Source organism: Opisthocomus hoazin, chromosome 1 (genome assembly GCF_030867145.1).
Source record: "Opisthocomus hoazin isolate bOpiHoa1 chromosome 1, bOpiHoa1.hap1, whole genome shotgun sequence".
Classification (NCBI taxonomy): Eukaryota; Metazoa; Chordata; class Aves; order Opisthocomiformes; family Opisthocomidae; genus Opisthocomus; species Opisthocomus hoazin.
The window spans coordinates 125569709-125641797 of NC_134414.1; positions in this window are offsets into that span (position 1 = coordinate 125569709).

Here is a 72089-nt window from a genome sequence, read left to right on the forward strand (position 1 = left end):
GTTAGTGCAAAAGCAACTGGTGCAAAATGATTGGTGCCAATGGAGTGATACAAAAGGACGCTCTTAAAGACTGTGTGTGCCACACACCCACCACCAACTGCTGGATACTACCAAAGGAGGACTCATGGGACGCTGCAGGATGCAGATGTCTAGGGCTGAACGCACGCCCAACACTGACTGCTGAAGATCATCAGTGGAGGACCCACGGGACACTGTGGGATCCAGGGTGGTGACTATCCCTCTTTCCTTTTCTAGTACTAATCTCTCTCTCTCTCTCTCTCTCTCTCTTCTTTGTTTTCTTCCTTCCTTCTTCCTCTCCTTTGTACCACTTATGCTGGACCATTATTTCCAGCGTCGTAACAAATTAAATCATGAGGTTGATTGGTTTACCATTACCATGCCTCGGTTGTGCTTTATCCAAACTCAAGGATAGCGAATCTAATTTATTATCAGTCAGGACTTAGGAGGGAGTACTCTATCCACAGGTGGGTAGAGCACCCCATCGAAACTGTGGGTGGGCTCCAGGCAGGGCTGACTGCGTGGTGTCTTTTAGGCAGGCTCTGAGAGGGGCTGACTGCATGGTGTTGCAAGTTAATGTTGTATGACTCTGTACGAGGCCTCTGTATGAAAGAGACATACAAAGAAGTACAAAGCGAGTATGGAGGTCTGATCCGCCGTTCTGCTCTCCCACGAGAGAAGCAGCCAGAGACAAATGAAGTGCAAGGAAGGAGTGAATGTTGATTTTTTAATAATTATCACATTGTTGTTCATGGAATTTCAACAAATCTATTTTTACTCAAAACCAAATATCGGCACCCAACAGAGTTGTGCAAGTCTATCTGTGATTCTTAATTGAAAGAAAAGGGAAATAATACCTGCAGGGGCATCTGCTTAATAGCAAGAAATTAGAATGTAGAAAATAGAATGTGAATCATTCTTTTTCCCAGTGTTTTAGTTGTTCTTGCTACACATATCAGCATTAACTCATCTTCTCTCTCAGCCTACCACCATTCTCTCTTAGGCACAAGGATCCTTCCCATGCTCCTTCCCTGTTTGCGAGACACTAAAAAGAGGCATGACAGTAGCAACATGAACTCCAGCAAACCTTTTGATCTCCATAGCTGAAATATAAAGGAGAGGAAAAGAGCACATATGCACCTCAGTGAGGTTACTCCCATAGGACAAATATAGCTGAGCTATATCCCAAAACAGCACTATATCTAACAAATATAAGAGAATTGATGAGCTTTGAAATTCAGAAAGGGGTGATATGCTGCCCTGTCCTGGTGGATTTTATTCTTGTTAGAAGGAAAAATAACTGCTACCCCTAGAATGAAAAAATCATCATCATAATAATAATAATAAAACCAAACAAACCTCCTCAATCAATTTTACAGTAAAAGTAGCTTTTTATACCTAAACGTCATCACACAAGCAAATCCTTACTTATTCCCTTCATACACATCTCATCATGCATGTTTCAATGTATACTAAATATGGAATTCACACAATAGGGAGGAAAAAAAAAAAACAAAAAACAGAGAGAATGCATGTGCTATCCTGAAAAGCAAAGAGCAATACCAGAAAAAAAAAAAAAGCTTCATTTATTGCTCTCTGGCATACAAACATGGCAGCAACTTCTTGGATATTCTCCTTACCAAAAAAATACTGCATGCAGGACTATGGTTTCTGAAAACAAGTCCTTTCTTCACGTACAATGGAGATTTCTAAAAACCTTTTTCTTTACAATGATGCAGTGGCGCTCCTCCTCCTTCGCTTTCAGTTGATGACTTGCAAACTTGCGAATATGGATCTTTTGTAGTAATTTCATTTGTTACTAACTTTTTTTTAATGCAAAACCAGTCACTATTGTGCTTTAGCTGCAAAAACAAATTAGGCTCACTGGTGTCTTTTGGCCAAGCATAATTTTATTTCTTGACTCACTACATCCAAATTTAGCAGCCTATGTTTTTAGATCATCCATCGTCCCAGAAACGATAACCCTGCATCTAGGCTCTTTTTTCCTGTGTTGTCCCTGTGATCCCTCACTGACTACACTATTTGTCATTCTTTGTCCTAAAGTAATGAACAGCTTAGAAATGCATCCACTGCAAAACACGTAAAAAGTACACTACAGTCAAAGGTGCGGCTGAACCCTCCCCCTGCGAAACACTTGGACAAGTTTATGCTGTTCACCTGTACATCTACTCTCTTCAGAACCAAATTCACTTTTCTTATTTATCAGCTAAGGACCATGACTGGTGACACAAAACATGCAGGACATCAATTAAACTTCCCAATTTATAACTACCTTTACATAAAGAGAAGGCCGGAGTAGTTTGCCCAGGAGCTGTAGCGTACTTGCAGTTCCCATTTCAAAGGCACTTTGTCTTCTTTGAAGGGTAAGTGCATTAAGTGCAAGAATAACGCACATATTCATGTTGCTTTGGATTTACCTGAAGAAAGCAAATCTCATATGCAATCCCAAATTGCAATATGTTCACATTTCCTTTTCTTTTGTGCACACCTGAGATTTATATTACCTATGTAACTGTTCCCAGACAGGTTTTATTTGTTCACTATTTTTAATTGTTCATATTTAGCATAAACTCTGCATAACACCCACTGACTTTTTGCGAAAGTAATTTTTCAAATACTAAAGGACTGTAAACCTGGAAGAGCCCTCCTACTTTGCTGAATCCAGTCTCGCACTCATCCACTGTTATTAGCAAGCATGCATCTGTATTGCAGTCCTCATTTTTACATACTTCCTTTATAAAATTTTCTTTCAGTAGTTAAAATGTTTTTTGAAAGGCCAGGGCTGAAAGAAAGCCACGCCCTTGAGCATCTCAGATGTAGTTAAGCTGGCCAGAACCTCAGTGCCTCAATAACCTGGTGTTTTAAGAGATTTTCTGATGTTGATAGAGGTGAGCTACCTGCTTGCTACCCATTGAGCTTTCTCTGGGGGCAGCTGTAAAGGACAGTTCTGCAGGTACATTCCTGTGCTGACCTCTCTTGAGATGGTGTTTCACTGTTCTGAAATGCACGTTGCTGCAAGCTGTATGACTACTCCTCCACTACTCCTGGGATCACTAAAACAGGGTGGCAGCAGAAGCAGATCAACAAGCATCAACTGTCTGGAAGGGAAATACAAAGCAGACATGTCTGCGAAGGGTTGACTCTAGCACTGCTTTCTACCATGACAGAATCCACCACTTGTTCTGAGGACAGAGATACATCCTTACAGTACTTCCATACAGGCTGTATCACCTTTATTCTCCAGGCAAGGGACTGAAGAACAGGTTCTTATACAGTATTTCGGCTGTGTTTACTTTTTGTTGTTGTTTGTTTACTCTCAACACTTTCCCTTTTTTTATCACAAAGGTTTGTATGTGCTCTAGTTAGCAGCCCAGCCTCAACAGGATGGACAGCAAGTTGCAAGCCCATTCACATCTTCTCCCCTTCATCATCATTCCAGTCTTATTGTAACCTGGTGGCTAGGATACTCTCCTGAAGTCAGAAATACAGCTGCCCTTTCTCAAGTTTGCACTGAAATCCCAGGTGAGCGTGATAGCCTCCATTTTTTCCATTTAACTCCAGCCAGTGCTTGCATTCCCAAGGCATAACCTGCATTTCTATCCCTGCTGCCACAAGTCCAAAATGTCCCCAACAATACAAAACCCAACTGCATAGTACATGTGCAAAGTCATTAAAGCAAGATAAACGAAAAAAGAACGTTGTAATGCCTTTTGCCCTGGACAGTCTGAAATGAGGCATTTCATTTTTTCAGGTGAGTGATGGAGCTGACACACTGTTTTTTAGGAGGCCGGGCATATCTGTTTACCTTGAGTGAAGCTGGAATCAGTTATTGCTCATATGTTAATATAATTAACACTAAGCAACACCGAAGTCCAGAGGTGAGGTGTGTGTATGTGTTCGCTTCCAGTAATGACTTTACAGTTTGGATATTTTTAGTGGTAGATTTTGTTAAAAGGGTGATGACTTGGTTCTATTTTTTTCCAATTGACACAGCCATTGAGATGGGGAAAGCAAACAGGACTCTAATCAGTGAAATTAAATCTTTGTGGTGATGTTTCAGTGGTCATTCTTTGTAGCAGGAACAAAGAACCACAAAAACAATACGAAAAGGTTTCATGTTAATTATCATATTAACACAATACTTGCAAAATTTTGACTCAGGTGATCAGATCTACTGTCTACTCTCAGACAAAAGGAGTGTCAGTCCTGCATGGGGTCTACTTTATGAAAGACAAGACTGTAGGGACAGACAACCCCCAAGTAAATTCTGTGTATTTCTTTTAAAGATAATACTCTTCTGTCTGAACTGTCACATGACACTGGGACTCTTAACAGACACAAGAAGGCACTACAGAGTATAGTCAATGAACAGATATTTGCCATCAAGAACAGCATCCAACTGCTAGACCAAGTTACAAGGATGATATAGAAACATAGATTTTAAAAATTCATCCACATCTAGAGCACCTTCTCAAATAGAGGTACAACTCTATGGGATCACCTCACTTTCTTCCCTTGCTCATCCTCTGGTCCAGGAAAGCAACACATTTCCAGCCAAGTGGGACAGCCTACACATTTGCCTTAGTTTGGCAGGTACATTTCTTCAGGAAATTTCTTAGGTTTGGGGTTTTATTTTATTGGAGGTTAGGAGAAGCAATTATTTTAAATACTAAGCTATAATTTATAAAGGTGTCTATATTCCTTTCACTATTGTAATACAATATTTGTCACATAACACACAGGAGCTATAACCACGGACAGGTAAGAGATGCTCTTGGCACAGCATTTGGCCCTTTGCAAACATCCCTTCACAGGAATCCTTGTTTTCTGCCAATGGTGGAGACTGAAGTGTGAAATCTGGACTCAGTCAGGACTTGGCAGCCTCCAGATGGAAACACAACCCACCTTCTGCCAAACCAACACCCTAGCAGATTATGCTGTTACTCTTTCTCTCTGCTGGTGCCCACCAGCAGCCCAGATGAATGAAATGCCTTTGTGCTCTTCATAAAAGTAGGCAGTACAGACAATTAGGACTGCTATAATGAGCTTCACTGGCTCTGCACTAATGTGGGGGCTCAGTTTGTGTTCAGCTTTTCTGTTCATATCATCCTTCAATAAAAGTTTGTGAGCATTTGTGCAGCTGGGAGCGTGTGCGCTCAACATTTTTAGTAGGACAAAGGCCTAGCACAGAAACGATTATGCAAAGGCTTTTTACTGGTTTTGCCATCAAGGCTTTTGTACAGCTCTTTTGGCTTTACCCCTGTATTTAAATCCAGATAGACTTTAATAGCAGGTTAGATTGGTAGGTTCTTTGGCAAAGTGCTTGTGTGAAATAGGCTTATATTTGCTAAACAAAGTCAATGAGACCTGTCAGCAGGATGAGTTATGGGAGCAGTTTGACTTGCTGGGAAATGCCCCAAAGAATAATCAATTGCCTAGCTGTTTGGATTTGTTTCTTAATATGGCTGATACATTAATGAGTTTCTAATTCAGTATATGCAGTATTGCTTTTAGGAAGATGAAGTAGTTTGAAGAGTAAGGAGGAAGGACTGACTTTAAGCCATCAGAGTTAAAGCAATATTACCCTTTCCCTCTTCTGTCCTCCAAGCGGGCAAACTCAAATTGATGTAAATACTACTACATCAACACAAATTAATACAGAACGTGACATGAGCTATTACACTAAAATGCATGCTTTATATTGTTTTAACTGTAGCCACATCTAAGCTTTTGCTGATGCAGTTAAGTCAGTTACAAAAATAATTTTAAAAAATCCAGCTGACATAGTTACAACACTAAAAATTCCTAGTCTTGAGGTTGGAAAACACAGAATTAAACCCTGAAATAACCGAGCACTACTGATGTTTGATTCGAAGATCCGGTAAGAAAAACCTAACAGTACAATGTATACTGTTAAGCAGGTATTCTTTATTGCGGCGCCGGGCACACGGGGGATTTCTCCTCCAAACGTGCGCGCCAGACACCCTGTTGCTTCAGGTTAAATATAATCACACAGGTAATTATTCATTATATTTCTAGGAACTAATTAGCATATATAAATATCTTTCACGCATGTCTGTTAGCATCTTTGAGTGGTCTTCGGGGGTCCCAAGATGAAGGCCCATCCTCTTCATCACGCTGTTCACTGATTGACATTTTGTTTCTGCGCAAACTCAGTTCTAGCATCATGTATATCATGTCCTTCAGGTTGTTTTGCTCCAGTCTTGTTGCTGTCTTGGTGCCTCCTTATCTCTGTAGCTTAGCGCATTTGCCCTCCCAAGGCTGAGCTGTCTGGAGTAGAGTTATTTAGGAGTCTCTTTTATCCCACAATTATCCCAATTATTTGCTGAGAATCAAGACCACTTTTGTTTCACTTAATTATTTTGTCTAATGACTAAGTGATAGCTTGTGCCCATGTCCTTCCACTACATTCCTTAATGAGAAAACAGGGATTAGTGTAACAGTTATATTGTTAGATCACTATGCATGCAGAAATACAAGTTACAGTACTAAAGACTACTAAAAACTAGAAAATATTAAGGCTTTTTGTTATAGTTTCACATTTCTTACAATCCCCTCTATCATGTTCCAACAAGTCAAATATTCTTTACCTTTCCAGTCTTCTCCGGCAACTACAAAGGTCTGGTTTTGTGGATACTGTTGTGACCTCAGCTTTCAAAGATGCTGCCATCTATCCATGTCAACCTGAGGCTGCAATTGAGAGATGAAGCTGGCTTGTACTGAGAAGACAGGTCTTCACCAGTATGAATCTCCCCTAGTCCCAGAGGACTAAACATCAATCCAGTTGGTGCTGTTTCATCTGTGACCAGACATCTTCACTTCAGAGCAACACTAGCTGTGTCACAGAATCACAGAATGTGCTGGAGAAGCTAAACAAGCAGCTTCCCAATAAATTCAAGCCCTCAGTGGACAAGCATGGAGTGGATCTTTTGCAGTACTTAGCAGAGCCATGCCTTTAGCAGAGCTACATGCTCCACGCTACTGAATGGAGGTTTGTGGAGAGACTGACAGGCTCTCACATATTTTTTACACAGTAGAGCTCCTACAAACTTCACTGTGAGGAATTTCACAAGTTACAACTCTTATAACTGAATTGGAGTGTTTAGAAAACCTCACAACAGATATTCAAAAGCTCCAGTCTGATACAGCAACAAACCATAAACAGGAAAGCACAAGCAATGACCACTGGCAAGAAGTTTCCAAGAAGGACTTCAGTGAACACAAGAGAAATGGGCACAAGGAACAGCAGCCAGCAGATGAATGCATGGTTTCAAACCATGTTGAATTTGCCCAAGGCCTGCGAGTCCTTGTTCAGCACAAGCCAAAGACAAACTATATCCCCTTTTAACGTCAAACTGGGCACTGAGCAGCCTTATGTAAAATAGATGGCATTGCTCCCTTTGCAACACAGCTGGTAGGCGTGGATAGCATTCAGCCCTCCAAGTTCTCCAGCAAATGTCACATTAATGTCTTCACAGAAAGGACTTATGTTCCACGTCAGTCAGGGTATGTTTTTCAGTGACAATCAAAAGAAAATCTGTATCACAGCCAAACAGTTACCTTCTTTCATTGTCCTGGCAGCTCTCCCTCTTATCTATGGGCCTCTGTCTTTGTTAGGTTCATTTTCTCTGTATGCAATAGAAATCTCGTCTGCTGTACCAACAGAACACCTAGTTCCGTTTCGCCCTTGGCAGCCAAGATACTAAACCTCCCCAGTGCCTTCTTTTTTCTTTTCCCATTCCCAGGCAACTATAGCGTTCTGCTTGCCATCCATAGCAGATCAGTGGCTCTCCTGGTTTAGATTTTACTTTTTTATTATTTTCTCTCCTTTGGGAGTATGAGCTTAAGAGTGTTTGCTGAAAACAGAACTATTAGCAAGTCCAAGCTGGCTCACTTTATTTCTCATCATGTATTTCTGGCTGTTTTTTCAGCTTGTTTTGTTCCCCTTGAATCAGACCGTTATTCTCATTTATAATTCCTATAACCAGGCTTTCTTTTTGCCAACTGACTGCTCGTACACAGTGCCATTGCCCTGGACCTGTCATTCACTAAATTATTTTCCAGCACAGTCAAAAGCATACAGTTCTCATTATGCCCACAGAATTCCAAGTATCCATTGGTGTGAACATACCCCAAACTTCAGACTTTCACCTGGATTAGTCTCAGCAGTAAAATCCAACTTCTCCTTTAAGCAGCCACTTCTCCAGCAAGGACAACTGCATCAAGCACGACAAATAGCTGGGGAATAGGAACCACTTGCACGCAGTGGAGTTGAATTCAACTTCATTCACAAGTCAACATACCAGGCAGTAGGACAAATCAGAGTCACTTTAAATATTCAGTATTACAGCACTGGCATGAGAGCATTGATTTTTGCTGCATACCGTCTTACTTTTATCAGTGTGTCAGCTAGCCAATTTTGCATCATTTTCTGCTTGTTCTAGTGCTTTCTACCTTAAGTAGCATCACTGGTTCCAAAGAGACTCACAGCTGGTAAACTCTACTTGTTTCACTCAGAGCACAATCAAGTTTTCAGACTGTATAGCAAAGGGAAAGGATTCTTGTCCATAGCTGCTTGCTATATCACCTTGTATGATCTTTGCATTCTGCTAATAGTAAATGCCATTGCCTTCATTTTATACTGAACAGGCACATAGATCTCGCAATCTGATCTTGAGAGAAATGAAACTGCTTGCAAACCTCCCAATAAGGGAAAGGCATAATTTTCCTCCAGAAGATACACATGTTTAACCTAAAGGTTTTAACTGCCATAGACATGAAGGCATGGAACAAACACCAGCGTCAGTGCTATGAACTTACTGAATTTAGTTTGCACATAGTAAGTTACCCATAAGTGTTGGTGAAAGCAAAATTGTAATTCTGGAGCACAGTGAATAAAATGCAATTAAAAGCATACATGGGAGCTACATTTGTGTAAGAAAGCAATTCAGTAACAGATTAGAGAAACTCATCTCACTAACATTCATGCAATAGCTGCAAAAAAAAGGCAGATTTATTTAATTATGTCATAAGCTTAATCAAATTAAGTTTAGCTTTTGAAAAAAGTCTCAGAAATTTCTGATTCAGCAGTTTCTTCTTAATGGCAATATAGTACAACTATGGCCACCAAACAAAATTAATTCCCTCCTGGTAAGTCTGCATGTGGCGGAAAACTTTTTTTTTTTTTTTTTAATACTTCCTTAATCCATGATTGTTCATGCAAACTTGCTCATGCACTGGTCCACTGCACATCAGTTAGAGATCTCCTGTTAAAATCAAGCAAAGCACTGCTGGTGTATAACACTATGTCATCTTTCCAGCAATGGCAGTTTTCACGCATGTGTCATATAGTAAAAGAATATTAAAGTAGATCAGTTGCGAGTGATAACAGATGAGGTTGGAAACTTTACATATGGCCTAGAAGATTTAGAAATTTAAAAGTAGGATTAATAGAGCTTGAAAAGTTTCACTGAAAGAAAGGTACTTTACTGGCTCATTTAGTATCAATCACCCAGCTGCACCATGCAGTCTCAAATAAAAACACAAGCAACATTCACAAGGTCATTAATCTCACGGATATGACAGAACTTAGCCCTGACACATCTTGGACAGCTATTCCTTTTCTTCCTCTTTTCTCCTGTCTTGCAGTGGACCGCAGAAGCCCATGTCAAGATCTCAACAGATCAGAGATATAGGGACTAAGGTGCGGATGATTTTGAAGACCAGAGAGGCAGTTCGTCTGAACAGAATATGGAGGACCTGGTGAAGGGAATGACAAAACTAGCTCGAAACGAAGCAAAAAGAATATAATTACTCTCCTCCTCACTAATGCATCACAGATACTTTACTGAGAGGCAGCTTCAAACTAACTGAAGTCCAAAACTTAGAACTGCCCTAAGAACCTTAAACAAAAGGTAACTGTAAGACAGTAAGAAATTAAGTTGCAAGAAGGTATTCACTGACTCTCCGTGCAGAAACAGCTTTATAATGTCACTGGAAGGACATGGAAGGAGTACAAAAATCACAGTAATTACATTTGCACCAGGTGATTCTGAAAACTAAGTCAGTATTTGTAGCTGAAAAAAATCATATATTGTATGCATCCTGCAAAAAAATGTTTGTAGAATATATCCATATCTCTATTTAGAACTTACATTTGAAATAAAAGTATAGGGCATGAGTAAGGTAGATTTTCTTAAAAAAATTTATCTAGCACAGTAGTAGGGAGTAAAATTTAAAATAAGGTTGTAAGCAAGCAATCATTAAAACAAAGCAAAAAAGAAGTAGGTACTTCCTACCCCATACAACTCAGACGCTCAGGAAGACACTTGCACTCTCTGGACAAGCCCTGAGCACCCCAGTTCTGTTTGTGAATGTACAGCACTCCTGGGCTCTTTGGAGAACACTGGTGAGCTCAGGTGAAAGACATTACATTGAATTCTGGGTCCTTCCACATAGGACACCTGAAGTGGGTGAAAAAACCCAGAAGCCCAATGTGCAATTAAGAAGACCTTGAAAAGATAGTTTAGGAGAAAACTGAAAATACAGTGAGCTGGCTTGATATCCTCACTCTATTAGTCATATAACCAGCTGTTTACCAGCAAGCACTGAAAAAAGAAAGGTTTGCAATGAAGATCAATTAGTTTTATGAAAGCCAGAAAAAAAATATAAAATTAGCATCAAGCAATTTCTAACAGTGAGATGCAGAGAAGTCTGTCCAATAGAAATGATGCAGACCCTTCTCAGTAAACTCTTATTAAAAAGAGTTCTCCAAAATCCCCATGCCCAAAGTAGATATAATAGAAAGGAACCGAGTGCTATCGCAAGCTGAATTAGAAGACCTCTAATGTTTTATTATGCCAAGCTTCTGGAACGTATCCTACCAAACTAACATCCACAAGGATCACAGCCAGAAATCAAAAATCCAGTAGCTTAAGGGGGTGTTTGAGACAGGACATCATAAATACAGATGCCATGCACACAAACCCCTGATCTAACTTTTACCATGGGTTGTTGAAAAAAAATGGGGATGTAACAAGCTTTTCTGCTAACTAGGGGAAATGGAGAGAGAGAGAGATGTCAGGGAAAAGACGCAATTAATTTCTTGCATCATCTTCCCAGGCACCTGGCACAGGCCATTGGTGAGACAGGAAACTTAACTAGATGGGTCTTTCACCCACCACTGCAGGTACCATTTTTCTAGAGAAAGGATAGACCAAGCTTAGCAATTGAGTCACACCCAAAAGACTGGAGAGAAAAATTTTCATGATTCTGCTTCAAGGAAAAATGAAAGCTAATGTTATCTGGCTACTAACATTGAGATCAAAATTAATATTAAACCGTTAAAAGTCTTCTGAGATGAGTCTCCCAAGTCCCATGTAAGGAGACAGATTGACACAGGAAAGGCCACGGTCTTCCCAAATCTGGACAGATAGAAGCTCAAGGGAAAAGCTGAATATCTGCTCCATTTTGTCCAAGAAAAAAAGCAAATATTTTTGTGCACATTTTCTCTACTTAAGTTGCATTTTAAATGGATCTGCTTGTCACTATCATCTGGCATTGCTAAAAAACCAATGCCTCACAACCAGAGCTTACATTGAAAGGAAGCTCCTCATCATGAAACAAAATGCAAGTTATTTGGCTAAACTAAAAAAGATTTTTTAAAAAAATTCCTGAATGCCAAACATCTGATGTAAAAATAAAACATATTTTTCCCCACAAACGTTCAGCTAATCACAGAAGCATAGAAAACAGAGCTGGAAGGGACACCATTAGGTCAGTTAGTTTGTCTTCTTCCTCAAGGCAAAAATCAACTACTCAAAAAATTGAATCTGAAAATTAGCCTTTATTTTAATATGCAGGTGCCGTTCACTGTTTTTCATGCTGTGGTGATGAAGAGAACCATAACTGACTGAATCCACGTTTCAAACAACGGCAAATAAAATATATTCCTCTTGTTTGAGACTGATATGCAAAATCCTTCGAATTACTGCAGTGAAATGTGAGGGATGTATAAAAAAAAAAATTAAGAATACCCACCTAGTAAAAGAAGTGAACATTTTGAAATGAGTGATTTGTTGGATGCTGTGAGCACAAGCAGACATGAATCGTTTTCAGATGCAGTCAGAAAAGCTTACAATGGCTCATAAATCTAAAGCTGAGGAAATAAACAGAGACAAAAATAAAGTAAAACAAACACTTTAATAATGGGTGATGTCCCTCACTTAAGGGAAAGAGATAAGCAGTACTGGGTAGTATCCAAAACCAGGATGTTTAAGCTTTTGCTCAAGCATGACAGAGTTGACACACAAAAACTATCAGTTTTATCTGATCTGTTGCAAAGATGCATATTCACAACTGTTCTGTAACCAAAGGGACCAGATCATTCCCCACTGTCACTGCACTGAAGCTGGGAAGGAATGTAAGCTACGCTTGGATGTTCATGCATGTCAAGTTCATTGTAAAATCTGGAGTGATCTCTGTGACTTATGCCCCATTCTTTCTGGCCTTAAATACTGACCATCTGCAGTGGGACCCCTTCCCAGGCATAGTACAGCTTTAAGACTCATGTTTACAGAATTGCCTAGAAAGGGATATATAAAAGAAATTGAAGTGCATATACTCATGTTTCAACAAGGGACTTACCACAATTCAAAGGAATAATGGTGGTGGGGAGAGAACACCAGTGAAGTACACAGGACTACTTCCATGTCTAATGATGGCTACATGTGAAGCTGCAAAGTGGTGGCACATTCACATGTCAAAAAAGTTGTGAGGCCACATCAAAAGGCCTGTAAACTGCATCCTAGTGAAGCTAAGGGAGTGCAAACCTCTCAAGTCACACATTTTTCAGACTTGCCACGTTTTTTTTTTTGTTTTCTTTCTGTATAGGTGTGTATATCATAGTACGTAGGTATGGTTTTGTGCACATATCTCACATTCTATCATTGATCAAGTGTCAGTGTGGACTAGTAAGAAATAACTTCACTGAATCACAGAATGGTAGGGGTTGGAAGGGATCTCTCGGGATCATCTGGTCCATCCCCCCTGCTAAAGCAGGTTCCCCTAGGGCAGGCTGCACAGGACCCCGTCCAGGCAGGTTTTGAACATGTCCAGAGAAGGAGACTCCACAACAACTCTGGGCAGCCTTACTGATAACAGAACTGCTTTTAATGTTCCATCTTAGTAGGCAGCAAAAACCCAGATTGTCTAGGAAATAGTGAGACTAAAAAGTTATTTTAAAGTACTAATAGATGCAGTCTCGCTTTCCAATTACAACTATGAGAACATATTTTATTCTACTCTTCAAAACACATGTTTTCATAAGTATAACATCCTTTATGAATTTGGCATTTTATTGCCAGTACTCTGGGTATTTATCAGTTCTGGGACAAATAGCAGGCAGAAGGCCTGCATACAAACATTTAAATTAATCTCCATAATGTTTACTGGGGAAGAGTTGTACAATACTTATGGAATTTTTGTTATTTTTTTCCCCTGTTGTGAAATACTAACATACAACAGTCCTGTTAGCTGTCGGTTACACATCCATGCCCTAAATATAATGGCAAATGTGACGTCTAAATTATTAGCCAAAATATTAAAAATTATGTTAAATTCATAGTAATCTTTGCTTTTAACATTATACACATGCCAAATTCATTGAAAGTTGACTGCAATGTGAGTGAGGTTACCTTAGTATAGACACAAAGTGCTCCAAGGATTAGTGTACCTGATCAAATAAAAGATTGAACTAAATAAACCCAGAATGGAAACGATGAAAGAGTTATGAACACAAAAAGAGCATGCTGAACGAGAGTAAATTATGCAAGCATGGAGAAAAATGGCCACTTTGTTCACTTTCTTTGTCTCATTAGAGATCTGGAGAGAATTCTGAGCATGCTAAGAGAATGCTGTTGGTCTGAGGTACATTGAGCGGTACCAGTGAGATCGCTGTCTTTCCTTATTGTGTGAGCTTAGCGTTCACAGAGGATGCTGGACATACACGACTAGAAAGTGAAGTCATCTTTGGTCAGCTGGCTGTCAAAGTTACAAAAACTACCAGTGATCTGTTTTCCGTGCTCCACTGCCACTATCATACAACCTCAGCTTAATGGATTCCATGCTGGAGTGGTAACAGCTCTTCACTGCTAGTTGTCAGTCAAAAATATCAGTCAATTGGATCAGCTGTATTAAATTGTGGGTGACCCAAACAAGCTGGAATATCTTGGTAGTTTCACTTTGCACTAATGATCTTTACTGAATTACCTCTTCAAACAACAGTTTTGAATCTTTATGAAGCAATGCAATTACCTATACTAACTCCATTGTTACATTAGACCATTTTCAGCTGTTCAGAAATACGACCTTTGAGACTGAAGCTTCATGACACAGCAACTGTCGTAATAAGACTAGTTTTAAGCCTTAATTAGCTTTGATTAAGACTAATTTGCCCCAGCTACTCATTCCTGGCCCTATTCAGCACTGTATCATCCCTTGAGTTGTGCTGCTATGTCCTGTTTTAAATCAGGTTAATTAAATGACCCAGGCTGAAAAACAACTCTTCAGGCAGAATTTTTTTGTTTTGATCAAAGATAATATTCTTGACATATTTAACAGGCCCACAAGGAGTTAACTCGATTGACATGGGGACACACTGCATCCTAGAGACCAGAATACACAGCCGGCAAAGGATACAACTTACACCAAAACCACGAAACAAATTTCTGCAGCACAGAGTTACAGCCCAAAATTCTCCCTCTTGTTAAATCACTGTCTATCTAAACTTACTAAATATAATTTATTCATGTTCTGTGAAACTAAGAAAAGAGATTAACTGATTTCAGGCACAAGCTGGAAGCTACAGAACGTGTCCCTAGACCCTTGCCTCCACAGCAGGTCACTTCAGATGGAAAACACCATCTGTGTAGTGCAACTGCCCCAGAGCCTGGAGGTCAGTTCCTAGCAAGATATGTACTCAAACTGCCTCCAAAGTTTCCAGTTTTCTTTTCTCAAGACCTTTGTCAGTATTAGCTCTAACCCAGCTCATCTGGAATCAAAACTGAAAAAAGTGAAGACATTTTATGTGCTAGCTAGAGCAACTACTGATAATGCTTCTAAGAGCGATTCTTACTGAAGAAAGGATGAACTAAAATCAGTAACAGAACAATGTACTTGCTCCCTGGCCTGCCCACTGCTGTAAAAATACAAGTATTTTGCACTTTCCAAAGCAGAAATTCAATCCTGTTTGCCCCTTTCTTCTGTAAACCCACTCCTCCATTTTGAGTGACTCGGCTCCCCACCTGCAGTCGGAAAAACAAACACCTACTTCTCTCCAAAATGAAATAGTCACCTTATTCCTCTTTGTTCAGATGCTGGTTTTAAACCAATTTTCTTTAGCCTCCTCTTTCTTTATAAAATTGACATTTGCATCCCTTTTCTGGGCACGTTCGGCATCTCGACACAAGCAGCAGAGGGGTTCAGGCTGACAAGAGCAGCTGATGGATTCAGCCCCCAGGCAGTGCATTAGCTCTACGGCACGGAAGAGCCTCTGCCCCTTTCCTCCCAGCATTTATGTATCCAAAGATCAATCTGAATCCTCATTGATAGATTGTTCTGCTCTGGTCCCCTGTTTGTTCTCAAAACCTATGAATCTTTCATTGAAAGGTAGAATTAAGACATTGGTGATGACCCATCACAAAGGTAGCAACTTATTTCAGGCTAATATGTTCTGTGGTTTAATATTCTGCACAAGCCCTTTCATGTTTTGATAAAGTCACTGTTCACAGCTATGTCATAACTCCAAGTATGACCCTTTAATGACATTTCAGTCAGGAGATAAGACATTTTTTTGCCAGTTGGCAGGGGAATTTTTGCAATATTTTTTACATAGAAGGTTTAAATAGATACTGGAGACTATCTATAGACTATACTATCAGCAGTCAATCTGGAGCTAAAGGGAGCTTCATGCACATGACACTCAGGTTATTTTCAAGCTAACGGAATCCAGCATCCTCCTCAATCTAATATCAGTATTCAAAGAGTTAGTCAGTGTATCTTTGTCACAACATCAGCATTGTTGAACATTAGTCCAAGGTTTTTCTGCCCTGTTCTGGGTAAACATGCTTTAGATCAATAAAATCTCCATTTCACTTCATCATGAGCTCATTCCTTATTTTAAAAGGGTCTTGACGAATAAGGTATATTAGAGAAAAAAAAAAGTACATTATTACAACTGCAAAGTTAGTTTGTTTTGCTATGATACACAGTTTCATGTAAAATATTTATGAAAAAAACCCCACACTTGTGAAAATTAGAATATTCAGCCACTAACAAAAACCTCACAAGCTCTGAGCACCTTAATTCAGAATAACAGCACAGTATTTTTCTATTACAAAAAAAAAATCCTGCCCTCTCCCGATTTGCTTTCATTAAAAAGAATGTGTATGAAGATATGTGCAGTATATATACAGAAGATATAGATTTATGTGCATCTAGGGGCTGAAGGCTACTCTTTCCTTCTTGCAGTACTTTCTACCTTTGCTCTTTTTGACATGAATCCATGGCTTTGCTCCTTCACTAGATGGTTCTCATGGGTATATCAGCCTATCTGGGGAAATAATACTGTTAGTGACAGTACAGGGTTACACAAGGAAATCTGGCTGGAAGATTACATGGAGCATGAGACCATTAACATAAAAATCTTCTTCCCCTCTCATGGGAGATGGGCCCATGACATAGAGCAGAACTCTGAACCAGAATTCAGAAGTTGCTCAAAGGTTAGTCTGGGTGCAAACCTGGTAGAGAAATATAAGCCAGCAGCAGAGCGCACATGCATATTACAACATCCCGGTAATCCATGTGTGCTCTGGTGACATCTGTTATCTCAGTGCAAGCCCTGAGGAAAATACCTTGAAAGGCCAATTTTTCACTCCTGACTACTGGAGATTTTCAGAGGTTGGTGTATCCAAATTACACTAATATACTTCTACTACATCCGTTCATTTGGGGAATCTCAGACTGTTTGAACAAGTGTTTAATTAAGCCTCATATGGCACAGCAAGGAAAATATTCTTAATGATATCCTGTGGTCAAAATCAAAATTTGCTGACAGTTACATCACAGTGGTGCCTAAGTTTTACACTTTTTTTTATTGGTTAGCAATATTGGCAAAACCTGACCTGTCTTGGTCATATCTCACAACATGGGAACACCTCTGGGATGAAACAAGTCAGGGGTCGGAGAGCATGTAGCAGCACCCTGTGTGGTGGGGCTCAGGACGGGAAGCAGTGAACAGGCAAACATGTGGGGAGAGAATACCCAGTTACCTCCACCAGCACCTGGATGAGAGACCACCAGCATCTATAATTCTGTGAAACTATGGTCTAAGATGTACAAGAAGCAGTGATGACCTTAAAACAACTGATTGTCAAAGGTTTAAACACCATTTTTTGTAAGGGGACAGGATTTCATCTATGTCAAAACATAGACAAGGTTAAAATGGTAAGTAATTACCTCCAGTTTCTGAGATTCATGTACATGTCTGCATTTTGGTAAATTTTCTAGTACCCAGAGATTGCTGGTCAGCCTTTGACTAGAAAAGTCAAGCTTTTGCTGCTGGAAAAACTGGGTGTGGGAAACTTTATTCAGAAACTGTAATGAAAAGGGAAAGTCTCAGTATGGCCCTGCCCTTTTACAACTAGAGACATTATATGTCTCATCCTTAGTGTCATCACATAATTTGGAGACTAATATAAACCAGTGTATTTTCAGAATCTCCCTCAAATGGATTTGAATATCCAAAGGAGGAGTGCGCTGGGAACTGATAATCACACCTCAGGTTCTGTAGGAAATGGAGATGTATCCTGACAGAGGGGAAATCAAGATCTTTGTGTAATCATGTCAACTTACTAACAACTGTTTTGGACGTTTCAGGCTAACAAAGGTATTTCCAGATTGCTCCTTCAGCAACTTTGCTGGAACTTGGAAAGAAATGTGATGCTGATGAGATCGTAATAATTACAGAAACACTGTCATGGCCCAGTCTGTTGTTACAAATTATAAAAAAACTATTTTAACCAGGTTCATATATCTCCTTTATTTTCAGCTGCCTATGAGGTCATCTTTTAGAAGTATCTCCAGTAAAGGTAAATTAAGAACTCCTGCCTTTCACTAGCTGAAAGTACTTCAGGAACCCAGGTAAGGTAACACACATTCATACATATTTGATATTAATTTCAAAGACTTAAAAGAAGCAGCTATATTTCTTAGCACGCAGCTGCAGGTTAAAGAAAAATAAGAAACAAAAATACTTCTAATGAACCAAGAATTAGCTGAAGACTAAGAAAGTATATATTCCCTAAATTAATAAATAGCACATAAATATATTTTGACATCATACATAATGTCTCTGAGCATGACAGACACATTCATCAATTTATATCAGCCTTTAGATTTTTATTTCATTAAGAAGTAGGAGGAAAACTTCACCTTTGAACATGACAAATGTCACTATAAGCAAAAATGGACCACGATGGATCACTCATTAACCAGAAAGTCTTCTCCTGCTTCATTCCCATCACCTGTACAGCAACAGCAGAAACAGAACCAGACAGTAAGAGACATGCATCATGCATGTGTGCTGTGTGTCTAACTCACTAACAAGGTACTTCAGAGACAGACTTATCTACATACAGATATAACATAGTCATGCAGCCAAGCTTAAGCTATTTGCCTGTGCAAATACTAACTGCAAGATAGTCATACTTTTAGTAAAACTAGGCAAAGAACAATACACGCGCACTTGGGACACCGCAAAAATACCCTTTCTGCACTCACATGCATGGTACCTGCTGTGCAGCTTTCAGATGTTAACTTTAAGTCACAAATACCATTCTCAGGGTGGAGCTACCTGTTAACAAGAGAAGCACCTGGAGACATCCAGGCATGAACACCCATACGAAAAGCTAACATGGCACATCAGGCTGCTCACTTCAATTCCAGGTCCATTACTAATCATGATGCCTAGATATGCTCTGGCACATAACTCCATATGAGTTTTAACTAATGTGTCAAAAGAACCTAAAGGAACATGAAAAAGATGAAATTTTAATTTCTTTTTTTTTCTATAAAAATCCCAGATGTGATTTTCATTATTATTGAAAGACAGAACAAAACAAGGCAAAATTATAGCAGACAGCTTTGTCTCTGCCTGCTAATTGACTTTATATTAAAAGCCAGACAGCATAATTGAACTGGAACAATGCTGTAAATTTACATAGTCAGAAATTTCAGACTTTTTATGTGTTATTGCTATGTTGTCAATTAACCAAATTAATCCCAATTTTAAAGAGCTTTTAAGAGCAACAAGAGTACTTGACTTCTCTGTTGCTCGCTCTCCCATTTATTAACCTTATTGTTTCACTCTTCTGCAGTTTACTAGCAGTAAACAAACCCCATGTGAAAGCCAATAAAATACTTCTTTTGTAATGTTAATGCTACTGTCTTTGTAAATCTCTGAGTCCAGCCACAGCTTTAGCTCCTTACTGGCTTTGATTTACGAGTGGGCTGACCTGGGCCTAACCCTGTCAGCTTTAGTTCTGAGACGGTTCTTAGGATTATGGGTCTCTGATCTGGCAAATTCCTGAGAGGAAAAAATTTAACTGAGGAAGGCTCTCTCTGACAAGTGATAAAGCCCTGCTCTTTTCAGGTTCCACTAGAGACAGGGTTATGGGCAGAATTAATTGAGGAAAACACAGGCACACTACAAAAAAAAAAATCATGAAAGAAAAAAAGAAGACAATACAGAGTTTATGGGAGAATTACTGAAAAGGAAAGAAGAAGGGTTTGAAGGGAAGCAATCAATTCCCATTTATAAGGTAAGGAGTCTAGCAAACTAATTAGCATTAGAGCCAGATCAATTTTCTTACACAAAGTACTTTATGAGATTGTTACATGACAGTATACTAATTAAAACTGATTGGCCTAATTAGAGCCGCATTAATAACATAGCAGGCAGTGGCAGCAGCACCGCTTAGTCCGTGATGTGCTTTAAAGATAAAGATACGTGAGAGTCACCACAGACATGCCTTGCTTTAACATAACATTTTGTTTTGCAGCAAGCCAATGGCATGTCTGCGATCATGCGTTGGTGAATAGCTTGCTTCTTTTCTGCAGTGGGAGAACAGGAAAAAAATGGCAAATTAGCAAGTAGAAAAGACAGAGACAAACTGAGAACTGAAAACAACAGCGTGTTAGGACAGCAATTAGTGAGAAACAAATATAGAGCATGGGGCCTGATTCTTCCATGCCCTGAACTCTGGGAAATAATTTACTTGGAGATACCCTCGGCGCAGCAATACTTCACCTAGGCTTTACTATCACATAAAAGACTTCATTCGATGCAAAGCAGCAGATAAATAAACTGCCCAGCTCAGCAAATTACAGCCTTGGGAGTATACAAACACTAATCAGTCTACAGGCTTCCAGGCTTCCCCCAAGGATGTACCAAATAACCAATGTTTCCTAAAGTTGCTCATGAGAAATTGCCTGGATTTAAGTCACTATGAGACCTTTCCTTTATAAAAAATTCTTCTGAACATGCAGAGATCAGGACAACATGCTTTTTAAGGAGAACACTAGATCATACATGCAATCCTGGTTTTATCTTTTGAGGAAAAGAATCCAATTTTCACAAAAAGCATGTCTGAGTGTGAATAACAAGGAACGGCTGTATAAATGAATGAACAGCCTTCTACAAGACAAGCCATCGAATAACTGTACAAACAAAAAGCTATTTAAGTATGTAAAAGGAAACAAAACCATTATTAAACAAATTCAAAGTGAAGAGCTCTTCAGAATTAAGTGGAATATTCCCCAATGGTATTTCGGAGCACTTGCCATTTAGACTTTAACTGCTGTGATTCTGCCACAATAAGTGAGAAATAAACATGTACTGAAAAATCAGGATATTCAGGGTTTAACAATATAGTTGCTGCAGATCAAGGTATTAGAAATTTTAGATTAACAAGTGAGATACCTGCTTACATTAGCTAAGTAGTTAGAGAATACAAAAACCTTAGAAAGTAATTTTTCGTTTCTTCTAGAGAAAGACTTCCAGTCTCCACAATTATAGTGGTAATACAGCATTGCTGCCAACCCTCTGTTCCTCATTGCACAATGGCACAAAACAAAGCCAAGCACAATGATAATTTGGTGCTCTGCTTCCAAAAGATACTGGCTTGAAACCACCCATCCTGGTCATTGCTGTCTTCCACAGCAACTACTCCAAAGTCAGTGCTCCTCCTCTATCTATAGGAGATGCTTTTCCAAAATAACTTCAGCTGTATCAGAATTTTTCAGCCATGTGGGTAAATTTTTCAAAGAAAAGCAATGTCATTTCAAGATAACAACTGCCTTGTGAGTCAACAACTGCCAAATAATGTTACTAATGCACCAGAATTCAAGGAGGAATTTATTCTGGGAACTTCTTGTGCCATGATGGTCAGCTTCTCCAAGTAGAGAAGCACTTAGAGAGAATTCCCCTCCAGAAGAAAGGGAGGAAAGAGGAAAATGGGAAAGCCCATAAAGAACCTGCAATAAATGACAATGCTCATGGTTATAATTTTAGTTATTTGCCCAGAGTACATGAATACCTACTCATTGCTTAAATAAATATATTTGTATATCATAATTTCCTAAATCTGAACACACATTTGAAGAAAAGTAGAGTAACCAGGAAAAAAAATGTATGCAGTAACAATTTAATTTTATTATTTTAAGCTTTACCAATGCTTTAACTTTAAATGATTAAACTCTGTGTTAATTATGTAAAAGACAGAGAGAGATATATATATAAAGTAATTGCATAGTGGTCAAGATGAATCTGCCACTAACTTACACTATGAAGTTACAGTGAGCCTCTGAAGAAATCAGGGCACCTAATGGACCTTTGCTTGCATGAATTACATGGCTCAGCTTTGTGGTCTTCCACAATGCACAGCATCTGCCAGGTGTAACCTTCAGAATTTCTCTATATTTCACACAAACATGCCTCTGAACTCGGGGGGGATTTTAGTGATATTCATTTGATAACACTTGAAGAGCTCATGACTAGGAGAATTACAAATAGGCTATTATTAAGTGCAAAAACAATATTAAAAGCCAAATCTCACACAGAAATTGACCATTCTTGCCCTGGTACTCATCTCTGAACGCTTCCGTGTAACTTTCTGATGGGTTACACAGCTGAATGCACATTCTGTAGCTGAAGCTCATCCCCTGGGTTTGTGCGTCCCTAAGTCTCCTACAGCACTACCTGCATTTCTCTGGCTCACTTTCTGAGCATAAGTCTTTATTGTTTGAGGGGTTTGGAAACTGTACCTGAAATACCATCTGTCAGAAGCTTCAGGACCTCTGCTGAACCCCAGATCCACCCTGTTATTTAAGCATTCCTTTTCTTCAAGCAGGCAGATCTGCTGGCAGTCTGGGTTTACAATTCTGTTTGGAAATGCATAATATTTGAAAAACTGATGCAAAGTCTGCAAAGGTTCCAAAAACCTAGTCACTACTATACACAGTACAAGAAATATATGAATATAGTGGGAAGAAAATTAAATCTGTTTTCAATTCTTTGCCTCAGTTTCTTGGTCAGTCCTGATTGGTTTTTGTACTTAGACTAAACTTATCTTAGTAGTCCAAGTTTCTTTGTTCTGTGCATGGTTTCTTCTCCAACCCATAGTTTTGTCTCCACACAGTTCCTTCATCCTCAGATAGCCCTGCAGCTAAATTACTCCTCCAACTACAAGAATTCCCTTTTCTTCTTTAATGTGTCCATTATTACCATTCATTCTGTGCCCTTCGCACTTTTGCCATTCCTGAAGCTAGCAAACTAGTACCTAGTAATTTCCTTTTTTCTTTTTGCAGATTTTTTTAGTCTGGAAAGCCTCATGCTAGAGACTAGAAAAAACAGCTTTTTCATAGGCTGTGTCCAGACCTTTTTCCCTGATATTCTCCTCTGACGAAAACCAAAGTTTAATGAGACTGACTTGGAAGAACTACAGCTCACTCTTCAAGTTATGTGTAATAGCACATGGCTAACTCCACCTATGCAAAGACATTAATTGATTAAGTTATTTCACAGTGCCATCAAAATTCATAAATTGTACAAAATATGTAAAAAGAATCTGATTTTCAGTCAACTCTTCCTATCCTGAATGTCAGGTCACCTTTACTTTTGTGTGTAAGTATGGATTTGGTAGCTAAATTTATGAACCAGTTTTGGTTTAGCTAGAACTGAAAATTTTATTAGCATTTATAGCATTCACTCCAGTTTGTTGATTGTGGCAGTGCCAGACAGGTATACTGTGTAATAGCACAAAAAGTGTCGTTCAACATCTAAACTGATCTGAAGCGAAAGGGCTACCTAACCTTTGCTGTGAGACATTGCTGTGCAGGAACACGAACTTTAGTTAAACAAAGAACAGAAGTCATCTGAGTGTTCACAAATGTCATAATACTTCTGAGAAATCTGCATCTTTTAGTTATACAACAGGGATGACATTTGCAGTTATATGCAGCATTGTGAGGTCTTGCATCTGTTGAGATTTTTTTTTTAGTACTTTGAAAAGGCAGCTGTCCTCTTCTTCAACGGTACCCTGAAGTGTATTAAAGTACCACAGGAAGGGTATTAATAAAACAGAGGAGTATCAAATGCATAAAAATAAGAAAGTGCTGAGGGGTCTGAAATTTCAGAAAACGTAATCATGTTTCTGATCTTTTATTTAGTTTTGTTTAAATATACCACTAATGGATGTTAAATATATTTGTCCATTTCCTCAGCCGGGATGGGGGCGATCAATAAAGCTTAAATAAATTTACATCTGTTGTGGTTCAGCCTCCCTATCCCGATGTTTACATTTCTGGCAGTTCATTTGTCTGCAGTCTGCTTCTTGAAGATTTTCCCTTTTGCAAGCCATGAGAAAACTAAGATCTTTCAGACTACCTCTGGTGCAAGTCTCACTACTGAAAGCATAATCACCCTTTCAAATAATCTCCTTTTGACTGGACCTGTTCAAATGTTCTTATTGCTCAAAAAATTAACAGTCCAGATAAAAAATTCCACATGTTCAGTGATAGGGTGTCTCTAGCTGGATAGCCAAATAAAATCCAAGTGTTAAGCCACAGCCTCACATTTTGCTTTTAGCAGGAGCCTCTACAAATTAAAAAAAAAAAAAACAGTGAGGCACAACATTTGAGAGATGAAATCACCATGAATTAACTTGTAACTGGAACAGTTAGTGCTTTGTTTGCTTTAAGAGACCTTGCTATGCATTGTCACTTAAAATCCATCACCATATTTCTCACAGAATCACAGAATCACAGAATAGTAGGGGTTGGAAGGGACCTCTGTGGGTCATCTAGTCCAACCCTCCTGCCGAAGCAGGGTCACCTACAGCAGGCTGCACAGGACCTTGTCCAGGCGGGTCTTGAATATCTCTAGAGAAGGAGTCCCAAACCATCAATTACATCGTACTTCACTATGAACCTTGATGCTCTGCAGACCATTAAAGGGTATGCCTTCCCAAAAATCGGAACTGGAAGTAGCCGAACTCCAGTGACAGGGTAATCATACTATAAGGTAACACTTCAGCTGATCATTTACACTTGTAATGCTTCCACTCTCAAAAGAGACTTCTAGGTCCTGTTACTCCAAAACGTTTCTGCATGAACTGCATGACAAATCCCGCCCCTTCTCTAGGCTCCTGTGGCAGTCACGGAAAGATGTAGGGGACCAGCAACAGCCAAGTGAGAGTGACTCCCTCAGCTGCTCAGCTGCCAAAACCAGGGCTGGTACTGTGTGACAAAGTGCCTTGAGCAACTCCTACGTTAGGTGCTGCAATGAATGGCCAACAAATGTATTTCTTTCAGAACATGAAAGGGGAATAAAGCATCCCCCAGTATTCACATACCAAAGCATTCCAGGCTGAGATGGTGCACCAGAACCTTGAAGAGCATCCTCATTACAGAAGCGGCAAAGCCCCAGACAACTTGCAGGTCAGCTTCGCAAGGACAAATTGTGGGAAGGGACACAAAGGAACCAAGGAGAAGTTCCTCATTCAAGATGACACTGTACCACAACAGCACTGCTAGGAATAGAGCCCTGGCTTTACACAGACCATTCAATGCACCATCCAATTAGCATGCTATGCACAATTTCACTCAACACAAAGATTTAAAAAAAGACACCTAAAGAAGTGCAAGAAAAGTGCAAGAATGCACAAGCCATGAATCAGAATTACTTTTAAAATGTGTCACTATAGTGCTTGTTTTCCTGGAATCATCCGGACTGCAGATGGAATAATATCGCAAAGAGTGTTTTGACCGTGAACATCCAGGGAATTTGAGGGTTCACAGGAGCACTAATGCTTTTAGTAATCCTGCAAATCAAACAACTGCAAATGATGATTTGAATAATGAGTCTTCATTCTAGGAGTCTGTTAATAGTGGGTCTACATTCAGATCTCTTAGATCTCTTTCGGACTCCCCTGGATTCACAAACACACTGATTTCTTTTGCCAGGTGGTATAAGATGTATAACTAGTTGCCCCATAATAACATCCCACAAGACTGAGCAGGCCTATAAACAACAAAATGACCTTTGGTGATACATGGAAATAGCTACAAAGGGTTAAGGAAAGACCCGTTATGATTAATATTTCATCACTCCCTTGAACAAACAAACAGGGAGAAACACAAGGTGGGCAATGTTTCAGGGTTTTCTTTAAAAGTCCAGGGTGGTTTGAGGTGACAGTTCTCAGCCTGGTCTCTGATCATTCCACAAGGAGAAAAGCAAAGTGTGTCCTGAGGTACTGAACAGGAGTGGCTCTGCATGCTTGGACCTACAGGCAACTGCACTGTTGGGTCTGAAATAATGGAGAGGAAATTAAGAAGCAATCAACCAGAAATTCCCCTCCTTTTGCCATCTGTCTGAGCTGAGAGGCCTTAGGGGGCCCATCTCCCTCACATGACCCCACACAGGACGCAACATCACAATGAATTCAGGGTCCCTCTGCAGTAAATGGAGGAACTCTGCTTCCTCTCGGGTATGCCATGGCCAAGCACCTTGCCCTTGTAAACTTTCAACAGCATTTTGGGTCTGCAGTGCTACTTGAGGACAGTCAGCTGCTTGATTCCTTTGCATGGAGGTCAGAGGTAGAGAGCAGTGCACCAGGATGACGGAGGACTCCAAAGGAAAGTGCAAATTTCTGCCCCTCTTCTCATGAGAATGGGCCAAATGGTCTCCAGAGTCCCAGGCATGGGGACACTCTGTGGCCACTGGGACTCACACTGCTGCTGAAAGGGACTGGGAACTGGCTTTGCCCAGACCACAAGGCACAGAGGCAGTTTTGCATGTAGGACACAGCTATAAGGCAGGAAGTGCAGCTGAGCTGAGCAGATCCCAGCTGTCCCTTAGGCAGGGACACGCAGGGATGAGGAGATGGGCTGTATCTTGGCTGAGCTCCATTTAAAAAATCACCAAAGTTGTGTTTCTTCACTGTGTGACAGAACACTCAAAGGTCACCAGAAACAGCCTCCACCTCCCCTGGGACATTTGCTGTTCATCAAGGCACACTCTGTATCAAGAAACCAGGTCCCTGAAGAACTCAGAATGCAAACACCAAAAGCATCTGCTTCTCCCAAAACATATATATATATCAGTATACAACACTGTTGTTCCATTTTCCCTGTTCAAGTAGTGCCCTCCCTGAGTTTTGTACGGTGCGCATGGCTGTTCTTCCCTGCACAGAGTTTGTCAGCCAGTTCCAAGCTCAGCCCCTCGAGCTGCCCCACCAGAGAGCCCTGCCATCTCGCACACATCCTTGCCCGAGATGCTCCCCTCTCAGCTCTGCTGAGTGACAGTCATGAACAGTTCAGATCAGAACGCTGCTTCAGCTTTATAAAATAAATGAGCAATCCTTTTCTCTCCCATCCCCCCAAAAAATCACACTGATACTTGTCAGACTTTTTGCACTATAAATCCAAAGTATGCAGTGACCCTTTTACACACATGCACACACAAATACACAGCAGATACATGTGAAATTTTTCTTTTAAAACTTTTATCTTTTAAAAAAACAATTAGCTCCTGTTCTGAAACCTCCCGAGAAGAATATTTCTTTTTAAAAGTGACACTTTTCCCCAAACATTATGAACCAAAATGATTAAAACAGCCTAAGCTCATTTTTCCTCCCTTTCCATTCTTCTTTTCTTTTATTTCCTGTTTGCTGCTCAATCTAAGAGCAAGAATATTTTAAATATTTATGTACAATTTTGTTCTTAGCATTTTTTCGGGGGGTATAAAAAAAAATAGAAAGATTAAAAGAAGTGGAAGAGTAGTAAGAAATTAAAAAAAAAACACCAAAACTCAGTCACCTACTCTAGATAACATTTCCGCAGCATAATAGGAAAATAAAAAAAAAACCAAATGAACACACGGAAGAAACAGTGAAAAGGTTTTGTTGGAAATATGCTATACATAAATTGGAAAAGCTTGCATTCAATATACAGTGTGAAAAAGGCTGTAACCAGGTATAGTCATATTGATGTAGCTAGCAACTTGTTTTTGAAAGGACAACTTCGTGACCCTGCTATACATCAGCTTCACCACAAACAGCGAGTAAGAGAGCATTCAGAGGATGCTGCCTCCCCCAGTGAGTCTGTGAGGAATCTCAGTACGACAGTAATAGTTATATGAGTATTATGTGTCCCATCTGTGTGATATTTATGCATTTGCTTTATGATTCCAAGATGTTAATTCAGGTGGGAAAACAGGCAATAGCTTTGTATAGCACCATTTACCAACCTTTAAAGGACAACACAGGTGGGTTTTTTGCTAGGAAATTACACCTCAGGCTATTCTAAACTGCAGCATCTGGCTTGAAAACACAGGCAATGGAATTCAAAAGAGAAAACATATAACACTTGGTGGATAAAAAGCACAATTTCTGAGGAGTCAGAGAAAAATATGGTGAGGAGTTCCATGGACTTCAATGAATTCCCGATGGTTATCAGGAACTCAGAAATCCAGGAAGAAAAAACCTAGTAAGCAAATAATTAGCCTAAAAAGTGCAAACAAGGCTTTTCCTAGTGTTAAGAATCTTTTTTTTTTTAACCTTAGCTTTGTTGCCTTTGCTGAATGACAATTACATTGTGTTCCTAATCAATGGTTAAAGTTGCCCAAGGAAAGAGCAATGGTTATTGAAACCTGCTACTACTCATATCCAAATCGTGGTCACCATGGGGACCTGGGATAAGGCTGGAACAACCACAGGATTCTGCCCTACAAGAAATGGGCAGGTCCAGCCATTTAAATCAGATCACACTAAAACCAGTTGAAGACAGAAGCCCGACAAGACCTACCCGTGACACCAACCCTAGCTGGAGTTCGCATATGCAAAGCGCAAACCTTAGCTAGCCAGTGCTGCCCGGGGCTAGAAAACAACAGAGCATATTTTAGAGTTACACACTCTTTCTAATTGCAAAGCTTATGGAACATTGGCAGAATCCTCCCGTCAGTTCAGGTCACAGCCTGACCTCAGCAAGACACGTACTTCACACAGCACATGCAGCAAAAAGGATAAATGTCACCTCTACTGTAGGCCCGCTTACACCCAAAGGTCTCTGTCCTTATGTCAGCAGCTGCTCTCATAGTGTAGTTCCTCCTGTAACCATAGTAAAGAAGCTGTAGGATGAAACTCATTTAAGACACACAGACCTGGTGATCCTCCTCTGCATAGTACAGTATATCTCATAATCAATACACAGGACTGTTGCTGTTGAACTGTAAATGTAACTTTCTTGATACAATTTGCACCCACCTGCATCTTCCAGTTTTGTGCTTGGGAATGTGTTCCCCATGTCTATCCACTTCTGACCTCTACCTTGATGTTTTAAACATTACGTGCTAAGTTATTCCTACCTATAGGAGTCCCCTAAATGAAACAGCTCCTATAGTTCCTGCATCTGAAAGCTCTACCTGGAAAAGCTTTTTATTTGGAAAGCAGAAGTTGACAATATGAAGGAAAAAGCTTCTTATAAATAATACTAAAATTCATTTCATGCAAAAGATAAGAAACAAAAAAATATATGTGTCCATGTGCGTGCAACAGAAGAAATAATAAATGGATTATGCAAACCTAAATAAAGGCAGGACAGGCTCAAACATGGGATTAGAAAGCACAACCCCACCCATGATCCCAAAAGTGCACCCTGCTTCAATGTAGGGCTGGTAGACAAAATAATTAAAAAAAAAAAAGATGTTGAGGCCTGTATAAAGTATCTGCACATACGAATAGCTCAGACATACATTTTGTTCTGCACTGCTGCAACTTATGTTATCACAGAACAAACCTGTATAGATATACAAGACACTGCCTGGACAAAGGTTTTCTGAACCAACAGACAAAAATATTTCTGCATTTCCTGACACAAAGAATCTTAGAAGGGGTGTGAAAACTTGAGTAGTTTGTGATTCCCTAAAGGTGAGAAGTCTTTTAACTTTTCCTCTCCGAGAGCCTTACAGAACATGACATTATTTCGATGCGCTTATGGACCCTGACAGGGGAGGAAGCAACTGTCTGCTTTGTGCCAGAAAAGAAAATCTCTGATCAAAGTGAATCTCCATTAAGCACGTAAATGTGAATGCTTTGCAAAATGGGGATACCCCTTTTGCTAATAAGTCATCCCATGAGATGATACCCACCAGTACTACAATATCTTAAACCCTTAATCTCTACTAAACTTCTAAAGAGCATAAAATTAACAGTTGCACGTGACTCAGACACAATTTGAAGACATGCTATGACCTGGCATCAAATTGTCCAAATGCATTTTTTAACATTTCTGCCAACTCTTTGGTAGAGATCAGGAGTCTTGCACGTTTTTGCATGGTGTGGTCATGTGATAGAAACAGTTAGGAGACTACCTTCCCCTATATACATATGAATGTGACACCACATTATGTTTCTGGGTGGTTCGTTTTTGATTTAATAGGCCACCTCTTTGCATGAGGAACTGCACCAATTCAGGTTGATGTCAGTAGCAAATATTCTTATTAACTTCAATAGTTTTGGCTCAGAAATGTGGAGGAGGTGGATCCTGCAATGATACAACACTAGTCAAAATATAACTACAAGCATGTATCGCACACAGTTCAAGAACAGCTCAGTTTTCAACAGCTTTCCTCTCATGGCAAGCAAGTACTCAACTCTGAAGTCCTTCCTTCCTTCCTTGTTATCCCACAGTTACAAAAATCATTCCCTCCTGCTGCATCAGAAGAAGAATGACTGGCTGCGACCACATGCTGATCCCATGATCTCTCATTATCAGCAGTGCTTGTTAGGGAAAAAGAACTTGAAAACTTCAGAAAAACTTGGAAGAATTTTCACTGTGAACATTTGTGAAAGAATCCTTAAAATAATGAAAAGTTCTCCATCTCTTCCATTCATTTAACAAAGGAAATGTAGAGCAAGCATTTGCTAGGGTAGATTTTACTATTCACATAATTGAAGTTGTAAATGGCACATTATCTACTTTCTTATCTTATTTGTAAAGTAGGAAAAAAAAAAAATCTATTTTATTGAACTGGATGCTCAGTGCTTTCTCACTAATGCCATATTAAGAGCCCTTTTCTATTACCAGAGCAGAGCTTTAGATTAAGAACCAAATATATCTTGTCAGATGAAGCACGGCAAATGTGGCCACCCTTCAAGAAAGGTTGACAGTTTAGCTGTGTGCACTGCGGGTCTATCGTAAACATTACTGACTAATGTATCACTGCCTGATAGAGCGCAGTTCTTGTCTACTAACCAATTCAAGCTTTCTCTCTCCCCCTTTCCCATAAGGGGTTTTATCGATATTGGTTCCTCTAATAATGATTTTTTTTCTAAATTCAATCAACAGCTGTTTTAGTGAGCCAGGAACAGAAAATAAAAGCTTCGAAGGCTTATTTGTTGATCTAAAAATCATTCACAGTATCTGGGGAAAATATTCTCTGTGAGACAAAAATGTGGCTCTGGACTGTTGATTTCCATAGGTGCAAAGAAATTCAAAATATAGAAAATATTTTCAATTTACCCCCTTTAAATATAGAAAATTGAAGGACATTAGGAACAGCTGAGAGGCTTAGGGACTATTTTATGCTTTGATTCCATCAGTATCAGCTCCCTTACAAAACTTCACAAGTTGACATGCATCATCTCATCTTCAATTACTCATGTGCATATATATTCATAGTAATACAAGACTGTATAATCTTTCCTAACCTGTTCCTAGATGGCATTGTTTTCCTACAGGCTAGGAGCATATACACAGGAAATTGCCACATCTCAGTTGATCGCTTCATGACCAGGATAGCGCAAGTCTTAAGTCTTTACCAAATCACATTCACTATGGGAAAGCAAAAATGTCTTATCCTTGGATTTCTCTGGATTTGGTCCAAGTCAGCCTTCAACTGGATACCCAAAGGATTCAGGGCCATATTGCCCTCCATGCCTTACACAGCTCTGTTGGCAGAAAACTGTCCTCGTAGGTCTCTTAGCAATATCAACAGCAATTTCATGGACACACATGAGAAATAATTTGTCCCTTACTGTTTAAAGTCAAAGAAGTGTTTTGGCTGAAAATTTTACAAGATTTTTTTTTTACTGAAGCTAATTTTAAAAGTAGAGAGTCAAAACAATGAATAGAGAGAAAAACATAAGGCATCCAGAGACTGTTACAGAACTACTTTGCGCTTGTTCAGCTTACCTCACCTTTATATTGATGAATCACCTAAAAAGAGCATATGTGTTTTTATGCAGATGTTAGTGTGTTTGAACCACAAAGCATTTATTTAAAATCAGTAAATTCATAGATTTCCTAGACATCTTTTCCGTAAAGAGCAGAGACCAAAGTTCACTTCTAAGGAACACAAAAAAAAAAAAGCTCAGAATTCTTCGACAACTTCAGTTGCCTATTTTGTAACATTTTAAAAGAATTGAATTTTCAGAATATACCAACATCTTCTAAAAATCAGGAGAATACGTAGCATCACAAATAACTTGTATGAAGCTAGAGCTCCTTTAGGTGAAGTTTCAAGGCTAGTCTAGATCAACTTCACAAATTTACATTAGCTATGTAAAAATATATCTGTTTTTTAAAAACATGTTTTGAGAAGAGACACATTTCAGTAGAAATGTTTTATAACCTGCATAATGCAACCATGCGGTGGCAGGGGGAGCCCAAAACCTTGCAGAAGGTACTGTGTTAGGTAATTAGCTCAGTTAAAGACTTCACAACAATGAAAAAACCTACTGCCACCCTCTGGTAACCAAGTAAGTTCTGCCTAATGATGCAGGGCACTACCTTGCTGGGAAAATAATCTGAATTCTCCATAAACAAGGAAGAATTGTAAGAAACGTTCAAAATCAACAGCTGCAGCAACAAAAAACATCACATAGACAACTGATAGAAGGTGAGTAGATAGCCCCAAAACAGCCCTAAAGCTCTGCAGAAATGTCAGAGAAGCTATTTGTTTCAGATGGTCACTGCAACAGGGCTCTTCAATGACTTGGAAATCAAAGAAAGATAGTACAAAGAGTTGCAACAAGGACACAGAATCACAGAATCACAGAATAGTAGGGGTTGGAAGAGACCTCTGTGGGTCATCTAGTCCAACCCTCCTGCCGAAGCAGGGTCACCTACAGCAGGCTGCACATTGCTGATGATGAGTAGAAAAGGGCAGTACAAGGGTACAGACACACAAGCAGAAGGACTTAGGCATTAAATGAGTCACAACTACCAGGGGACAAAGGCAGTAAGAGAAGGTTCTATAAATACTATAGCTGTGAGAGAAAAAAAGAAGAAAGTATAGGTCCATTACTTATCATGCAAGGTGAGCAAATAATGGATGACACAGAAGACAAACTTTAAAAGTCCTTTTTCCTTCAGTTTTAACTAAAAAGTTGAACTTTGAACAAACGCTAGACACAATTACTATTAACAATAAAGATCAAGAAATACATTCCAAAAAAATTAACAAATAAGCTAAAGAATATTTAGGCAAGTTAAATGCATCCTACGGTGGCAAGCGATGGAACTGATAAAAGTGATGTTTGGACCCTGAGAAGTTATGGAAGAGGGTAAGTGTCCAGAGAATTGAAGTACAAACATCTATCCTTAAGTGAGACAAAAGGAGGAAGTAGGCAAAGACAAAGAAAGAAAAAAGAGAATAAACACCAAAGAAAAATAAATAATTAATAATAAAAACCTATATAAATGTATTATAAGATAATATATAAATAATAATAAATAAAAGAAATAAAGCTTAGCTTCTGAACCTAGACAGAAACTGAAGCAAGTTTTTATCCACTTAAAATGGAAAGAATTAAAACCATAGATAAATCCAAAGAAAGAATCACAACATGTCAATCTCATTTCTTTTTTGAGCAGGTAGTTTGAATAGTTTAGAGGGCAGAAACAGCTTCAGCAGCCTTGCCAGGAGCATGGGTTAGATCCAGAATGCTTCTGAAAGAAAAGTAGGAGAGCTTGCCCTAAGCTGCTGCAAAGCTGAAGGGCATATATGGACATATCTCACCAGAATACTTTTTCTCCTGCTTGTTCGCTTGTGTTTTAAGGTATCTAAAAACTATAGCATTTGAAAAGTACTGGTGCAAGTTAACATATTTGTAAAGCACATACAGCACATAAAAAGTCGTCAGTGCCTCAGACAAAGCAGGGCATTACAAATTGGGTTCTGTAGGTCATTATCCTTAAGGAATTTGAAGAAAATCATGAAGATAAAATGAAGCAATATTATTCTGGACTGACAACATTACAGCAAAAACCCCAATAATCTAGGAATTGCAGTTGACTAAGTAAAACATTGAGTAACACTGGGATGTTGTCAGCATGCAGCACAAGTTTTATTCCATCTTTTGGATAGGTATAACTGAATAAGAAGGGCTGGTTGACCTCACCTGGAGCGTTTGCTGTGTCCAGCACTGGGAACAGAGCTTCAAGGCAGACAAGGATAAATGTGACTGTGTTTGGAGGAGAACCAAAAGACTGAGAGGTTTGGAAAACGTGACCTCTGCAGGGAGTTTGAAAGAACTCATTCTATTTGTTTTGCAAAATAAGAGATGCGGGGGGGGGGGTGGGGGGGGGGTGGGGGGGGGGGCGGGGAGGAACACATGCGACACGACATGCACCGATGAGGCACTGCTGGTAAGATTGCTCCAAAAGTATTTAACAAGCTGTAATAAGAAAGATGCTCCCAAACTGAATGATAAATAACAGATTTAAAAAAACCAAAAACAACAACAAAAAAAACATATTCTACATAACTCCAAGGGATAACCATATATTGGAATGGGTTATTCAGGGAGGCTATGACACTGGATATATCTGGTGACAAGCTACAGAAACATCCAGCAGGAGCTGCTTGTGCACATCACTTCTCTTTCAGTAAAAGAGCAACATTTCTAATCTAACATTTCCATGAGTAGCAAGCTTATTTCAAGTTTTCAGGGCCATTTAAATATATTCTTATCCAAGATGTTAAGCAAAAATATAAGAACCAAAACATGTTAAACACTAATAATCAGAACCTTGCTGTACTGTTTTGAATTAAAGCAGCAACAATTTGGCTGACATAAGATCCAGCAAGAAAAGCTCTAAATGAGTGCTAGGCATAGAATGAGGGACAGAATGAACCACATACGTTACGCACAGAGTTTCAAAATGAAAAAACAATTTTAAATAAAATATCAACTGAAGTTAAGCAAAGGAAGAAATATCCCAAAATTCTGATTTCTAACATGATTACATTACCAAAATGTCTAATTCAACCCTTGGGAAGCTGTGATTTTTGGACCGAAAGAAATATTGAAAGTAAATATTTTTGAAAACAAGGAAAGAAGTACAAACATTAATATTTTCTTTTCTATCTTGACCTGAAATTGCTGGTTAAAGCTAGAAAATAGAGTGATGCTACTGATTCAGGATTTCCCAATCAGTTAATTCTTCCATGGACAAGGCAGTAGAGAAAAGAACAAGTACACATGCAAATATTAAAAGCTTTCAAACTGCTGCTCAGTATTAGAGTTAACTAATTAACACAGAGGTTTACCAGTCTACTTTAGAAATTATTTTGTAGGGAAATTGGAAAAATTAAGTTTAAATATCTGAAATGTTATTAAAAAATGCCTTTTTGAAGATATGAAAAAGTAGCACAGAATGTGACTGTGCTTTAAACAACCACATAAAATCATACTTATTGGCTCAGTTTATCAAGATTGCTAGATGTATTTTTGGAAAAAGAATGTTTGATATTTGTTTAATGAAATAAATTACATAACTTGAGGATTGCATTTGTTGCCTTTCATTATCTCCTTTCTTTTTTCTTCTCTTTGAAGAATAAAAAAAAAGCAAATAAAACAAATCTTTCACATTTATATAAAAAAGGGTTCATTTCGAACTGAACAAGTATGTTGCACTTCGGGTTGGGCTTTTCTGGTAACAAAGTAAGCTCCCTCCCCCCATCATCATGTAGATTATTTTTCAATGAAAACCTTCCAGCAACTGGAAAGGAAATAAATGTGAGTTCTGTATTGGCACTCAGCGGCACATAATACAGCTATACATGCATGTCATAACTACCGACACTCAAAGTATTCCCATTATGACTTGTTCAGGTAATGCAGAAAACCACCGCAAATGGGTCCATTTATAGTCATTTTTAACACAGAAAATGGTTTCTATACTGCATTACCAAAATCCTTTGTAGAAAATTGGGTTATCCTGGTTATAGAAGAGATGGGAAGCCTATGCAAGTTGCATTCTTCGCAACAAAATCCAGGCCTTGTTATCCGAAAAATACTAAATCAAGTAGTCAGTAATCACTGTGTATGTGGGATGGAAAGCATTAATCTAGAGGAGCAAACATACAATAGGCTAATTGAACTATAATTTGTTATTTTTCTGTAGTATACCCTTACTGATGAAAAAGGAGAAATACACGATAGATAAGTGCTGCATTCTTAGAAACACAGAAGTAAAGGTGAAAACAAAATACATCAGATTCTGTTTTGATTTACAATTTAACTTTAAAATTTCCTTTTGGATTACACAGAGTCAGAAAAAATTTTGGCTTAGTAGGTTATAGAAACTTATCGTTTCCTATGTTACGTACATAACGTGTGTGTGTGCAGATACACGCATATACATAGATGTTATTAAAATTAGTAAAATATTTGTAGTACAAAACTAACTGAAGTAACTCCGGCTTAGACAAGAAGGGCAAATTCAATGAACATTGTCAACTGAATGATAAAGGAGGTATAACACAGGAAAAGGCCTGCCTATGTTGTCATTGTCTAGATAACTACTGAATAATTGCACCAAACCATAGCAATTAGTGTTTCTTTTGGTCTTGTATGTATGACAATAAGAGTCATTCTCCTTGTAATAAGATATTTAATTAATACAAGTGTCTGGTAATTTCAGATTATTAATTCCCTTAACCATAAAAAGACACCCATGCACTAGCAAAATTGATGTAAATTGAAGCTGATATAAATTATCTAACACAAATTGAAATTTACAAAAACCATTAAGCACCACCAATGTGAAAATAAATCATACTTGGCAAACATTTAGAACTATTTGCCTTTTCTATAACTCAGATTAGTCAGTGAAAATTATTCAAAATTTTGGATCTAGAACAATTAACTCCAATGAAGTAAATGAAGACAGTTCTAGTGGGATTTAGCTAATCGGTGGCCAACAGTGACCTCATCAATGCAGCACATGCTATGTTTGATTATTCGATATTCCACAAGTTTTACTGAGAAATGTGGTATAATGACAGCCTTCTCAACAAACTCAGAATAATATTGTTTTGCCACTTTCAGGAAATAATACACTGTTTTAAATACTGGCAATATTTAAAATAGTCTTATTTTTCTATAAATTCAGATTGCAGGAAACCCATATGCTAGATATAAGAATGACACATTGTTCAGTTCATGCAACAAGTGCAAGGGAACAAAACCAGTAAGCAATATTGCCACATTCTCATTTTACTTTCACCAGGGTAAGTGAAACCCAATTTTTTTTTTCTTTCTGTTAACAATCTTCGGGCATTCAGAACATCCAGGTGCTTTGCTATGCTATGCTTACTCTATGCTCACTACATACCTTGAGACATACCCACATTCATCACAGAATTTACAATTAACTTGCTCTTTGAAGGAAGACATCTCAGGACTCACAGAAGCTGGGGCAAAAAGAAGTTATTTTAGAAAAGGAAAGCTCGTAAGCAGAGATGAAAACACTGAAGAGTGGTAGGGTTTTGTCAATGAAGAGGAGAAAGGAGCACAACCCCCTGTTAAACCCTTCCATGTGAGAGAGAATACCAGCACACAATGACATCAGTTTCTTTATCTGTATATTAGCTGGAAGAGATCTCGGTAGGGGTGATGGCTATTGGAAGAATCTTTGAAGAAAACATTTTGGAAGGCTGTAAATGTATACAAACGAGTAAGTGCTACCATTGCAGTAGAGAAGAGACAGACCCAGAAGATTTTAGATGATAAAAAAACATGGTGGCACTGTAATAAGTAAGCAAACACCCTCAAACTTCTAAAGCCCTTTGACCCCACAGTTATAGTACCATGAAGCAGGTGAACTGGGAACCTAGACTCCCTACTGAGACTGGTGACAACATACAGCAATGCTATGGAAGCAGGCACTCTGAAAGCACTTGGGAAGCCAACCCTGGTGACACCAGCAATCAGTGAGTAGCAGCAAGATTGTCCTGAGTAAGTCCTGTCCACTCTAACAGCTGCAACCCTGTGGCTAAGCAGAGAGATCCTCTATTTTAAGACAAGACGTGCCTCGAAGATAGATAAGGAAAATAACCTGAAGGTGTGAAGTCAATTAGAGCATCAGTTAAAAAGCATTAAACCTTTACACATTGCTTCCATCTAAAAATGAATTGCTCTTGAATTGTTGTAACTTATTCCTCCTTAGTGACTAACATATAAATTCTCCTGAACATCCCCATGCTTAGACATGGCCAACCTTTGGGAAGACTATGATAACCTCATAAGAACGCATAGGAAATTTCTTTTTATTTATTTAAATATAAAATTAATTCTTATCCTACCAAAGTAGTGTCTTTGACCTAAAACCTTAAAGAAAGCCTTGCTAGTAACTATGGATTTCTCTTTGTAGTGTCTGGTGCTCTTACAGGCACCAGACACTACAATTAGAACTTATAAAAAAACAAAACAAAACAAAACAAAACAAAACAACCCCAAACTAACACAATTTGGACATCATTAACCCTGAGTTTTGGTTCACTGCAGAAGTTCTGAGTACATTAGTGTAGCTGGAGTTACATTTTATCAATTCACTATGGTAATAGGACGACAGTTCTCAATGATTGGTTTCTCCCTGTGCTTTACGAAGACCAGGATCACTAACACGGCAATGCCGCAGCTTCAGGTGGGTCTGCCTACCAGATAATCCCAGCTCTTGTAGCCAAAAGACTGTGCCATATACTTGTCTGGACAAGTTTCTTTGTCTTAGGACTGCTCTAAAACTCTCAGAAATGAGTTACCTTGCTAACAAAGTAGAAAAAAGGGTTTATTTGTTTAAAGTCTCATGATTTGAATAACAGTTCATTTTTAAGAGCATCTGACAATAGTAACAGCAAAATAAATATGAAGTGTGAGAAGAACCTTAATACGATGATCAAAGAAAAAATACATTTAATCTTAAATAACCAAGATACCTGCTGCTGTCCACTTTTTGAAGCATTTGTATTTTTATTGCTGAAGAACAACCATCGGGTATAACAGACTAGAAAATACCTTTATGCATATGAAACTAATTTTTATCTACACATAGGTTTATTAGCTGAAAATCTCATTTTCAAAGAATGCGTGTTTCAGGCACGAGATTTTTGTGTTTGTTTGTTTTAACCCCAGTCCAGGTGGGGACAATTTTTAGCTACTCATAACTTTTTCAGCTTTTCTGTTTACAGCCTGGAAGGTCACCAAGCACATCATGCTCTGTGAGGCACATAGCCATGTTCCTGGGGAGCGAGTGATTGATTTCTCCACTGTACTGTGCTTTGCTACAAGGGACTACTACTGACTGTCCTCTTCACAGAGAGATTCTGATGATAAGCACTTTTGACTAAGAGGTTTGACTACTACTACTCCATTGGTTTGGTCAAGTTGGTGCCACTTTGATCACAGGATGCTGAAATACTGTTAATTTGCAGCAGAAGATGACAAAGAACACCTCGTTCACAGAGGCTCTTGAGACAAAAAGGCCCATTTTGTCCTGCTGCTTAGAATTCTGCTTACAGCAGCATTTCAGACTGAGGTGTCCTGGTGCAAGGAAAATAAAGTGAAACAGATTTCAAATTATTCTTACTTATTGTCAGAAGCAAGTTTAAAAGTCACTTTTGTAAGTACTTGAATAGAAGTGACTGAGAGAAGATATAGGAGTGTATAGTTAAAAACTGGTATATTTATACACAAAATAGAGGCATAAACTGCCTGGACTGCACCCAGAGATGCATCTCAGCCTTCATCAATTGTTGAGCACAGCTCACAGTGGGAAACACGTGTTAGGTATGCTAACTGAATTTTAGCAATTACTGGTTAATGATAGGCTGAGAGAAAGCTACTATTTTAACTGAAATAAACAAACAACAAAACCCACTAAACACAATCCAGGAATTCTCTTGGTCACCAAGTGCAGCTCATCTGAGGATGACGCAGCAGATGGTGTATGCAGCTTGCTTACTTGCTCACGCATCTACACCATTCAGTTTAGTACCTAGATATTCACCAAGGCAAACTATAAGCAGACTGGTGGGGAAACAGCAAAGTAAAACACCCCTCTGCCAGCATGATGTAATGCAGGTCTTGTTGATTAGGTTTCCAGAGAGCAACTGTTAATTTTCACAAAGCACAAAATCATTACTTGAAGATACAAACTTGCTTGTGTTGCTTGTTTTAGAGCACGTGACGCTTTTCTAGCAAGGCGGCGTTTATTGACTAATATGGCCAAGAGAAAGTGTAATCAATCAAATGTAATCAAATGGAAATTTCAGACTATCTATTTTTTGGTGAAATGCTTTCCATATGCGACAGATAAGATAGGCTTGTCAGAAAGGATTAGTTCCGGTGCCCTAGCTCCCTGCATCTGTCCCATGAAATTCAAAGTACTAAACCAATGATGTCCAGCTTCAGACAGGAAAAACTACATAACCTTTTACAGAGACCCCTGAAAACTTCATACCACAAGTCCTCTCACCTAGGTACGTACCCACCAGGTTACCGAAATATAAAACTCCCCGTGACAAAATGGGCACATCCTGGCATGATTCAGTCTCTGATCTTAGGTTCAGTAAACCTGGACTTGCCTATGCCATGTGTGGAAAAGAGCCATAACACTTCTGCTCTAGCCAGATTCAAGAGGAGAAGCTACAGGAAATGCAAATTGTTCTTACAGGCCAGATAACAGGACTACAGATTTGCAGGTTGACCTCACATGGATTAACAGAGTATTTTGAATCACTAGGTGCTGAAAGCCTGAATCAGCCAGGTCTTTGAGTAACAGCAATATAAATGTTGTGGAACTTGCAAATCCACTGACATCAGGGGAGTGTTATGAGGGGGGAGTCTGACCAGGATCCTGTTTCAAACCAGTGTAATATGTAGAACTGGCAAAATGTTTCTAAACATAAACTGCCATAATTTATTTCAGCTGGTTTGCTTATAATTATTTTCCACACATTCTAAAAAAGTAAATATTAATTGACTAAAATTAATTCAACCATAAATTTAACACAAATATTAAAAATATTGTTAGAATGTACATGTTTAAAGTCAAATGTTTTACATCAAAATCAGGTTTAAGATATTTTCTTACCTAATGAGATAATAGCTCACAACTTCCTTATATTTAATCAAAATCAACAAGCACATATTGAATTTTAGAACTCCTAAACTGCTCAAAAAGATACAAGTGCATCCATGAGGGGCTCTTAAGCTGTTTAGCAGAATTAGTCCCTGAAAATACTCTACAAAAACAGCTTAAAAATGCACTTCTCATCAGTTTATGAGTTAATTACTTGCAAAAGAAAAAATGCTTTTTTTTTTTCAGTTCTGGCATGCTGAAAATCATTCTCTAAAATGAATCAGCACAGTAACTGGTGTGTGAGTAGTATGGGCAGAAATAGTCTATGTATTTACAGTTGTTTCCAGCAAGTAACTTGCTACATTTCACAAACTAAAGAACGATTGCACAGCTATTTTACTGGTTGCCATCCCAATAATCTGTTCATTTAGACAGAGGCTAGTGTTTGAGAATCTATTAATGTCTTTACACTTGTGCTTGAAAAGGTAAACAGTGAAAACAAAATTCTGAAGATCCAAAGATCTCTAGTATCAGACAATAAGATGTCCAACAGAATTTACCACTTCTTTACCAAGTTTTAATATTTTTGTCCTACAGAGAAGATGGCAGTCTGGAAGGTATTAGCACACTGTTATGCCAGTACTCTGAGGCAGAAATACATATGTTGCTGTAAACTATTCCAGAAAAGCCACAAAACAGTCATGTTAGCTAAATGTCTCTGTAAAAGGAAGATGAAGGCAGCAGCATGATTTAAAATTCTGAATGTTTTTGCTGAAAGCACAACAAAAAGTTCAACTTCACTAGGATTAGAGCAGCAGAAATAAGAGTGGACAAACAATCGTTTGGAAGAGAAGGTTATTATTAGCAAGATGACTAGCTCATAAAGTAATAGTTTTAGTCATACTGGTATATGTAGAACTCAAGATCCGTAGAAAACATATGGAGTGGAAAAGAAAACATCAAAGCTAATTCCATATTTTGCCTCTTACTTTGTTTTTATGACATATGCTTCAAACACTAGAAGAAGTATTTTGTAGATGTCTTCCTTTCTAAGATGCCTAAGCAGAAATGTTCCCAAACTTTAAAGACAATATATTAACAACTGAGAAGACAATCTTCTTCTGTGTCCCAGTATAGGATATTTACATGTCAGACCATTTATAAAACGTTTACTTGCACACAAAAGTCTATTAAAAAAAAAAATACAAGTTACTCAATTTTCAAATGTATGCCTCAAATGCTCAGAAATTTTGTGCATATACACATACACAGCATTTTCTGTTTGGCCATACAGTAAAGAAGTGTTGGCATTTTATATTTTTCCTCAATATTTTTAGCGGAAGCTCCAAAGTGTGGGTTAGGGCGGGGGGGGGGGCAGTGAGGGGATGTTGTTGTTGTTTCGGAGGTGGTTTTTTTTTTGCTTGTTTGGTTGTGTTTTTTCTACACTGGCAGCATTGATCTTGAATGAGAATTCCCTTTACTGTTCCTGTGTAAAGGAAGCAGATTAATGGGTAAATTGGCTTTATAGCGTAGTGTTACAATTAGATGTCATGTGGTTCAAGTCTAGAAGACTAAATGAAATCACCTGGCTACTTTTACTGATTTTCCATAAATATTGTATCATACAATAGCTACTCACCACCTCCCACGTCATTCAGTGGCAGGTGTCGTAAGCCCAGCTCCTGTAGCTCGGGTGATTATAGAACAAATCCTCCTCAAAGCCCATGAAGGACTAGAATGTGATTGGGAGCAGCCAGTGCAGATTTACCAGACCAGGTGCAGCCTCACAAGTGCCAAATACAGAGGAAAAACATTAACACAGCCCAGTATGCAGTTGGCTGTCACCGTTGCAAGGGCACACTGCTGCTGACTTGCATTCAACTTGCTGTCCCCAGGGACCCCAAGTCCTTTTCTCCAAAGCTGTTTTCTCCACTGTGGGCCCAGACAATGCTGCAGTGCATGGTGACCCCGGCCCAGAGACCGGACCTAGCACTTGCCCATGCTGATGTCCTGGAGTTTCCCACCAGCCGGTTTCTCCAGCCTGTCTGGATCCCTCTGAACAGCAGCTCTGCCCTCCAGCATATCAAATAAATGTCCCAATTTAGCAGCTACCATGAATTTTCTGTGAATGTACCTGTACCTCATCTTCCAGGTTGTTAACGAAGACATCATACAGCACTGGCAGCAGTACCTACCTCTGGGAGATGCCACTAGTGATTGGCCATCAGTCTGTGTCACTGATCACAACCCCTTAAGTATAACAGTCTAGCCAGCTTCCATCCACTTTCTCATCCTCTTATCAAATCCATATCTCACCAATTTGGCTACAAGAGTAATGTGTGAAAACATGCTAAGGGCCTTGTGAAAGGCACAATGAACTACATACACTGTTTTCCCCCCTGTCAACACCACCACTCATCTCATTATAGAAGGAAGTGAGATTGGTCAAGCATGATATGCCCTTGATAATTCCAGTCTCACCTGTCCCAAATACCTTCTTCATGTTCCTGCAAACGGTTATCTGCTGCTTCTTCACTATTAAAAAAATAACACAGATTACACTTCTCTAATTTTTAGATTTTCATTTTTTACAATGAAGAAGCATCTGTCTTGCTAAGTTCTACGTAATGCCTAGGCCTATAGGTAAGTATAGCCACTGCTTCTATGACTGACAATAAATAGCAACTCAGTTCCATCTATTCACTGACAAAGGATTGTGTGTTTTTCTTTATAAAAAAGTACGATGTTGATGGGGCTGCAAATACATTAAGTAGATCAGAGTCAACTACCTTTTTTACCAAAGTTTATGTTTCAGGCATATAAAAGCATGTGACTACACCTTCTGTTTTTAAAATGCTCTAGTAAGAAGTCATACTGCAAAGAAACATCCTCTGAACAGCTTCAGAAAATCTCTGTGCAGATTTATATTAAGCTAAAAATCTGTTCAACATGATCGAGAGAAGAATTGAGTTATGGAGCTTATGGCTTGAGGCTATCAACTGAAACTGAGCTTTAATTAAAATGGATTTGATAACGCACAGTAGAGTTTGGGATGGCTTCAAAAACCATTTCAGAAAGCTGATGTGGCTTGCCAAATTCAAAGTGAAGTAACTGTACTATATGGATATTAGAGTTTTTATATGACACTTAAAAAGAGAGAGTTGAATTCTAGGTTAACCAATGAAGCATCTTCTAACCAGAAGCCTGCTAACAGCAGATCTGCAGCATGTGGAAATTTGCTTGTACCACTTGCAGAGCTGTTGGCTAACACCACCAAGGTGCATGAGGTCAAGGGTGGTGGCTTTCCTACATGAGCAGCTGGCATTGCTTTCCTTTCACTAGGACTCCAGTGGTGGCTTGAAGGTACAGTGCTTGCAGTGCTCCAGATCATGTGTTGGAAGCAACAATGATTAATATAAAGTATTTGTATTTTACTTGAAGAAGAAAGCCTTAATTCTAGTTTTGACATTTATTTATTCTTGCTATTTGGAGGCTTTTGATAATTTAGTCTTAGCACACCTAAAGGTCACGCAATCACAGACACCCTTTTTGGATAAAAGAGAGAGGCAGGAAATGAATAAGAAATGTTATAGAAAGAAACACAGTATCCCACTCAGTTCAGAGCTAAGAAAGTATCTTTCTCAATTTCTCAACTCTAAACTCGGGTTGTAGGATATATTGGCTGTGGAATGTTGTGGTTTTTGGTGTTGTTTTTTTTTTATTCCTCCTTAAGACAAGGGAAAATGTAAAGATTGCACACATGCAAAGATTTCCTTACTATTGCCTTTTCTTAGGCTTTCAGCCAGTATCAGTTTCCTAGCTTTAACCAGTATGTGTTTGGGAGGAACAGCTCAATTAAGAGAAACTGGAAGATGTCCAACTTGCCTTTCATATTAAAAAAAAAACCAAAAAAAGATAACAGCAGTGTGTCATCTGATGTGGGAACCTGACTCACACTTATGGTACCAAAGACAGACAGCTAGAAGTTTCAGGAAAGCAAGCAGGAGAAATAAAATGTCTGGAAGTTAACCACACGTAAAAAAAGTGCTCTTCCCAGTATAGGTTAGTAGGTCTGATGTTATTACAAGATACCCAAAACTAAAGTTGAAAGAGACACCAGGCACTCTCTCACACAAATTTTGCACCCTGAATCTGCAGCTGCAGTCTCAGCCAGGTTTTCAAGACATTCTAGAAGCATGAGTGTGCCTCTCGCTCATTCATATAGTTCCTCCCAAATTATACACACAAACTGAGGATACATACTCACTGTTAGAGTCAAAGACATTGGCTATCAAAAAGCACCATGTAGTTTTTTCCCTGGTCAAAATAACGTTCAATGCACAAGGTCTCGCCTCATTGATAAGTCTGTTATTATGTAAAGGACAGTGTAAAACACTTTTCCATACCCATTTTTGTCAGTATCCCGTGTTTTGAATGTGCATAGATTTTTAAATGCAAATACCTGATAACAGAATAAGGCTCCTTACTTCACTGATCTGACTTAAATGGACCTGATGAAAGTGAAAAAATAGTGATTTTTTTCAGCAGAGTTGCAACTGGTTTTATTTCAAGTATAACTTAAGAAATTTTTGAAATGTAGTTACACAATAATCCCTGGAGAGAAGATTTTTCAAGTCAATGTTTCTTTCTACAAGCAGGCTTTGTTTCATGCTGAGTTTCCCTTCTAATCTGCTAAGATATGCTTTTTCTGCTTTGTTCAATATGGCTGGTACCAGATTTCTTCATTTCTGTAGTCACTGGTAGCTGGTCTTTCTTGTTTGCTACCCACACAGCCCTGCAAGTTGTTTCCCAGCTATTTGAATAACCAAAAAGCTGCATGAACAGATATAAAGCAGAGAACAGGCAGTCTCCTTCATTCTGCTTTCACCACAAAAAACACTCCCACAGCAAAACAGTCCATCATAAAATGATAACCAGGTACCATCCGGCAAATACAAAGCTAAAGCTCAGGGCCCAGTGGGACCCTGTCTCTGGGGATGCATCATGCTTCCTGCTCTAATGCCCTGAAAGCAAATGGGATCTGGGCCGTAGGAAGACCCAAGCCCTTATGCTTGTTTGACAGAGACCTGAGGAACAGAAGCCTTTAGGAGAGGCATGTCTGAAATTCAGCCCCTGTTACTGCCTCATCACACAGATAAGCACCTTGTGGAGCTCTGCTTAATTTGCCTGGAAACTTGGAAATTGCAGCTTCAAGTCCATGCCCCTTTTCAACAAACCGGCACTTTTCTGATAGCAAGGAGTCTTTCCACGAGAGACATTGGTAGCTAATTAAGAGTTCACTTTTACTGGAAAAGATAGAAGTTGAAAACATTCTGTGAGACTTAAGGTTGATACAGGAGGACAAAGCATTTTTCTCTCGTGCTCACAACTACCAAAATGACCCCATATTGAGATAGCCATGCTTTGAAATGCAGGGTATATTTGAGATTTTCTTACTCTTACAACTACCATTTAGTGAATGACCATTATCTCTGTATTCAACTTTCACAATATCAATAGGAAGGGGGAAATCACTTGGAAATCACAGAACGTTCTTCACTTGTACATAATAGTCCAACTGTAAGCCTGCAGGAAATTGCAACTAAATAAAGGAAACATGACTAATTTCAACCAGAGGTCTTGGTTATTCTGCAGAAGGACAAGACTGACAGAGTCCTACCTGATTTCCGAATTAACTGATCCAATGGTCCCAGACCAAAGTGCAACATTGCTCTGAGCAATATTGCAGTGAACATATGATCATGTATACACCATTATCTGGAAGCACATCCACCAATAATTATCTACTGTTACCCTGCCAAAAAGCCTGCCTCTACAACAGGTTGCTAATTTCACAACTATGGCAATGATATCCTCTAATATTTTCAGTTATCCCTTGTGAATACATACATCCCTGACCTTACTGCTGACAGACCATGCCTAATTGCATGCAAATTCTACTGTCCTACAGAACACTGCAATAAAACTTACTGTCAGGGTAGTTGTGAGCCTTTTGATTCCACCCCATCCCCTGGCAGTTCTGAACACCTTGAACAAAGGCTTTACCCTGTTGAGCCTTTGCACCTCTTAATCTCTCATTCATGCAATGCAGATATACCTCACACAATCAATTCAACTGAAAAGTATATTCAGCTGGAGACTGAAGCTGGAGACTGGGCAGGTAGTAGAATTTTGCTGAAGCTGAAGTTCTGGAAGGACTGGAAGAAGGAAGTCACAACCTTCATTCTGTGTTAATGAAGGTTTTTATCGTTGAAAAGAGATCCCTCTAACTTACAGAGATTAAGTGTTTTATAACTTTCACTAAACTTTGTGGATGAAATTCTGGCTTCTTCACTGTCCATGGAAGACTTGCAACAATGCTTAACCAATGTGAACTCGTACAGTAGTCCCTCAAGGTACTGTAGCGTTGAACACACACTATGGAAGCACATGAGCAGACCATCAGATCAGCCTATTTTTCCTCAGACCCCATAGAGGTTAGGGTACTATTTTAAAATACACAAAAATAACTCTAGAGAAAACATCACAGAAAGTATCCCATAGTCTACTTTTTTTTTTTTTTTGGCAAATTAATCAAGTTACTCTGGCATCCAGAAATAAATTACCATCCATTGTTAATCACAGATATGCCAGTCACAAAAACCAAAGTCTCCTGGGTTTTCAGATGTACCTGCTTTGATTGGTCTTGATTATGAAAGTTTGTTTCCTTATGAAAGTATTGCTGCAGTATTTTTGTGACTTGTTTGTCTTAACAGAAACAAATGTATTTATATGGACTACGGAGACAACATTTTGTGACCTATCAGCAGCAGTAGGTCCTTCGTATTAGGTACCAATACTAGCCAAACATTTATCTACATAATGAAATAAGCAGTTCAGGTTCAATCTGATAGCATCATTCACATACTAATTGAAGGCTGCAGTTCTCAGAAGTCATAATTTATTATTCGCAGGATTAGTATAATTTGTTGAGTAAAAGAAAATTTAAAAACACTCATCCCCCAAAAAGAATATGACTAAATTAAGAAAGTATTTAGATGACAATGATTTTGAACATTATGAAGATCAGAGATATGCTTTCTAGTACCAGAAAAAAAATACCCTCTCTGCCGGATTAGTTAGAATATTTAGTTGAAATTAATATCTCCTGGATATTGTTTTCAGACAAAGACATTGCTGTTATCAACTTACAAGCTGACTCACAAAAAACAGATTTGTTATAAAAAACAGCAGGAAGAAAAACAATGTGTGTGTGCGCGTGAGAGGGGAGATTACACAGCCAATTTTTACTGGTAAGTAAAATCCTTTAAGGAATAAAACATTACTAGAGAGGATTCACACATGGAGGGGAAAATTGTTTTAAGACTAGTATAGGGCAAGAGTAACATATCAGCTATTCTCTGGCAGCATTTGTATTATAAAAGAAAATTGAAGATTGTGTGGAACTCCCAATGCAGGGCACGCAGAGGGCTCGCAAGATCAAGATAGCTGTCTGTATAGGACACCATAAAAATTGGCCCTGTTTATCTCTGTAGTTTTTTTCCCACAGAAATACACATGAACAGATAAGATCCCACTCCCACAATTTCCTCCCTCATGAAGAACTACTGTGGTATTTTTCCTTATAAAACATTTTCCCACCTTCCACTTCCAAATTCAAATGGCAAAATGGAACCTTAAATCACACTCTTCCCAGGCTCCGTGTCCACAGAATACACTATTTGATCCCTTTCTACCTAGATATACATGGATCAATACGACTGCAAAAGTTAGCTTCAGGACATGAACTCTCTGGAACAGGAGTTGCCTCTTCGGGTTGTATTCCCACCAGGGCTTCTGGGCCTAGTTTTTGGTCAGACGCTAAGCGTAACCAAAAGAACTGAAGACTACACTGGCATACGTTTAAATCTCAGACACATAAGGAAAATTTGAGCAAGTCCATGAATGAGACCAATCATTTTACCAGTAAAGACATATGGCATATCAGAGCTAGCCACTGTGTGAAATCATTCCCCAGATTTACTACAAGGCATGAGTAAAAAGGTCCAAACACTGATCCGTAAGACTAGTATTAGCACTGGATTACGATCACCTCCTTAATGCAGCCATAAAGTAGATTTGCCTGTGAAGGCTGAATTTAACTTAAAGCGGAATAAGGAACATTAAAGTGTTAAATTACTAGTTTTATTAAAAAAAAAAAAAAAAGCCTTGGCAAACTGATAGCATTATCTTCTGAGCAGAAGTGTCTGATCCGATTCTGATCTCACATTATAAATGAGAAGTGCCCCCACTGAAGGCAATAGAGCTATAAAATCAATGTAAGGAAGGTCAGATTAAGATCCTCCACATTTACCGTTAAGGGTGTTATTTGGTCAAAGGCACTTGTGGTATTCTGGATCGATCATCAGTTAGTTGTGACATTCTGTGCTTCACTGAAAACGTGTGCTGAATGAATGCTGGAAGGTTGACAGCTTAATATCTGGCAGCAGTTAGAGAAAAGTGAGGCCATATTTCTTATTTCCATAAGCAATAAACAAAGGACCATCCCAAGTGCTAAGAATTATTTAAGTAGATCCTCATCACCTGGGAGCCTGGCAGGGTCACAGCACCAGAACCTTTGCCTCACTGGGGGGTGGGGATGAAGGGAGGGGGAGTTTTTGTTTGTTTTGGGAGGGTTTTGGGTTGGTTTGGGGGTTATCTTGGTAGTGGTGTTTTGTTGCTTGTTGTGTTTTGTTTTGGTTTTTTTGTTTTGTTTTTTTTTGTTTTGTTTTTTTTTGTTTTGTTTTTTGGTTTTGGGGTGGTTTTTTTTTTTGTTTTTTTTTTTTTTTTTTTTTTTTGAACACAATAGCACTTACAGCAGAAAGAAGAAAGCTATAATAAAGTGGAAGGTGTAAGTGGGTGACAAGGTTTCTGGCTTGCTCGTTCCTTCCAGTCTCATTTGTCTTGTGTGTTTAATTTCAGAGTACATGCTTCTTGATTGTATTGGCTCCTCACCTAAAAGTCATGTTTGACTTTCAATCATTAACTTTGCCAAGGGTAAGAGTGAAACTAGTTCTCTTTGTACTGTGACTTGTGTCATCTCTTCTATTGCAGTAGTGGGAAATGACAGCTCAATTTCTGGAACCTGCTTTGCCTCCTTGCACTAAACAACTCAGTCCTCAAACTCCCACCAATGGAAGTAAAAGAAAGACAATTTCCTTTTCCAGGTCATCCTTCCTGTCAGTGCTATGTCTCAAGCCTATAAAATATCTTCTAGTAAATCCTCACTTTGAAATGTAATTTCTTTATTGCCAATAACATGGCTGCAAGTCAACAACATTAAACCACCAACATAACCCTGAATAAATAGCAGATCTCTGCCAAAGAAAATTTGTTACAGGCAAAATATAACAACAGGTACTACTTCTTACTATTCTGTTGATCCCAGCTAGATACTTATCTTTACCCAAAGTACACATTTGTATGAGTAAAGAAGGAAAAATCTGCTGTAATAGAATCAATGTGCAAAAACTGGGCTCCCTCAGTGGACAAATACACATGAAGTAGTTTGAATCTGCTGTATCTGGCTTTATGTCTCCTTTTTCATTAGGGCAGGAACTGTAAGAACCACATCAGCCTAAGCTTTTGCCCACTTTGCCTAACACCCCCTGCTGATCACCTCTGTTTGCCTATGGACGCAGCTGTCTGTGTCTTTGATCCTCAGCCTGGCTGTTCCAGCACAGCCTAGAAAATTGCAGTCCTCGTACAAATCTTCCTAAAGCCTTATCTTTTCTGAATCTCATGCCTGATCAGAGAGGCAGTGGAGGCCCCATCCCTGGAAACATTCAAGACCAGGTTGGACAGAGCTCTGAGCAACCTGATCTAGTTAGAGGTGTCCCTGCTCGCTGCAGGAGGGTTGGACTAGATGACCTCTAGGGGACCCTTCCAACCCAAAACTTTCTATGATTCTATGATCATCAGCAACAACATTATCATATTAAAACCACAAAATGCATAGTGTCCTCCTCCCTTAAATGCCTTCCTCCATCTCTTGCACTTTCTGCATATCCCACCCACTCAGTGCAAGGCAGGGATTGCCTGTAGCTTCTTGTCTCAAAATGTGCTCAGCACAAATTTTTTAGCGCTTAACCAAAGCTAATCTTTTGATAAGTGAGAATCCAGTGTACAGTCATGCATCAGTAGAGTATTCTTGTTCTCTGACTAACTGAAAGCATTTCAGCATGTTTCTGTATGATAATAAAATAATAATAATAAACTCTGTATGTCTAGAGCTTGCTTATCAGACTGAGGTTTGACCAGATACTTAATAACTGAATCAGAAAGGTCAATTACCTCTCTCGAGATCACTCTTCATGAAGACAAAACAAGATTCATTTGGCCCATCTTCCTGCTACCGAAGGAAGCAGGAAGTAGTGCATTCGATTTATTTTATTGCACTTCAAAACTGACCACTGTGGGTCACTTGTAGGGAAATTATTCTAAATGCCACTTGTTTTACTTTGTCAGGGAAAACAGTAAACTGCTGGGGTAGCTATACCATGATGTACAATGTCACTTCTGTGACGAACAGGCTTACAACCTTATCAACAGATTTAGAGTTTTTAAGAAATGCAAGATCCAAGGCTTCTGCCTAAATAATATGAGTGTATTGACTGATTTAAGCTTCACTCATTCCAGAAGGCAAAGTTTCCTATCTTACTTTCCCCTCCAAGCAGAGGCACAGAAATGAAGACCAGCCATCAAAAGGACTTGGATACAGATCAGCAACCAGAAGTTGGGATGCTTATATGAAGTAGCAGAGATCTCGGCAGAGCAGTGTTGGTGATATTTTATCTCCAAGAGCACTGTTTAAAAGTTTGAAATGCACACAGGAACTAGAAAGAAATACATTTCTTTAACTCATCCATAATCATTGTCAGTTCTTTTAGGTAATTAATTCAGATGAGAACAGAAGTGCTAGAAGACCGGAATGTTAATTTTTATATATATATATATATTTTTGTCATGGCAGAATTTTTTTTTTTTTTTTACCAGAATAAAAAACACCTGAAAATGCTCTGTACACTTTTAAGATTCGGGGCTCGGCGAGAGAAGAGTGGGGAGGCCAAATGCTTAGTTAAAGTTTTATTATGTTGGGGGGGGGGGTGTGCTTTGATTTGTTGGTTTTTTGGTTTTTTTTGTTTTGTTGGTGGAATTTTTTGTATGTGTGTGGGGTTTTTTTTTTTATTTAATTTAGTTTGTCATAGAAAGTCCTGTGATTGATTGAGGATTAATAATTGTGACATCAAGTTGACTGTAATACACTCCTTTTCTAGGAATGTCATGTTTATTGCCTCAAGTGAGCTGCATCAAATTGAAAGACCAAAAAAATTATGTGCCAAATATTCCTGTGGGTGCAATTCGTCACCTGCCCTTTTCCAAGCCACTGACATGCAATTAAAATAGCATCATATAAATAGATGGGAAAAGTTTGAGAATATTTAAATTCCTCAGAGAAGAGGAACTTGGACAATACAGTAAATCACTTTTTATTACCCTTCTGTTTTGTACTATCATCTTTGAGTAGGGGACTAGACTGAAGATAAACACAAATTAGTGAAGTTTCACAATAAAAACTCACTATCTCACTTTGTTTTCTGATGTCTGAAAAAACTACTAGATTTTTCAGAAACTCCAATTCATGTAGTTCTATTGAATGCAATGAATAAAACTGCTTCATTTGAGGCCAAATCTAAATCTAGAATATAGTGCAGTTTAATTTTACTTTGCTTGAGGAACCGTAACAGAGAAGCTCAAAAAAAAGCCACGTGCAAAGCTCCACACTTCTCAAAGAAGGCTGAAGCAGAAAAGATTTTTCAAAATATATAACATTTTTTAAATTATAAATATAAGAATACAAAGGGAGTTATTTCTCTTTCAATTAAAAAATACCTACTTTCTATTTTTTTGTACTGCAAATTAAAGCAAGAGGGTAAGAAACACTGTGACCTGTCTCAGACTGGCAAAAACTTGGAAGATAATCTGAAATTGTGAGAAAATACAGTGCTGCAAGTTTTTACATTATTCTAAGCTCACCCAAGATTCTTTTAACACAAGAAAGTTGCCTGTGCATAATCTTGCTAGAAAAACAATTTTCTTCTCAACTGCAAGTATGGCGCAGGATGGATACCATGCTACAGGCCCAGAAGCCATACAATTCAAAAGCTGCTTCAACCACCATTCTGTTTTCTAGTGACCTCCACGTTTAATTTGTTAGGTGATAAGGTCCTTGTAATGTATGTGGATGATGCTGGATGTTGTACTGTTTTAATACCTGTTCCTGAAGCTCTGTGCAGTAACCTCTCTCATATAATAGGAATTTAGCAATCGTGAAACTGATTAAATGTTCTCACATCTGCTTAAATGAGCCAGGGGCATCAGACATGTGTACGCTTATTATGGGTCATGCAGTTGCCTCCTATTCAAAGTTAGTTTTTGCAAGGTCATCTCGAAAAAAATATTTTTATTCCATATACAGCATTTACTGCAACATTTTCCCTTCTGATGATAGTTGTTTTGCTAGTCGCTGCATGAGAAAATGTTTAATGCCATTTTCAGATAAAACTTGCAATATGAGCATTGTTCATGCCTTTTATTAAGCTAAGCAGATTCTGTTGTTCTCTGCAGATGAGTTATACTACGCTCTTCCCAGGAAAAAGAAATACCTTAGAAAGTTAAGTCAGTTGTTATAAGCAGTGAATTGCAGCTTCTGATATAAATCTTTCAACTGTTCATACTAAACATAAATGCTAAAACTTCACGGATGTTTTCAAAGACCTTATTTAAAAATACAGATACATAAATTACCTCTCCTTAAACATACAGGCATTGATATAGCAAATAATTGAGCTAAACTGATGCATTATTTATGTGATAAAGCTTTACATCACTACAGCAGACTCAAAAAACTCCCAAACTTTATTTAGCTGCCTAGCCAGAGGGACCAGGTCATACCAAAGTGATTGCTAGGGACTGTAAGGAAGGCAGAGCAACTAGAGAAAAGTGGAATAGTATGCAAGCATTTAGCAAAAAAAAAAAAAAAAAACCAACCCCAAAAAACCCCCCAAAAAACCAAAAGCACCCTATTCCAAGCAGTGACTATGCTCAAGACAAGCAGACTGATGTAAATACCTGCCTGAGCAGACTTGCCTGCACAGGATTGCAAAAGATTGTACGAGAAGTTGCCTTGTGTTGACAGGGCGAATAGCCGATGTTCAGGATGAGAAGAGCCCACACTGCTAAAGCACTATCTCCCCACTGCACGCAGCCACGACCAGACAACCCAGGAGACAGGCACCATTCCCCATCACCTCTCAGATCTTTCTCTCATGGGGTGACTTGCTGCTCCAGGGACACTTGGAAAAAAAAACACCCAAACATTTTTGCCCAAGAGCACCAGGCATACAAGTGAGCACAAGCAAGCAAAACCACACTGCCTTTTCTCTCCCTTCAATCTGGCTGTAAACCTTCAGAGGTGAGAGATCCCCATATCATAGCAAAACTTCCAGTCTTCAGAAGAGAGGGCTGTTTTGAAGTTCACCAGAGCTAAAGGCAGGCACCTCATCCACCCGAGACTGATGCTTATGGCCAGATGCAGGGTAGAGAGGGAACAAAGCTGCCACGCTGTAGAGCCTTCCAGTTACAAAGATAGAAAGAGAGCAGGGGAAGGGCGGCATTGAAAGGGGCTAAACGTTTCCAATAAAACTACATAGAAATACTGTGGTTTAGCTGAAAATATGCTGCTTTAAAAAGTCCAATGTTACTGTCATTGAGCTGCTACTTAAATATTACACGGTGACTGCCTTAATGGTAGGAATGCTTCTATTTAGCAAACTGTGTTCCTAGGGGAGGTGCACAATCTTTTTTCTTTAATTCTATATTTGGGTTTCTGGCTAATGCCTATCAAAGTCTTTAAAAGCAAAAGACCTGGCTAAACATACAGGCATAAGTCATGACAAGCTCACAAACAGCTAAGAAAATTTTACCATCTATGCGTAATTCATTCTGGTTTTCCTGCAAGGGCCGACACTGAATAAGTATTCAGGAGGTGTGAACTGAGTGGAAATTTATACACACCTATTTTTTCAGTTTTTGTGGACAAACTCGCACAAAACAGTGTAGCTCATCCTGTTTAAAAAAAAAAAAACAAAAAACAAACAAACAAAAAAAAAAACCAAAAAACACACACACAAAAACCCCATATCCTTTTTAGACTTTTTCCATTTTGCCACTGAAAGAAAACAAGATTACAAGGACTATTGTGTATTTACTATTATGCTGAGGAAAACCAACAGATACTAGCAACAAGCGTCTTTGATTTAAAGGCATTTGGAGTCATTTTGTGATCTGATCATCATGCCAGCTACAAGGAATAAGTTAAAACATGGTTATTCACACAAGCCTTTCCCCTCCTTCCCACACCCAAAGTAAAGTTTCTGGTTACAAGGCCACGCTATTTTTAATATAGCCTACAAAACAAGCAAGTTGAAGTCCTGGTGGGTTAACAAGAGCAGCACTAGTGTGTCAAACAAAGACCAAATTATGCCAATAGCCAGCCTTTGACAGTAGCCAAAAGTCAATGATTAAAAGACATAAGGAAAGGGCATAGTATCTATCAATGTTTCCTTAAAATACTCCTCCACCAATTTGTGGTTAGCCGCTTTTCATAGACCTCAGAGGATTTGTCTCCTTAATTTGACCAATCTCTCCTTAAATTCATGTGAACTTTTAGCACCAACAACATCCTGGAACAAGGAGTTCCACAGATTAAATAAACACCTTTAGCTATTAACTTTTATTATGAACCTGGCACTTAGCTGCTTTGGATGAATCCGTTTCTCTGCATGAGATAAGGACAGGCAAAATCCAATGGTTGCCAACTGCTTGAATTAATAGGGATCAGACTTTATACATATTAAAAAAAGATTCTTTACACTAAGCCTTCTTTTGCCAATGCTTTCAAAGGGGACAGGTGGAAAACAACATAGATAACTTCTCAAAAATATTTTAAAATAATGAGAGACAAGAAATAATGCTGTAGTTGACAAATCTGATGGCTCTGGCTCTCCTGTCATCTGTTCTTGTTTAAAGTTTCCTAGGACACTCTCCACATTGATCACGTCTATACAGACAGCGCATTAACGAATCAGCCTATATCAGGCAGTTAGAACTTTAAGTTTATAAAGCATTACATATCAAATTCAACCTATTTAACTACATCTAAAAATTAAAGTCCATATGTTAGAAATGTGAGAAATGTTCTTCACTTTCATACATAGCAGCAAAGCTAGAACGACCAGGGCTGTCAATAATAAATTTCATTATTTTCACTAAGTCATCACAATAAATCTCAACATGGGTTTCTGCTCACTTTGTGACAGCATTTGAGCAACCATACTCTTCTGACCAAGAGTAGAAGCTACAACATGAATCACAAAGCCATTAGAGTCTCTGCCTCTGAGGTATTAATGGGAGAAATCAGCTCCTTTGGCCCCTGTGATAAATCTGTGTCTGCAGGCACAAATCTGTGAAAGTTAATTACAAAGTCTCATGAGTCAGTATTCCTGTCAGAAGTACTTCAGCAGTCACCTGATGAAGGAGCAGGCAAAACTTCTCACGTGACTTGTTCAACCCACCATAACTAATCAACAAACCTCAAAGAAGCAACTATCAATCATAAAATGCTGTCAATAATCACCTTAAGAGTATACCCCAAATGCATAATTAAACTATACACCTGAAATAATTCTCCCTGACAAAAACTATTCTGTATTCAGATATTGACTGGTCATGATTTGATGCAACTTATTAATGTAGTTCCTTCACCATATAAGTCGGTAGTGGAGAGAGAGTGAATGTTTCATTGCACAAGGCACTAAGCCTGAAAGGAGTAAAATTTTGTTCGCAAAAATCATCAAAAAAAAGTTCAAAATACTTGTTCTTTGAAACTGGAAATTTTTAATAAGCAGACCATTCTGTTGAAATTTTTTGAAGTTTCAGTGTAGAATTTTTTTTTCAAAATATTATCAGAAGTAGCCATGAACTGTGGGGAAGCTGAATATGAGAAAGAGTTCAGGGTAGGTTTATGAGGTCCGAGTCCCTATCTCGAACTTCGTGATGCACGTCACTTGCTTTCAACACCCCATTTCTCAACAAACATGGAGGTTTGTTGACAGTGAGGAATGTTTGGAGACTTAGTTGTTGGTATCCACAGAAAGCCATGGTAACTAGAAAAAAATGGGGGGAGCGCACACACAGAACTTGTTGAATAATCAGCTGCTACTAAGGATGACTGAAATCCCCAACTGGTATACCCATGCTAATGTATGTTAGAGATCAAATACAGGAGTCACTAATGATTAATTCATATCGCAAATAGAAATCACCGATACAAGAGTTATGGCACTCCAAGAGCTGCCAGCCATTATAGGGAACAACGAATACAAGCACCAAACCTAGAGAAAAATATTGTACCTCTGAACATCCCACAGTTAATCCCACAAACCCACACAGTAAACTCTCTCTGCTTATCAAGGTTGAGTTTCAAACTCAGTTTATCCCAAAGCATAAGATCTGATTTTATCTCACCTAAGAAGAAACAGCATTGGTGATCATAATATTACCAGTCCCCTTTAAAAATTGAGGCAATTGTCTCTGTGTGACCTCTTGCAGGAGTGAATGCCACAGTCTAAAGCATGCTTTGAAGAGATTGTAACTTCCTTGTTTGGATCTTAATTTGAACCAATGTTAATGTTTATGATCAACATGGAATGTACTTAAAAGTATCCACCTTACCTTAAATTCTCTTCTGATCAATTCTTTAGTTGAAAAACAGCACTCACTCTAATAAAATAACAGGGCTCAGTGAACTGTTTTTACCCTACAGTCAAGCTGATTCAAAGTTTTGAAATCGATAGTAAAGATGCTCCTTTCAGGTTTAAACGGTCACAGAACTCGAGGTTGCTTGAACTTGCCAGGGCTCAGGGACTTTTCAGGACATAGACAATTTCCACTACCATATGTGAATACATGTAGCACCTTTATAAGTATGAACAGAAATCTCTTTCTTTTTCCAAGTATGAACTGAACATTTTTTCAGAACCATTTGTACTTCTGCTTTGTATTTTACCTTAACTAACAGTTAAAGGCTATATTTATAGGTCACCTCTGAACCTGGACTTGTCAGACATGTTAAGAGATGATTGACAGACATGGTTTTGCACTTTCTTTCTGAACAAGATATTTTGTATTTTGTTTTGAATTATTTGAGAAGAACAGGTCATTGATGAAGCCAGGGGAGTTCCCGGAGCATTGAGAGCTTCCGAGTTTCTTAACCAAAAGATAGACTGAAATGTAAAACTGTCCAAAGGCTGGGTTTAGATTTGAAAGCAATTCTCTTTATGCTCCAACACTTTCATCCAAATAAATTCTGGGCAAGGAAGCTAACCTCCTTGTACTCCAGCTTTTAGATCTGTAAATGAAGGGCATCATAATTTGACCACCTTTATTATCCTTACAAAGGACAGAATAAACTTAGAGAAGCACAAGGTTATTTACCTCAATAGAAGTCCTGGTAATCAGAGAGCTACTAACTGACTGACATTCATGCCCTCAACCTTATGGGTGTACTTGTTCTTCTCCTCCAACTAAGTTTCATCCATGAAGTCGTATTATCCTAAGTATTCAAATTAGCTGCATGCTACAAAGCTAAAATCTTCACATAATGAATTTGAAAGGACAAGGTAATATCCAATAACACTATACCCTGGTCTAGCTGTTCAGATGAAAAAGGAAATCATGTGCTTTTCGGTTTGTACCATACACAATAGAGAAAACTTACACTGATTTCCCGTTGAATCACTTCCAAAGTTTTACTTCCTTTTTCAAATTATTTAACTTGCTCCTTTTATTGTTAAATTAACACACATCATCCACTAATATAGAACAAAAACGTTTCCAAATATTCATCGCTCTAAGGCAGCAAAGTGACCAAAAAAATAACTGAAATGAACTCTGCCTGCCCTAGGGAGATACCTCTAAGGTTCTTCCGCTAATTCGGTGTTTCTTGTTTTTTGGGGTTTTCCTTTGTTTACAAAGTTTCCAGTAAGACAGTCCACACATTATCTTCATGGCAAACTTTAAAAAGTATCTGAAAATAACCTGTTACTTCAGTTATTCTCATTATAGATCATTCTGTGTCTATTTGGGATTTAAAATACTGCCAGAATTTCATTTCTATACTCTGTCTATGGTCGTCTTCAAACATGGGATGAGAACAATCTCACCTCACTTACAGATGCTTACATTGTAGGTAACTCATCCGAGCTAGTCTTTTTAGCCCCCCCTTTTTAGCCATCTGAAAGGAACAAGTACTTATGGGATGAATTTTGGAATGAATGATGGAGCAATTAGTCCTGGAAACCCTTTCTAAACACAGAAAGGACAAGAAGCTGATCTGGAGTAGTCAGCATAAATATGAATGGAACATCATGTCTGACTGACCTAATAGCCTGCTACAAAGAGGTGACTAGCTTAGTGGATGAGGTAGGAGCCGTGGATGTAGTTTACCTCAGATTTTAGTAAAGCTTTTGACACTGTCTCAAATAATGCTCTCACTAACAAGCTGACAAAATACACGTTAGATAAAATGCAGTGATATTGACTGAAAACTGGCTGAACAGCCCCAGCACAGCCATTGTGATCCGTGGCACCATCTGCAGGCCAGTCACTAGTGGTCTAGTCCAGGGGTCTGTGCTGGGCCCAATGCTGTTTAACATCTTCATTAACACCTTGAACATCAGGATATCTAGGATAGATTGCACCGCCAGCCAGTTCAGAGAGGACACGAAACTGGATGGAGCTGCTGATACACCAGAGGGTTGTGCTGCTATAGCAGTAAGCTCAGTCTCATTACTAAGCACTACAGAAGACATGCAGAGGAGAGTCACAGCAAACTGAGCTCCAGAAGTTCTGTGATTCAAATAGTTTAGTCTTTCTGTAATTGTACAAAAATTAGGAATGAGTGGTGAAAGTAGGTGGTCACCTGCTGGGAGTTAAAAAGCAACACTGTGCTCTTGTGCATCGCTTTGAGTCAATGAAGTGGAGTTATTGAAGTGCTTTATCTTCTTCATAATAAAGACGAATGTAGTTACCCAATAACTAAGAAACACATGAGAAGGAAACTTCCCAAGAAAATCTGTCAGATATTTGGGACGGAACAACTTCCATATAAACAAGAAAGAAAAACCTGCAAGTTAATAATTACAACTTTATGCAAGATTATCCCAATAAACAAAAAGAAGCCTCCAAGAAACTTTGTGGAAAAAACAAAATGAAGAATGAAAACATCTGTAACATGACTTAGTCATTAATTGTATGTTGTTCCCCCCAAGCCTGGACAGCTGAACCACACACCAGTGACTTGGTCTGCACTAGAAAGTATACCCTGTCAGAGCAGAGCAAGAACATATAGCTCTGCTTTTGTCTATGTGAAGGTACTCTATGAGAACCCACAGTGGTGATCAGTGGAAAGCTGCTGCGGATACCCGTGCTTACTGGGTGCTCCTTTCCTGACTTAAAAAAAAAGAAATGTTTTAATCAACTCTATAGGCTTCACCTATAGGTGATTTGCACTGTGTTACATTTGGCCCAATGCACAGCACAGACAAAATCATCTTCCTCATGACAAATACAAATTCTCTTGTATCTCATTAGCAAGAAATTAGGTTTATAATATACATCACAGAAAAAAATATCATCTGTATACAGCTAAGTAAGATTATCCAACAATATTTCCAGAAGAAATGGGTCACCAAAATACTGAAGCAGAAATCTACATTGGTAAAAGACCATCAAATGAAGCACACAAAGTGACAAAATTCTTGTTGCTAATGCTACTTTACATTCCTAAGGAAAATAAATCAGCAGTACTTAGTAATGAGATCAAGCTACCTAATGCACTTCAAGCTATTAGCTATTAGCGAGGGGAAAAAGTTTGAGAGAAAAGTTTTCTCAATGAAATAGCAAAAAAAAAACCTTCTATAATGTATATGTTCGACTTTTCAAAAGCGTTTGACAGTCCCGTCGTCAAGGCAGGGAGAGAAATTATATACAGAGGCAGAAAGGCCAATCTTGCAATTTCCACGTAGGATTTTAATTCAGATACAAAGCCTGCTCTTCACTGTGCTGCATAGTTTTCCGTTGGTTTTGAACATAGCTTTCTGGTGGGTTCCCCCTACTCCAACTATATCTTTAGGTTAATCATCTAAAGATACAGTTAACCATCTAAATAATTAACTTCCCCAGAATTTGTAGATGCTTAAAAATTATAAGAATTAAACTTTGAATTCCCCTACCACTCTTCCGGTTACTTAGCTTCCTCATACCTAAAAAAATTATTTCTATGTAAGGTTAAAGATTCACACAACTTTTAAAATTTATACAGATCTTAAGCCACAGAACTAAAATGTTTCACTGAATAAGTGATAATAATAAGCTTCACAATTTCACATGAAAGCAGAAGTGCATATTTTTAAAATTGAATAACCTTCTTAACATAAGTACATTAATAGAAACTACAGTTGCATTGCCTCACATACTATGCGTTTAAGCTTTTTAACATAACCTTTGTAATTACTAGACAAGCCTATATTCTGTGACAGGAAGGCGTACTTCTGTCCAGAAAGCAGCTATGTTTTAAAGCATAATCTTAAATGTGTCTGTGATAATACCATGGAAGGGGAAAAAAACTATTTGTCCAAAACAATATAATAAAATAAATATTTTAAATATAAAGGTAAATAGAATACAATCCTAAATTAATATTGCCAGAAATATCAAACCCAACCTTCAGGTGAAACTAGACTTCTGAGTGTTTCAGCAGCAGTTGAACTGGTGAAGCAGGCAACTGGAACACCACAATATCAAACAGCAAATGAAACTGCAGGTGAAGCTTACATGCCCAAACTATTCAATATTTTCTAACTATTAACTTAGAGCTGGTTCATCCAAATCCATTTGCAAACTGATCACATTTTTTCAGATTTAAGAACCTTTCAAATTAAAAGTTGATGGAAATACATCCTTGAAGACCAATTCTCATTTACCATTCTGCGACTATCCAGAAGAAGCAATAGGATTACATTTTGCTGGAGGTGGGTTAACTGAAAGATGAGGTTTACAATTGTAGCTTGGTATTAATCTGATTGTTTATTACGTCCCTAAAGCAACAGGGCAAAGAAATACATATAATATACAGAGTGTATTACTACAACAATTTGAAAGTTTTATTTTATTTTAGAAGAATTCAAGATTTGGAAACCTGCTATTATGATACTCAACTTCCAACAAAACATCTACAGAGTATTTTCTTCTGTGCTTGTAGTTTTCTGTTTTTTTCCTCTCTAAATAAGAAAAATTAGAAGCTGTAACAGCTAATATTATTTTGCTGCTGCTTAGAGGTCGGAGGCTCCTTACCAACCTGACTACAGTAGGTCTCAGAAATGGTCTGAACTTTTCTTGGCCCAGGATGCCTTTAGCCCGTTTAGCTGTGGTAACAATTACCTACCAATCTGATAACTTTTGCTCAATTTTATTTCAGTTTTGATCTGCTTTGCAGTGATAACAGGCAGTTCTTCTTTGTGGACTCCAGAAGAAAATGAACTGTGGAAAAATATATCTGCTGTGCATCAATATTTTTAATGCTTATGAGTAGTTTCTACAGTTATCAGTTTAAAAAGAAAAAAATTTTCATTAAGTTCTTCAATGTTGAAAGGCTTCCCAATGCTTTTGTCCCATTAACATTCAGAAATAATTTGCTTTGCATGTTCCTTTGACTCTTACAATGATGAAACTGAAGATGTTTTTTCAGGTTGATGTATTTTCATCTACCATAAAAAAACCCCTAATGTTTGATGTCAGTATACATTTTTTTAGAAAGACAAACAAATGACTGGATTCAAACTAAATCCTCTGATAACAGAGAACATGCACAACAGCACTCAAATTTGGCCAAAATTTCACTTCTGAAGCACCTGGTCGAACATGATGTCCATCACTGTTTGCCTTTGGTTACCTTCTCTCTCCTGCTCTCACTGACAATATGACATGGCTAGGAAACCTTCAGCATTCTGAAACATTTGTTCCATCAGTGAGTTTTGCACAGTGTCATTTGCACTTTAACACCTGAACATGCTTGCTAGGGTCATTTTTCTTCATGTTTTTATATCTATTATCTTAAGCTACCTTTCTAAGCACGACTGAATTACATTCCTTTTGTTTTGATGCTACAATATGCCCTGTTTAATACCCTAGTTTTGCAAGATACCTGAGATAAGATACAGGCAAAACCAGATATTTCACAATAATACAAGCAGAAGTACATGGTTTCATAACCAAACACCATTTTTTTCTACTTCAATATTTTACAAGAGTAGAACACATGGAAAAAATAATTTTAACAAAAAATACCAGACCAAATGGGGTGTTGGTCGACAGCCAGCTGAACATGAGCCAGCAGTGTGCCCAGGTGGCCAAGAAGGCCAACAGCATCCTGGCTTGTACCAGGAATAGTGTGGCCAGCAGGAGCAGGGAGGTGATCGTGCCCCTGCACTCGGCACTGGTGAGACTGCACCTCAAGTACTGTCTTCAGTTTTTGGGCCCCTCACTACAAGAAAGTCATGGAGTTGCTGGAGTGTGTCCAGAGAAGGTCAACAAGGCTGGTGAGGGTTCTAGGGAACAAGTCTTATGAGGAGCAGCTGAGGGAGCTGGGACTGTTTAGTCTGGAGAAGAGGAGGCTGAGGGACCACCTTCTTGCTCTCTACAACTACCTGAAAGGAGGTTGTAGTGAGGCAGGTGTTGGTCTCTTCTCCCAGGTAACCAGTGATAGGACGAGAGACAACGGCCTCCAGTTGCATCAGGGGAGGTTTAGATCGGATATTAGAAAGAATTTCTTTACTGAAATAATGGTCAGGCATTGGAACAGGCTGCCCAGGGAGGCGGTTGGGTGACCATCCCTGGAGGTGTTCAAAAAACATGTAGATGTGGCACTTCGGGATATGGTTTAGTAGGCATGATGTTGTTGGGTTTACGGTTGGACTTGATGATCTTAGAGGTCTTTTCCAACCTATAATTCTATGATTCAGTCCAAAGACATATCGTGTAGCAAGACGTTAGCTTTATGGGTGACACCAACACATGTTTGTCATCACGACTCTGGAACCTGCCTGCTGCCCAGGGTGACTCCACAGCGTTTGTGTGCTGGGCATTCCCCTGTACGGCTGGACCGATGCTTAAGTGGCATTTGGGACAGGTTAGTGTGAAAACAGATCAGCACATGTGCAGCAAGGCCAGCAAGTGCAAGACTTTCCAGCTTCAATTCTCACACAGGAAAGTCTGTTCTTGATCAGTTACCTCCCTAGCTCTTAACACTAAGTAAAAAGACGACATACACAAAAGTGTACCTCTGCCACACATGGCAGGCACATAGCAATACTGCTTTTGAACAACCAACTGTTGGCAGCAATCCTAGCCCATCTCCTCAGGAAAACAATACTTCTTTAGTAGTCTTTGATGAGTTACACAGAAGAAAAAAAAAAGGGGGGAGAAAAATTCACAACAGGCTACTTAACTCCAACAACTCCCTTCTCATCACTTGTATGATTTTGGTTTTGCATCACTAAAAAATGATGAAGGCAGTCGTAAATAAAAGTTTTCTTCCCCTTCACAGAGCAAATCAAGAAATATAGCCGATCTTGTCATTCAAAGATAAGGCAGAAATGGAGATTTTCCCAAAGTGTTCAGATAGAGGGGCTGCCTGGTAAACATGCTATAGACTTCCCTCAACTGTAAAATAACGTTGTTATTATTGCAGGAGCATGGTACATACTAAAAAAATCAGTACCAGGGAAAAAAAAAGATTAATTAAAAAAACAAACACCAACAAATCAGTTTCCAAGTAAGTTCTAGGTAAGCCACACCACATATCAGAATTTTGAGTACCTTTGCTGATAGATTAATAATAGAGGAAGGTTAAAACATTGAACAGCATACAGTACGGCAAAAGACCTCAACACTTAGTGGGGGTGAAAAACCAGAGACATGAAAGAAGATCACTCTGAGAAATTTATGCTGGCAGGCAACAGTTTTATGCTTGTAAACTGTTTTGAATAGGCTAACAGACAGCACAAGTCACATCAACAACCTAGATGTGCACTTCCTCTAGTGTGGGGTTACTGAGTAGCAGTGGGCTAGACTCTTCATCTAGGAAGTGGTCTACTAAAAGCAGGTCTAACAGTTAACCAGAATGCCAGCTTAACAGATCTGAGGTGTAAGACAAAGAACATTCTTACTGGAAAGACTTCTGTTAATATTTTCATTATAAATGTTAAGTGAGTCTGTTCACCACCTGCAAACACATGGTTTTAGTCATTATATAAATAAATTAATCGGTAGGGAAAAATTGATGGATTCATCATAATGGTAGAAAAAAAAATAGAGTGAAATTAATCTTCAGTTGGACAGTGCTGCTTAAATCAAGTTGCTTTACATAACAAATCCCTTTTGCTCGCAGGACATGACAGGATCACCTGAGCATACCACCATCCCAGCAGGGTAGGCATGGTGTGCTGGGAGTAGAGGTGGCAGCAGCCATAGATTCGCATCCTGGAAACAGAGTTCCCAGCAATTCATCTATGGTCCACTTGGAGTAGCAGCAACAAATGAGAGCCACAGTATTTCTCTTCTGTAGAGAAGGTCACTCCTGCATGCCATTCTCACTTTCTGCATATTAATCCATCCTCACACTGCTTCTTTAACTCCAAGGAAGAATTACAGCTAAAAACCAAGGAGGGAAAAAAAAAAAAAAAAACAACCACAAAAATAAAACACAACACCACACACACACAAAAAATCCCCCCACCAACACAAGCTTAAAGTCTGCTGTAATGAACTCTCAGATCTGAAAACAGCCTGCAAGGTTTGCAAAACCTCAAACTCCATGAGATTTAAACCACTGTTGAAATCAATTAGCTTAATTTGTAATGCTTTGTTTAGCCAGAATCACAATTAAACAGCAACTTCCTATAATTCCAGTAATAAAACAGTAGGTGATATTAGGTCACCAACTCATACTTAAATATGTGTCTTCTCAGATTTTTGTAGTTATGCTGCTTTTTTAAGTTAGGATGCTTTTACAACTAAAGAGGCAATTGTGTAATTGCCTCTATACAAAATCACTATACGAAAACAGTATTTAATTTGATGGAAGAGCTAATGAAACATTCTTAAAGATTCTGAAGTGAAGTTTTTCACAAAATTAACCCCTCTCACCATCTCAGTTGGGCTCTGGATTGATCTTAACTTTGAAACACTGCCTTCATGTTGCAGAGAAAGAATTAGACGTGGATTACTGAATTAAAAATCAGTGTAATTAATTCTAAAATTATAGCCAGATAATTCTACTCATAATACTACATAAAAACTGAGGCAGAGTATAATTTGCCCTATCTATTTTCTTCATCAAGTTTATGGTTTTAGGAGAATAAAGCAAATCCAGTGTTACTAAATATTAATCACATTACACCATGAACGTCATGTACCGGTTACTTTACTTAGAAAACTCTACCAGAGGCAGGTAATACTGCCATACCTTTTCTCCCTCCCACCATATTTTCAGTAAATATTCGAACAATTGTTCAGTCCAGGTCTACAAAACCTTGGCAATCTCTAGCCTGACCAGTTCCTTTTCATCTGAACAGCCAATAAGTCAATATTCCCTTGAAGATAGCGTACCACTCATCAAAACCCTTTCCCACTCCACTTTAAAAACTACACATCTCCCAGGTTTTTGAATAGTTAGTATGAGAAAGACTCCATTAATTTTTAGTAGCACTAATTGTACCAAATGTCTTTTCTCTGGTAAGCATTTCTAATTTTTCTTGGTATTTGCTTTAAGAGCAGTGCACTGTTACTCTGAAGACCTGGTCTGCTGCCAGCTTTATCATGATCTTGGCCAAATGTCTTAATTTCTAGGCTTTCTTTTCTGCGTCGAGTCCTCCTCAGTAAAATGGGAATACTGATTCAAAGACCATATTCAACACTACCACACAAGAGGTAGCGTGTTTCACATTATTTTGTGTTGAGTTCTAGTAAGATGAAATAATCAACTGAACATCTTTTGTTCACATCCTCACTTCTTCCCAGGTGTGAAGCAGAAAGGATGGATGTTCAGTGTTTCTCTACCCAGATTGCTATTCCCTAAGCAGAATCTGTTTTAGTAGCACATCTAAATGCCACTCTCTTCCACTAACTAGTATCATACTTGAAAGCCTAATTCTCTTTCTACTAGAAGTTTTCTACTAGATTTTACCAGCCTCAAACAGTCATACGAATCTTTGGTATATATTCTAACTAAGGGGAAGCAGGTGGCTGGGAGGTATGTCAGCTCATTGCAACAACTGGAGACTCTGGAGGGAACACTTTGATTATTTCACAGAGGCATGGAGAGGCCCACCGGTAATGGTGCAGGGTGTTAAGCACGACTGCTCTGCACTCAACCTGATCCGCGGGGCTGCTCTGCAGCCCTTGCTCAATAGTACCACCTCAAACAGGCTGACAAGGAAAGTTTACATACAAGGAGTTGCAGGTATTGTTTTTCACTCATCGTTATTTACAACCTGTAGGAGAATATTTGACATTGGCCTTTATATTTGTCTGAAAACATTTTCAAATCTATTTGAACATAGTTGAAAGATTTCGGGGCTTTGTAATGCGTCAAGCAGAAACTACAGATAAGATAAACCATGAGTGTTACAATTCATGTTTGTTTTACCAATACAGCATCAGTTTAAATGGGAAGTTCTTCCCTTGTCTCCTTACAAACTCCTTATGGAGTTTGAGGATTGAAAAAGTTCCAAAGCATTGGTGTTTACGACTGCAAAAAAAATCTTGGTTTGCTGTAAGGCAACCCCCTGTTTCAACTTTGGTATTGGACTTGAAAAAAAATGGCTTGAGCTGAAGTGTGTCTAGTTTATATTCTACTTCTTGAATGAATGCCTCATCATTTGCTTTGCTAGAGCTGTGAAAAAGTAAATTCTTCCTCAGACCAGATTCAGAATAAAATACCATGCCCAGCTGCATTTGAAATAAAAGGTATTACGTATAGAACTTGAAAAAAAGGAAGACTCACCTGTAGCATTTCTCGTGGATAAAAAAGCCTAAGTTTCTTAAAAAAAAAAAAGCAACTGTCACGGGTAGCCTGTTACAGAATCATCAGTGGTAGAAATAGCAGGGACTAAAATACAGAAAATTTCAAAGAAACTCCTAGCAAACTCTAGAGGAGCAGAAACATTGCAATTCTCAAAGAATAAACTGTAAGATACAGCACAATCATTATACAAACACTAACAGCTACTGCTGTGTCCCACAGTTTTAGGAACACTGCTAAGACCTCAAAAATTTTAAAATTCTGCAGTTCAAACGTGGTTAAAACAGAGCCTACTAAAGTTTCATGTATTTTAATGCAAAGACTCTCTTCAAAGCCTCCAGAGATTTATTATACTCTCAACCACATTTGTGTAGCCGTATGTTTGCACTGAAACCTTCAGAAGCATCAACACAGTGAGAAGTCTGAGGAAAGAAGCAGAGAGTGCCATGAACAGGCAGTACCAGCGATACTGTTAGTGCAACGGAAAGCCAGAGTACTAAGGGCTTGGGCTGTGTCAGGAAGGCAGCAATCTAAAGCTTTCACAAGAACTGTACTGTGGACAAACTACTGAAATTTCAAGTTAACCTTTCTACAAAACAGCCTGCTGCCCATCGTGGCAATTATCATTCAAGACAATTCATTTTTATAAAAGGAGAACTTTGAGCTAAGTAAAGGGGAAAATACACTCCGTCCTACATTATCAGGAAAGTAAATGCAATACATCTTCCAAGTTCAACTTTCTATTGCACTTGGTTGCACTTGCAACAACCACTGACTTGCAAGGACTCGGAGACAAAGATTCTCTCCTCTCAGGAAATAATGTTTGCATTTTTAAATTGATGAGTATAGCAGATTCTATCAATTTAAAATATCTTTCTTCATACTTAACCTTAGAATTTTTAATACCACGTAATGAAGTTGTAACCTACTGTCAGATCAAAGAAAGCATCACAGAAGGAGGAAGGTTCTCAAAAGTAGACTAAGACGCCTGGGCTTATTGATGTTACATTTGCAATGTGATGCTTTCAGATGCCTCAAGTTTGTTGCAATAGCATTGATAATCAGGAAATAATTCAGCCTCTTAATAAGAAGCATCCTGAGCTGTAGCCTAAATATTGAAATCCAAAAGCATTACATATACATATTACATATATACATATTACATGTTACTGTTCCACTGCACGTCATCTTCTGCAGAAGCGATCTGTGGCTACCAGAGACCTAGCATCACAAGCCTAACGTTGAAGTGGGGGGCTCCTGCACATGCCGCTACAAATGTCTCCTTTAAATAGCAGACAAACACACAAGCAGCAAGATAATTCCTCGCAAGACATTACATTTGCGGGCAACAGGCAAAGTTTAACGTTTTCAGGAGCGCGTCAAGAGCACTTAGACATTGACATAGGCACTGGTTTATAGCCCAATATATATGAAGCTAACAGGGGGTGAGGGAAAGTAAAAAAGAAAAACAGGCCAATACTGATATAGATCCAGTGTTAAATTGCCTGTGCCTCTCAGAATATGTACATGTTATTTCATGGACTTCAACATGCAGGAAATGCAGTTTTTTGTTAGCTGTGATATGGAAATTTATTACAGCAGTTTTAAGAAAAACATACCTTTGCAATCCACATAAAGTTTGCCTTGATCTATTGCTTTATTGAAAATGAAAAGTTCTCACGTTTTCCATGGGCACCAAAAGAATATGCGGCTCAATGCTTTCCGTGTTTTGTGTATGACACAGGAAAACAAACCAAGTTCACACCTGAACCACAATATTGGATCCAACTAGAGTGTGTGCTGCAGAGAGCAGGGGAAGGAAGTGAGAAACTAAAACTGAACAAAAGAATTTGGGGAGTGTAGCGGATCAACATCTTACCCTCCCAGTGGCTGCAGACTGAAGGAATTCCATGAGATGCATATACTTCAAAATTCTGCAGATCACCTACTGAGTGGACTGAAATGACTGAACTGTTAAAATTAAAAGATGGCATAAAACAACTTTACGTGTGGTTCCCCCTCCTCCACAATTGTTCATGAACTGAACACTTGTAATTATTTCAGTTGCTTATTAGCAGTTCTCGGGGCCACGGGAGGAAGCTTACAGATTTGAGACCAGGCTTTTGCATCTGCAGAGTCTCTGTTTAGGTCATAGACATAATGAAAGGAGCTTGGTGTAGAACAAGCCTTGATTTCTTTTTGGATTCTTCATGTAGATAAAAGGCAGGTTTTATCTCAACAAATATCCGTCTAGAATCTCAGAATTCAGGATTTTAGTAAGTCAAAAGAAAAACCTGTATACTAGGACATATTTTTCTCTTCAGATACAGATGCACAATTATTGCTAGCTCCAAGGAGACCCTGGTTATGTGTAGGCATAGGATACGGTCCTGAGAAATCCCACTCTAACAAAAAGGTTCTGAGCCCTCTCCTAAAAGCAAATATTGAACAGCATACATCTTTTATCTTACACCGTCAGTGTATTTTAAGAGGAATTTCTACAGGTCTTATAAGGTTAGCGAGGAATGCATTTATACCCTGCACTGAATCTGAATTAATACCTATACACACACCCACAATCTAATCCTTTAAACTATCATCTCTTATCTATTTTATTAGTACTTCGAAGTATTCTTTGCAAGTGGCATTCCTTAACTGTAGCCCAAAAACATTTGGAATAAAAATACTCTTACCGGCTCTACATCAGTTTGTGTACAAACTGCATTTGCAGCTATTCCAAGAGGAATTAAAAAGCACTTCATAACCCATGAGGAACATTAATCTTAACATGCTGTTTAAGTATTAATTTACTTTCAAATTGCATATGCCATATTTCTGGGCATGACATACTTCACTGTAAGAAAAAACAATAATAGTCCACAGATAAAGAGCTACAGCAAGTCGCATGTTACTGGTGCTTTAGAGCTCAATTACCTGAAAGATAGAAACAATCACTGCAACTCTTGCTCAGTGGATCAGTCTCAGAAGGAGGAGTGACGATGTGGATAACTGCACTATTTCCCTTTATTATGTTAGCTAACTCACCACCTGAGCTTCCCCTTGTACTTAATGGATACAGTAAATACAGCAGTGTCAGCAATCAAAGAGGGCAAACTGGGCAAACAGTACTTCTAATGAAAAAAGACCATCTCTTAGATTCCTGGAAAAACTAATACTGTTCTGTGCGGAACTGTTACTACACGCCCATACTTTGCTGTCCCAGCAGTCTGTTTCAAACTCACAAACTATCTCAAAGAACATAAACAGAAAATCCACTTATTCTTTACAACCCGGTGTCATGCCCTGGGGCACGATGGAGACTGCATAGGTAGGAGCTGGCTGCATTACCCGTATCTCTCCTGGTCGGGCTGACACGGTCAACAAAATGCACTTACTGAAGTAATGAAGGATGCAGTAGTTAAAGGCATGTATAAAATAACCTAATACAGAGTTCATTTCAGATGAAAGTGACTTTAGCTTGATTGTTATATAATGACATAGTTATGCCATATACTGATTAAACAGAAAAAATCCTAAAGCCTTTAATCCCACAATGGCAACTAGCACACTAAGATTTTTAACCTGTTTTATATCTCCTGGGTGGATTTGAATGGGGAGGGGGGCGTGTCTTGTGGTTGTGTTTCTGGTTTGATACATGGCATTTCACTTCACATTACCTGTTGCAACACTTCCTCTTTTCTCCAAGGGAGGGTTTCCCCAGTCCACTACTGCAAATGAACATAAAGAAGCAGGGACAGAGTGGAAGGAATAGTGGCAATATAAGCCT